The 54,374-nt window shown below is 35.1% G+C and overlaps 1 protein-coding gene across 3 annotated transcripts; it reads left to right on the top strand.

Moving 5' to 3' along the window:
- The first annotated feature begins 24,718 nt into the window (after window positions 1–24,718).
- PBK (PDZ binding kinase) lies at window positions 24,719–52,967 on the top strand. Of its 3 annotated transcripts, none has more exons than XM_051976401.1 (9): window positions 24,719–25,204; window positions 25,451–25,562; window positions 29,463–29,566; window positions 34,403–34,499; window positions 35,370–35,512; window positions 48,826–48,995; window positions 50,104–50,233; window positions 51,698–51,871; window positions 52,722–52,967. In XM_051976401.1, the coding sequence occupies exons 3-9, from the start codon at window positions 29,509–29,511 to the stop codon at window positions 52,919–52,921; spliced, it is 972 nt and encodes a 323-aa protein (XP_051832361.1). In that variant the 5' UTR covers window positions 24,719–25,204; window positions 25,451–25,562; window positions 29,463–29,508; the 3' UTR covers window positions 52,922–52,967. The 3 variants fall into 3 exon arrangements, with proteins under 3 accessions (XP_051832361.1, XP_051832362.1, XP_051832359.1); XM_051976402.1 differs by lacking the exon at window positions 48,826–48,995 and adding an exon at window positions 46,729–46,898; XM_051976399.1 differs by lacking the exon at window positions 48,826–48,995 and adding an exon at window positions 42,673–42,842.
- Window positions 52,968–54,374: the final 1,407 nt, after the last annotated feature.

The following is a 54,374-nucleotide window of genomic DNA, read 5'->3' as shown; positions in this document are numbered from 1 at the left end:
TTTAGCCTGTGATGAGCTAAGCTACCCTAACTCTATCTTGTTACCCAGATGTCTTATACCTTTTGTAAATAGTGGTAGAGATAATTATTTGAAATGGTTTTCCCATTATAGTGAGCCACAGTCTTTGGCCTTATAGTTCTCTGTGGCTATAGGCTATATTTAAAATAATTATTGCCAAAGATCACAAAAAGCTGTTTTTTAAAGGGGGTTAAATTAATGATAAGAAAATTGTTATGTAAGCAGAATAAAGGAAAATGTCACATAAAATAGTTGATAGAACAGCTTTGCCCATAATTGGTGACAGTTTAAAAATTAGCTAGATTAAATCATGGTATTAATAATCCCGACAGGACATTTGAGACTAGACTGCACATAAATAATCAATATGGTAAATAAATGCATCTGGTAATAGCTAATACTGCTTAGCCAAAGCACTGCCTCATGGTTTTCCAAAAGTCTTGGCCATGTTACTCCATTTTTGGACATCTGCAAATGTTCTGTTACTGTTTGAACAAATCCCTTTTAAAATGTTGCTTAGTAACTTGATTAATTTACGTTGTGGAACTCTTGTAGGAATGTGATGTTTTAACTTCTTGTTCTTTACGTGACCAAGAATATTTTTGATGGTGAACATAAAATCACTTTAAACCTATGTTCAGAAAAAGCTTTTGTCAGTTTGGTTCTAAATGTTCTGACATAGCTTTAGTTTCTCAAGAAACTAAGTAGATCTTTCACTAGCTCATTTCATATCATAAGCAGGCTATTTGTAAAAAGCTGCTGGTTGCTAGTAGCAACAGAACTCTGAACTTTAGAGCTGGAAGAGCCTATTTGCACATATAATCTATGGCTCAAAAACAATTTGCTGGAGATTCTCCTCAGTAATGGAAACTAATTACACAATTAGGGCCTTGTGACAGGGATGGAATTGGCTAGAGCTTGATAGAGAAGAGATCCTAATCTTCTGATTTCCAGCTTCAAGACAGACAACAAGCAGTTCCAAACTCTCTTCAGGTCCCTAAAAGAATAGAAAGACTTTAGGAAGAAGCTGATCTGTAGAGGAGTCAGAACCCTGATTATGTCCCTGTCCCCAGACGCTATACTAGAAAGTACATATAAAGCGCTTGCACAAACACACACACACGACACATCTTAACATATAAGGGCTAACCTTACATATATGAAAGGTTGGAAAGCAGCTGAAGGTTGGCAGAAACTAATGGGTTTATTCTTTTTCTTTTCTTCCTTTTATTTTAATTTTTTTGCTGAGACAATTGGGGTTCAGTGATTTGCCCAGGATCACACAGCTAAAAAGTCTTAAATGTCTGAGACCAGATTTGAACTCTCTCCTCCTGACTTCAGGGCTGGTGCTCTATTCACTGCCTAACTGCCCCATAATGGGTTTATTCTTGTCTTTTTTCCATGCACTCACTGATATGAGATGAAGTATTGAAAGATTGAATTTAAAAGCAAGGCAGCAGACCCTGTTCAGGAGTTAAGCCACAGAATTGAGTGGAAGAAAGAAGTCATAAATCTGGAACCTGAAACTGGAATCTTGTTTAGCAGACTGCAGGCCCCAAAGTCTAAACTCCTACTGAAGCTAAGGTATGGATCCTGATATTGTCCAAAGGTCCATAACAGGATTAAAATCCCTAGGCCAGATTGTCAGCTAATTTTGAAGCTATAGGCAGGAATGACTACAGCCAAATGATGAAGCAGCATCCATCATCTGAACAGCATCTGGCAAATCCAGTGTTTCACAGCATCCAGCAAGGTCCAATGGAGCAATATGTATTAGTGACTTAGAAAAGCAGTAGAGACTGAAAGACTAAGGTGGGCAGGAGTGACTTTAGTCCTGCTACTTCAGAGGAACTAGTTTGGAAAATTATCTTCAACTAATTGTGACCTCCCCTTCCCCTACATTATTCTGTATATGTTTATATGTATATGTGATTTTCATTTTCTATTTCTTCTGCTCAAAAGAAATCAATCAATTAATGAGCATTATTAAAGATCAATTATTGCTTCTGACATCCAGCTATATATTGCAGTAGATAGAGTATAGGGCCTGAAGTCAAGAAGACTCATCTTCCTAAATTCAAATTTGGCCTCAGACACTAGCTGTGTTATCCTGGGCAAGTCACTTAATCCTGTTTGCCTCAGTTTCCTCATCTATAAAATGAGCTGGAGAAGAAAATTACAAAACATTCCACTATCTTGGTCAAGAAAACCCCAACTGGGACGCAAAATGTTGGATACAACCAAACAACAAATGCTGCTGGCATGCAGACACAAATACAGAAGTGGGACAGTCCCTGATCTTAGGGAATATACATTCTACTGTAGAGTCGCAATGACTGTAGAGACATATATAAATACACATAGGATGTATGCAAAATAGACACACAATGAATAAGGGGTAGGAGACATTAGCAAATGGAGAAAAGAAGGAAGATCTCTTGAAGAAGCTGAGCCTTGAAGGGATCTGGGAACTCCAAGAAAAAGTGAAGAAAGAGAATATTCCTGCTCTGGAGGAGCAGCCTGTCCAAAAGCACAGAGGCCACAGTTGGGATATCTTGTATGGAGAACATCACAAAGGTCAGTTTGGATGAAGTACAGAGTGTGTGAAGGGGAGCAATGCAGAATCAGCCGGGAAAGATTAAGCTAGAGCCAGATTGTCAAACAAAAGATAGGAAGCGATTGAAGAGGAGAAAGGAGACATCTTTCTCTTTTTCTACTCAAATGATTGAAACAGGGAAAAATTGGCAAGAATGCCAGACAACAGCTGAGATAAACACCCCAGGGCATTTTGATAAGAGGCATTTAGAAGGTTGGGGTTAGCCAGTTTTGATGCCTAATGGTACTAACAACCTGAGAGGAATCCAAGACGGTATCTAGTGTAAGTCAGAATGAAATACTCTAGAGAAAGGTACCAAATTCTATTTTAGTTTTTGTTTTCTCTAAAAAATATAGCTGACACATATATAAACAAACCCAGAAAGCTTCTTTAAATTCACCATTGAGTAATATTAAGTTCAGCTTTTAAAAAAATATATGTGAGCCTGTGTGTTCTGTTTTTTATTTATATTTTTATTTATATATGCTGTTTTTTTAGTCAGTTGTGCTGTTTTAAATTGTGTTTGCCTAACTGTGGCCCCATCTGGGTTTTTTTTTTTTTTTTTTTTGGCAAAGACCCTAGAATGGTCGGGTATTTTCCTTTTCCAGTTCATTTTACAAGAAACTGAGGCAAAAAAGTTAAATGACTTAGAATCACCCAGCTAGTAAGTATCTGAGGTCACATTTGAACTCAGGAACCTTCCCGATTCCAGGCCCAGTATTCTGTGCACTATGGCGCCACCTAGCTGTCTCTGATGTGTATGCACATGTGCATATGTATGGAGTAACCTCTCAAACACTTTTAGGAAATCTTACTCTTAGGGGACACCTGGCCATGGCTAAGGTATTGCTGCCATCTGCTGTCAGTGTCCCTCTAATTTCAGGTTCAATAAACTTGAAAGCAAACATGTATAAAAGGATAACAAATGTCCCAAGTTCATTTAAAGAAAATAAACCATGTAAAAATCCAAACTAACGATGTAAATTATTCACTTAAAAGAATTCTCTACTTTGCAAAATAATTCTCCATATGACTTCTTTAATTAAAAGAAATTTCCACTGGTGCGTTTAAATTTGACCTAAGTCATTATCTATGGAACAGAAGAAAGGTGAGCAGAAAGGGGAAAAACTCAGAAGTCTGGGATTATCTTGTCAATTGAGAATCCATCATAAACAGAAGAAAAGAATCTTTAAAATAATAATGCAAATCATAGGTATTTTAAAAATTCAACTTATGTACAATTTTCAAAAACAAGCTAGAGTGCAAAGTGACGCACACTCATATTTGCAGTGGTAACAATCTCAGAAGGCATTTGGATTAATTTTCCATTTAAATTAATTCATTTTCCATTGCCTGACGATGCAGCTCTGAATAACAGTTGTACAACCCACCTTTCTGGGTTCTATACAACTTACTCTGTCTATATGATTTTTAAAATTACTTCTAAAAAAGTCACAGGCTCCCTTTCACAGTGACCAAATACTAGCAGAAAATCTGCCAAAAAATCCCAAAGGATTACCAACACCCACTGAAGCAGCTCACAAAAGGAGTTTGATAATATTATGGGAAAAACAAAACATTGAATTTGGGGTCAGAAGCTCCTAGTTCAAATCTTGGTTCTGCTGTTTACCTCCAGTATGAATGTGAATTTTCCCACTTTGCTTCCCCAATACCTCAGTTTCTTCAGCTATGAAGAGAGGGAGATGGATTTCCAATCCTTTGATCCCACTCATACCAAAGCCCAGAAAATATTTCACATGTGAGGGAAAAAACCCAAAGTTCATTTCTGGTAATTCTGATTATATGGTCAAAGGATCCTTGCAATGTGTTTGCTGGAAGAAAATCAGAGGCCTTATTGGTGCCTCCTTTTCCATTCTTAAATCCAAGTTACTCCTCTAGGGAGTTATTAGCATTTTGTTTTTTCTTGCTGTCTCTGAAAGAGGAATCAAATTATTCTCTGTCCCCTTCCCCCCTCCTCTTCCCTAATTATTTGAAATAGGAGCAATTACTGAAGCAAAGTTATAAGAACTGCCAAAGCAAATGCTGTAAATATCCTTATGCCTCTTTCTTGGAACGCTAAATGTTTTAAGAGAAATCATAATTCTTTTAGCATTTTCCCCTTTTCTCCCCCAAATCTGAGCTGTTGGAAAGAGAGGATGGTGTTTTCATGCCAAGTAAAGATCCGGTTTGATGATATTTCTTTTCCTTATGGACAGATTGGAATTATTGTCCATTAAGAGCTTCACTCCACTGGGGAAGGTCTACAGTACCTCAAGTCAGGGAGTTTTTAGCAAGGGAGCAAATATGGAGCTTTTCTGCCCCATGTGGTCAAGCAGAGGAAACATAGAAGAGTCTTTAGTAGGAAGTCATCTGTCCAGTTGAGGTAACTCCAGTTATCCTGATTCCTTAATTGGCCTGCTCAGTAACCCAATGCTTGCTGCACCTGAGAATGTATATTACTTAAGGAAATTTATCTCCTCCTTTCCAGTTTCTCCCCTTTTTCAATCTATCCTCCAGATATCTTTCAAATTGATGTTTCTAAAACATAAATCTGAACCATAGTTGTTCCCTTGCTCAAAAATCTTTAATAGCTCCCAATAGTCTTTCAAAATTAACCACAAAATGGGGCAGTTAGGTGATGCAGTTAATAGAGCACCAGCCCTGAAGTCAGGAGGACCTGAGTTCAAATATGACCACAGACACTTAACACTTTCTGGCTGTGTGACTCTGGGCAAGTCACTTAACCCCAACTGCCTCAGCAAAAAAATAATAATTATTATTACAAAGTCCATAGTGTAACATTTATAATCCTTTACAATACAGCTTCCACTTACCTTAGTCTGACATTCACGACCCTTCACAGCTTCCACTCACCCTTCCATTCTCTTTTCTTACTCTATTATTATTATACTATATAACAATATATATTATTGTACTTCTTCCTATACTCTATTTACTCAAAGTGTCCTGCTAACTGTTCTATGCACATAAAATTCTTTCTTTTGTCTCTGTGCTTTTGCAGAGGTTGTAAAATGTGCTTCCTTTTTATCTCTTGAAATTTCTACTTTCTTTCATTGGCATTCATTGCCACCTAGGAGGTTTATTGGACAGAATACTACTGAGCCGGCATTTAAGTTCAATCTGGTTTTGGACCCCTTTCTAGCTGTGAGATTCTGGGCAAATTATTTAACTTTTGTCTGACTCAGATTCCTTGATTATAAAATGGGGATAATCTTAGTACCTGCCTTACAGGATTGTCGTGGGCAGAAAGATAATATTTGCAGAGTACCTGAAGGATAGTAGGTATTTAATAAATGACTACTCTCTTCCCTTTCCTTTTCCTCCATTTTTTTCAAAACCTAGCTAATGACATCTCCTCTATGAGACATATTTTATTTCTTCTTCTAGCTTCTAAACTACTCTCTGAAGTTGTTAGTTCTCATCATGATAGAGATTAAAATCTCAGAGATTATACCACCAAAGTACAAATTATTCCAGAATATATCATGCAGGAAAGGATTTTAGTATGTCCTGCCAGAATACTGAGTCCATCTTCCAATGGCCAGCCTTGCTAAGTATGAAGAGGTTCATTATCTAGTTAGTTTTGATTGCAAAATAACCAATAACTTCTTGTACATTTCAGTGTATGCTTGCCAAAAAGATTATTTGAACTCACACAGGGCAAGTGCTCACAAGGTGGTCAGAAAAAGCAATACGAGGACATTCTCAAGGTTCTCTCTTAAGAACTTTAGAATTGATTGTATGACAGGGGAGTCATTGGCACAGGACCGCCCTCATCAGAGAAGGTACTACACTCTGTGAGCAAAGCACAATTGAAATATCTCAGAAGAAACAAAAAATGTACAAAATTAGAGCAATCACCCCAAATGTTCCTGGGGACTATTTGTTTCCGACCTGTGGCAGAACATTCCAAGCTTATATTGGTCTGATCAGTCACAGTCTAACATAGTGATATCATTTTGGTTCTTTTCCAGAACAAAGGACAACCAACTATCAGATTAGGCTGGCCCTTTGGTAATAAATTATTTGGCCCAGACAATGACAACAAAGAAAAATGCAAAATATCCCTTAGTGTTGTGCCTTTCCTCTTCTGTATGATTAATACAAAATAGTAAAAGATAGTAGAGAGAAGTATCCCATAGGGGTTTTTAAATTTACATTTTTTCAATTCACAAACATTTATTTTGTCTTCTTATCTCCTTACCTCCCTTAAAAAAACAAAAACAATAACAAAATCCTTGTGATAAATATGCATAGTCAAGAAAGACAAATTCCCTTGTTATCCATGTCAAAAAAATATTCTGCATCAGATTCCTTCACCAATCTGTCAGAAGGAGAATACTGTTTTTTATCCTATTTGTAAATATTAAATTAGCAGTGAGGACCCTAAATAGGAGATTTTTGTCCAGTGATCAATGAATAGACATACTATTCTAAAAGATCTAATCATATCAATCTTGACATTTTTATTATAAATCAGAGGTTCTTAACCAAGGGCTCTAGGAATAAATTCCAAGGAGTCTGTGAACTGGGAGAAGAAAAATAATGACATTATTATTATAACATAGTTGGTGTCCTTTATAATCCAAAATATTTCATTTTATACTTTTAAAAACATCATTCTGAAAAGAGATCCATAACTTCATTAGACTGCCAAAAGAATTCATAAAACAGAATGAAGAAGAAGAAAAATATTAAAAATCCCTGTTATAAATCAAACTAGAAGACAGAAGGAACTAAATGGAAGAAATGCTCACAAGTTCAAGAATTGGTTTTATCATATGTCCAAAAGCAACAAGAAACACAATCTCATGAGACATTTTGTCATTTCCAATTGCAGTGCTTATTATAAATATCTATAAAAAGGCCACCATGAAAATAATATGAACTTATCTACAAAATTTCATTGGAGCATTGGAAGATTATGATTAATATCTTTCCAAGACAGTGAGAAATATTGAGGGAAAAAACAATTTATTTCTTTTTTTTTTTAATAATTATAACTTTTTTATTGACAGAACCCATGTCAGGGTAATTTTTTACAGCATTATCCCTTGCACTCACTTCTATTCCAATTTTTCCCCTCCCTCCCTCCATCCCCTCCCCAAGATGGCAAGCAGTCCTATACATGTTAAATATGGCAAAGTATATCTTAGATACAATATATGTGTGCAGAACCGAATAGTTCTCTTGTTGTACGGGAAGAATTTGTTTCAGAAGGCAAAAATAACCCAGGGAGAAAAACAAAAATGCAAACAGTTTGCATTCATTTCCCTGTTTTCTTTCTTTGGGTGTAGCTGCTTCTGTCTATCATTGATCAGTTGGAACTGAGTTAAATCTTCTCTTTGTTGAAGAAATCCACTTCCATCAGAATACATCCTCATACAGTATCATTGTTTAGGTATATAATGATCTCCTGGTTCTGCTCATTTCACTTAGCATCAGTTCATGTAAATCTTTCCAAGCCTCTCTATATTCATCCTGCTGTTCAGGAAAAAAACAATTTAAAGAAAGTTTTCCAATTAAACAAAATTAATCTGAGGACAAGGTTAAAAATGAAAGGAAGACAGAAATGAGACAAAAAATGGAAAAAATCTGCAAAGATTTCACCATCAAGAATAGTGATTTTGTTCACATTTAGACTCACATGTCAGTTCCTAAGGTCCTGAAACTGTAGGAAAAGTAGAAATTATCATAAAGAAAACAAAGATAGAAAAAAAGCAAGTAGATGTAGATTAGATCAAAAACATACTGAATAAAAACAACATTTATTTCATAATGGATTCTGAGCTTATCTCAAAGCCAGGGAGACCTGGACTCAACTCTTGCTTCCTACATATATTGGTTTTGTGACTCTTGGCAACTCACTTAACCTATCAGTGTCCTGAGCAGCTCTCTGTAGATCATAAATTTAAAAGAAGGTATTGCATTGGTAGAGGGAGTTTCGTTTTCTGGGAATAGAATATACCAATAAAACTAGATCCAGCCCCAGTTCTCACACACTCCATGATGGAGCCAATGCAATTTTCAAGATATTGAGGGATACATTTTTAAGGAGAAGAATATTCCATAGATATGAAGGAATTAAATCTCAGATTTTATAATTATCAAGGCAATTGACAAAGAAGACATCAACAGCTACCTGCCTATAGTTTGCCATTTCTATCGATTAATGAGAATAATCTACATATGCATAGAGAATAATTTATAATTATACTAAAAAAGAAAGAAATGGGTTTTATCAAGTAATATTCTGAAGACTACATTCTAACCATTATACAACAGACTGAAGATATAGAAAATGTAGGATCCTACTATGTCTATTAATTATTGGAACAGCTGTGCCTTGGAACATTATAGGGCCTCCTGAATGGGATCTGTCACAGTTCAAAAGAATTTGGCTTCATTATTCACACAGTAAAGCCCAAATAGATAAAAAATGCCCTTTATTTAAACTTTGAGGTTAAATAAGTGATTTGCTCAGGATCACACAGCTGCTAAGTGCCTGAAGCTAGATTTGAACTCTAGGCTCTGACTCCAGTCCTGGTGTTGAATCCACTACACTACTTCACTGTAGAAACTCCCCTTCTAGAAGAGTTATATACCACAAAGTGGCCGTTTATAAGGAGAAAGTTTCCATATACACCAAAACATTTATACCAGTACTTTTTATTATAGCAAAGAATTGAAAACAAAGTGGATGTCCTTTGGGGAACAGCTAAACAAATTATGGTACTTTGAATGTAGTAGAATATCAGTGTAAGATGAGAAATAATATATATGATAAATACAGAGAAGCATGGAAAGATCTAAATGAACAGATGCAGAATGAAGTAAACAAAGCCAAGAAAACAATAGAGAGAATGATTGCAAAAAAGTAAACAGAAAGAACAACCATACATACCACAACCAAAAGTAAATGTTGCAAAATTACAAAGAACAAGTTCTGAGTTTTGAAGAAGAGTTTTGAGGGGAAAAAAACTCCCTTTCTACCCCCTTGCAGAGGTGGGAGGTCCAGAAATGGGTACACTGGATTTGTTTTCAGACTTTTTTGGATATATCAATCAATTGTGGTGGTTTTTTTCCCTCTCTTCTTTTTGGTCTTTAAAAATATTATTTGTTATGTGGGTGGTTCTCTGGGAGGGAGAAGGAAGAAGGAATACTGAGGAAAGTTTTAATGACATTAAAAAAAACCTAAGAGACATGAAACAAATTTATGAAAATAAAAATTTCAAACCAAAGCACATATGTAGGAGATTGGATATCACATACCAGAAATAATGAGTAGGCTGATTTGGCTAGAACAGAAAGTCTATGAAGAGAAGTAATATAAAATCAGCATGAAAAGATAGCCTGAAGAGTTTTAAAAACCAAAGGAGTTTTGTATTGTGTTCTATAGTAAGAGGGAGGCACTGAAACTTCTTGAACCAAAGGATAACATGGCCAAATAGTGCTTTAGGAACATCAATTTAAAAAATAATCTTAGGGAAATGTCTGAGGTATTGTTGTTCTTCTTTGTTCTCAAAGAAGAGAGTGATATTTTAACTTGAAAGTGAATTGGATTTAAGTGAGGCAGAACTGAGCAAAGTCATCAGCCACACACTCTGCTCCAGAGCCAGTGAAGTACAGTGGCAAGACATCAGTCAGGATAACTGACAATGACCCAGGATACAGATGGCCTTTTTAAACTAAGGTCTTTTCCAGGTCTCAGTTTGTCTAAGTACCCAGTGGATAACCCACCAGCCCCAAAGTCAAGAAGAACTTATTTCAAATACAGCCTCAGACTCTTACTTGTTGGGTGACCCTGGGCAAGTCACTTAACCTCAATTGTCTGAGGTGATTAGGAGATAAATTATTAGCTTGAGATCACAAAGATGACATGGGATTGATTCCAGGTCTTTCTGTCTTCAAACTTTATTGGAGATTTATATGAGGGCAGAAATCATAATTGATCCATAAGTTGAAGTGGGTTGAGTTTTAAAGAAAGGTGCATGTAATGGAAAGTTGCAAGGACTAGGCTGAAGAACTATTTGATCATGCTAATGCTGAGCTCATCATTGAAAGATCTCATCATCTTGCAGGAACTAATCAGCTTTGTTACTGTTATTACAGTTTGTAATACTTTGTTATTCTTTGCCCCTGTAATTTGGAGAGTAGAATAGAAACCTACATCTAAGGAGGGGTACAGGACTGACATCTCTTCAGACATTGCCTTATTTCCCAACCAGCTACATTTATTTTCCACTTCGTTTACGTCTTTGTCCTTTTCCTTCCTCTTCATTTTATTGTCTACCTCCATTATGGTGTATTCACTTCCCCTATTAGATTATAAAATCCTCAAGGATTCTGAATGAAGTGAGGAGAACAGGGAGAACACTTTACACAGTAATAGCAACATTGTATGTTGATTAACTATGATAGACTTGTTTGTCCTTCATCCTCAGAGGACCATAACATTAGGGAGGTGATACCATGACATGCAAGTGAATTAGATTTAAGAAAGGGAGGGCTGTGCAAGGTCACCTGTTTCCCTTTCCCCTCCAGAGCCATCTGAGTCCAGTGGCCAGATATAGATCAGGATGCCTGGAGATATCCCTGGATGCTGTGAGAGAATAAGGAGAACATTGTACACAGTAATAGCAACATTGTGTTTAGATCAACTATGATAGACTTCTTGTTTGTCCTTCATTCTCAAAGAGCACCATGACATTAGGGAGGTGATACTAAGACATGCAAGTGAAGGCTAGGTAGCAATTGAGGCTCTAGGTGAAAAAGGTGATAGACTTAGTTCTTCTCAACAATATAGTGATCCAAGACAATTTCAAAAGACTTATGATGGAAAATATCATCCACATCCAGAGAAAGTTAAGACTGAATATAGATGGAAGCATCCTATTTTCACTTTTTTCTTTCTTATGGTTTTTCCCTTTCATTCTGATCTTTTTTTTTTCACAACATGACTAATATGGAGATATATTTAACATGTTTGTACTTGTATAACCTATATCAGATTGCTTGCTGTCTTAGGGAAGGGGAAGGAGAAGAAAGGAGGAGAAAAATTAGGAACTCAAAATCTTACAAAAATCAATGTTGAAAACTCTATATATAATTTGAAAAGAAAAAATATTAAGTGAAAAAAAATTCTCAAGAGCAGAGACTATCTTTCTTTTTCATATGGATAACCCCTGTCCTTACAACATTGCTAGATGTGTAATAAGAGTTTAATAAATATATATTGTTTATTGACCCTGGCCATAGTTCTTAGAATGACCAGCAAAAAGGTTACCTACTTGAGGAGGGAAACCCCCAGAGGAAAATGGAGGGATCCCACAAATTAGAGAACAAGTATTTTTGTTTTTTTATGATTTCTGAGAATATTGCTGATCATACGAAGTAGAACAGTACAATGATAAGGTAAGTGACTCTGGAGTTATAGGACCTGAGTCCAAATCCTCCCTCTGATATTACCTGTGTGACCTTGAATAAGTCACATCCTCCCTGGGCCTCTGTTTCCTTATCTGTAAAAAGAAGGAGTTGAACGAGATGGTTTCTGGTATCCCTATAGATCTAGGATCTCAGGATCCTGGAGGAGAATTTGGGGAGAAAGAGAGCAAGGCACTACAATGTGCCTACCCTGCACTTAACCTAGTAGACTATACTTTTTTTTTTTTTTTTGGCTGTGGCAATTGGGATTAAGTGACTTGCCCATGGTCACACAGCCAGGAAGTGTTAAGTGTGTGAAATCACATTTGAACTCAGGTCCTCCTGACTTCGGGACTAGTGCTCTATCCACTGCGCCACCTAACTGCATCACTATACTCTTTTTTAAAAGTAATTTTTAAAATGTTCAATAATATTTAATTTTTCCAAATGCACTTCAAGATAGTTTTCAATATTCATTTCTGTAAGACTTTCATGTTTCCAGTTTTTCTCTTTCTATAACACAGCAAGTAATCTGATATAGGTTAAATATGTGCTATTCTTTTAAAGCAACTTTTCTTTTTTTTTTAATTTTTCAATAGTATTTTATTTTTCCAAATGCATGTAAAGATGGTTTTCAATATTCATTTTTGCAAGATTTTATGTTCCAAAATTTTTGTCCCTCCCTCCCTTACCTTCTTCCTTCCTAAGAGCAAGTAATCTTGATGAGGTTTAGATTTGGACCCAAATGAAAATGAGGTCTAGTCCAGCAGGATGAATACAGAGAGGACTGGTGAGACTTACATGAACTGATGCTAAGTGAAATGAGCAGAACCAGGAGATCATTATATACCTCAACAACGATACTGTATGAGGATGTATTCTGATGGAAGTGGATCTCTTCGATAAAGAGATCTAATTCAGTTTCAATTGATCAAGGATAGACAGAAGCAGCTACACCCAAAGAAAGAACACTGGGAAATGAATATAAACTGCTTGCATTTTTGTTTTTCTTCCCGGGTTATTTATACCTTCTGAATCCAATTCTCCCTGTGCAACAAGAGAACTGTTCGGTTCTGCACACATATATTGTATCTAGGATATACTGTAACCTATTCAACATGTAAAGGACTGCTTGCCATCTGGGGGAGGGGGTGGAAGGAGGGAGGGGAAAAATCGGAACAGAAGTGAGTGAAAGGGATAATGCTGTAAAAAATTATCCTAGCATGGGTTCTGTCAATAAAAAGTTATTTAAAAAAAAAAAAGAAAAGTAAAAAAGAAAATGAGGTCTAGTGGCGGCACAAGCAGTTTTCTGTAAAAGAATTTACAGATCTGAAAACCTAGATTGAGAAAAGAGGTTTATTATAAGGATTGGAAGTAAGGTTAAAGTCTGGTTAAGAAACTAGGTGAGGATAAAGAGAGGACAATGGAAACATTCCAGTGGGCAAAGAGTCCTTGGGGTGCCAAGCATGGTGCTGGCACGTATAGACCCTCTACAAAGAGAGGGCTCCAATCTGACACTTTTATAATAGTGGGCTTTGGCAACAAGCTGAAGGGGGCTCGTGGATGGAGTCCCAGGTTGGCTCCTTGCTGGGTTTCAGCCATGGTTTGAATTCAGCCATTGAATTGAATTCAGTGGGTTTCCGGACTAAGCTGACCCCACCCAGATAACAAAGATGAAGCTGTTTGTGCTTGGGGTAGAGTCCTTTCACTGAGGCAGAGTCGAAGGAGGTTTTCTCCTTTAAGGATTTTCAGGTTTGGGGTTCCCTCTTCAATCTGATATAGGTTAAATATATATAATTTTTAAAAACGTATTTCTATATTTGTCATATTATGTAGAAAAATCAGACCAAAAGGAAAAAAAATCACAAGAAAGAAAACAAACAAACAAAAGATGAACACACTATGCTTTAATTCATATTCAGTCTCCAAAATTCTCTTTCTGGATGCAGATGATATTTTCCATCCCAAATCTAATGAAATTGCCTTGAATCTCTACATTTTTGTGAAGAGCCAAGTCTGTCACAATTGATCATGACATTTTCTTGTTATAACTGCATAGAATGTTCTCTTAGTTCTGCTCATTTCACTTTGCCTCAGTTCATATAAGTCTCTCCAGGCTTTTCTGAAATCAGCCTGCTCATCATTTCTTATAGAACAATAGTATTCATTACATTCATATCCCACAACCTGTTTAACCATTCCTTAACTAATGGTTAGGAATAAAAACCCAGTAGAGATACTGATGGATCAGAGAGTATGTACAATTTGGTAGCACTTTTGGAGTAGTCCCAAATTGTTCTCCAGAACGGCTGGATTATTTTACAACTCCACTAACAATGCATTAATATTCTAGTTTTCTCACATCCCCTCCAGAATTCATCATTATCTTTTCCTGTCATTTTAGCCAATCTGAGAGTTGTGAAATCACAACATACTTTTGTATCAACCCACACAGTGGTTGAATTATAATTAAAAATGTCATTACTGCAAAACTGATAAGAAAATTCATTTTCTTGCTTGGGAGAAGTGAGTATTACAGATGTAAACTGTGGTGTGCCAGTTTGGCCTTCTTTAAATGTTTTTCTTTGTTATAAGAAAATTTAACGTGGGGTGTGGTGGGTAAAGCCTGTGGTATAAAAACAAAAAGCAAAATACAACTTTAAAACAACAATTAAAAAAATACATTGTAAACTCCCCAACATCCTTAAAAATGGATTGAGCATAATTTAACCTTTTACTAGTGAAAATGTCATCATTATGAACTTTGCTGTAAATGATTCAAAAAAGGCTGTCCTTTGGGGCTTTTTAACACTAAATGGCTCCAGACTGTTCTTCTTTTGGAATCCTTTACTCAGTCTGACATCTCCCCTGATATCAATTGTCACATCTCTGGGGTCTCAATTTCTTTCTCTACTAGTCTCACACACCCATTCTAATTTATTACTTCTAACCTGTTATTAACTGTGAACCAGCTCATCAAACTTAAAATTATGCCTAAATAAGGTTAAACAGTTTTTTATATGAGTCTACAAAGGGTTCACAGGATATATCAGTTTTAGTATATGGGTTTCATGGCAACTCTTAGAAAGCTCAGAGGTCTTTTTTGTTTTCCTTTTATCTTTTGTGCTTTGGCTATCAGGGTGACCAGATTAGCAGTCTTTCAATAATTTAGTTCTTTCTGTCAATAGGGTTTTTCACTTTATTTTTTATTAGTTATATATTATAAAGTCGTGTTTTTGTAGTCATATATGGTTCATACATGTCTCATGTCTCCCTGTAAGATTGTGCATTCCTTGAAAACCTAAAGTATTAATTGTGTACAATGAGTTCTCAATAAATGTAGTTAGGTAATTCACTAACAGATAGTTAGGTAGAGAGATAGAGTTCTAGGCAGAGCTGGAGTCAGGAAGACTCCTCTTCCAGCTTCAGGTACTTACTATGTGATCCTAGGCAAGTCACTCAACTGTTTGCCTCAGTTTCCTCATCTGCAAAATGAACTTGAGAAACAAATGGCAAACTATTCCAGTATCTTTGCTAAGAAAACTCCAAGAGTGCTCTGGGCAACAATTTAATAACTTATTAACAAAAGATGATTTTCAACTGGCAACCTATGGCCAGAAGAATTCTTCTGAAGAGGCAGTAGATAGGGCACTGAAAAGTGAATTATTAACATTCTGTCACCTAGTTAGCTATATATCTTTGGCTAAATCTCAAGCTTTAAGCTTCCTTTGCCTTATAGCTATGAAATAATGATAAATTGTATTTACATCTTTCACCACCAGAAATATTGTTCTACTGATCAAATGCAGATAATGTATGTAAATAGTACTGTGTCCTTCTCAATTACCAGGCCAACTTTTTCTTTCCTCTTAGGCCTTGTTTTCTTTCATTTTGTTCTGTTAGTCTTAAAAAATAAAATAAAATCTTATTCTTAAACCATTTATTTCCCACTTTCTCAACAATTATTTTATTCTTTAATGGTCAGATGAAAATTATCCAGAAAATATTTCAGACAATAAATAGAGAAAAGAAACCATAATGCAAGAACAATGCTAGAGTTAGAAATTGTGGCCAGATGTGTCTGAAATCTTGCACAATCAAGAAGAGAAATAATAATCCCAAGTGAAGAGTTCAGGCTTCTTTCAAGCAGCATTTGGATGCTATGTTACCATCTTCTCCTCATTTCATCAAGCCCTGATGGAGAAAGGAACTCATCAATTACAGACAACTCTGATCCCACAGACATTTTCCAAAAACTGTTGCCGTTGTTTTTTCCAAACCACATATTCCCCAAACCAGTAAACTTCTCCTCTTAATAGAAAATAAGAAAAGAAATCATCCATTGAGTGGAAATCTGTAGACATTAAGTACAAAAAAGAAACTAATGAGCTCCAATTTTCCTTACCAGGCAGTTATCTTGAAGCCTTCACAAGCCCTGTTCTGCTCCAAAACCCACAACTTCAAGGCCCAAACTCTCAATCTCTCAGTAACTCTTGGAGACAAACATCAACAGTCATTGGACCTTCCCAGCACATTCCTTCGTGCTTTACACTCTTGGATGTCACAGACATCCATTTTCCCTGCTTTATTCTTTCTGCCCTCAATTTGAAAAGAATTAGGTTCTCAAACTTTTCTACTCTTTGGCTGCCTTCCTTCTCTCTTCCGTATGTTCTCATTACCCTTTGAAGCCTGAAAAAGAAAATGGGAGAAAAGTATACATTTCATGGAATCCTAAATTTAGTTGTGGAAAAAATCTCAGAGGATATCTAATCCAACAGATTTTACAGTTGAGAAACAGAGGACAAAAGTGAAATGATATGCCTGAGTACACACAGATAGTAGATGACAAAATCAGGATTCAGCTCCAAAATGCAGCATTGCTTCCTTTGTTTACCTAAGGTAATTGGGGGGGTTAAATGACTTGCCCAGGGTCATACAGCTAGGAAGTATTACATATCTGAATATGGATTTGAACTCAGGTCCTCCTGACTTCAGAGCCAGCCCTTTACCCAATATACCATTTAGCGGCCCAGCACTGCTTCTTTCATGTAGTTTACAAAGAGGAGAACTATAGAAACAGACCCAGAACAAGTGATTAAGTCCCAGGAGCTGGAATAAAGAGAAAGATCCAGTCCATCAGTAGAGAGCTAACTCTCTAGAGCCAGTGCTATATCTTTCTCATGAACTGCATTTCTGTTCAGTGGAAAGAGAATTGGATTTGAAGCTAGAAGGTCTGGGTTTGAATTTGGATTCAACCAATTACTGCAATCTGACTTTGGGGAAGCTGCTTTATCTTACCAGTGAAAATTAGGAGAGTTGGACTAGATGGCCTTTTGAGGTACTTTCTCATTTGACATCTATGATCCCAAGATCTTACTGATGGGGTAAATGTGATGGGGTGAATGGACTCCAGCGAAAGAACATATTTCTGGTAGCAATCCAGTATTGAAGTGAGCCCTGTGAAGAGCAAGCTGACTGGAATTATCTTGTCTGGATATATCTGGAATAATCTGACATTACTGACACCTGCGTTACCTTATACAATTTGGAGGTTAAACTATAGACATCAACTCTCAAGGCTATCTTATATAAATAGGACAACTATGACTGCCAATTGATTTACTGACCTACACAATTGATAGTTAGTATGCCTTGTTTAGGGTCCTTTTTCATAAAAGCTACTACCTCTCCCCTTGTTAATTGCAAGTTTGCTCACTTGCTTATTTATTATGCTTACATCATAATAAAGCTTTGCCCCTCGACCCAGAGATGGTCTGAACCTTTGATTCATTCCCAATGACTCCCCTCCTTCCTGATTTGTTAGACCTCATCATTTTTGGTGTCTTATGTAAGGATCAAATTCATGACTCTGGTTCAGAAGAAAGAACAATGGATTTGAAGCCAGAAGACTTGGGTTTGAATTCTGATTCAGCCAATTATTTACCCCATCATATTCACCCCATCATTCCCATCCCTCAGGCAGTGGAAAGTCTTCAAAAATCAATGTTCTTAGGATCCACTGCTGATGCTGCGAACTCAGGAAACAAGTCTGAAATAATAGCTTTCAAGGAATTTTTGTATGTCCTGCAAAGGAAGAAAAAGCTTGGGGATAGAGGGTGTGGATGATCCCAGTGTTTTGGCATTTAATCCCATTGTCTCCATGGTTTTACACTTTGCAGGACCACTATCATCCAGAGAACAGACCTGTACTTGATCAAAGGATTGTGGGGAAAAATATTTTGATTTTCACATTAATTGATATGATATACATAATGAATATACTAATAATTTAGATTTCTCAGAGCTCTTTTCTGGCTTGGGAGTCAGAAACTCCTAAAGCAAGTTAAAATTATCAATCATTCTGACAGTATCTATATTCTTTATCTACATTCTTGCTCTGTGCTGTACCTATGTACAGCAAATCAAGTGAATAATCAGTGAAGCAAATCAAGAACTACAGAAAATTGTTCCCATAACATCTGGTTCTGTGGCCTGGGGAGAGGGTGATCTCAACACTCGAAATATAAACAGTCTAAGAATTATTGTATTATATTTCATTCATTCATGGACTTGTTCTAGGAAATCGATCAAATCCCGGAAATGATTGCATTGTAAACCACCTTCCCTCTCCCTTCCCCCTTATGATTTGTCTATAAAATTTTTACCTTTTTTGCAACAGATAAAGGTCTCCTGTCCTAGGGAACTTACAGTTTGCAAAATTTCAAAGTTCAGTGAAAAAGCCACTTCCTTCCTGATACTTTTTTTTATTTGAGGAGTTATTGATGCTCTTCTCTTCTCTTATATCCTAATCACCACCTTATAGGTGTTTTATATATATATATATATATATATATGTATATGTGTGTGTGTGTGTATATATATATATATATATATATATATATATATATATATATATATTCTGCATTTGTCTGTGAATATGTTGTGTCCCCCAGGTTGAGGATAAGAGCCTTGAGAGCAGTCTTCCAATGGTTAGCCCAGTGCCTTGTTCTAAGAGGAGCTTAATAAATAGTTGTTGATTAGTTGATTTGCTGCATATAGTACCCAATAATTCATTGAAGGAGCTTGATTTTGTTGCAATAAAAAAGAAAGTTATAGGAAGACTGTTAGGATTTTGGCAGACAAAGTAAACTTATTAATTCAAAATGTAATCCTTGTCCTCAAAGAACAAAGAATCCATTATAAGAAAGTGACACATATGTAGATAAATGTGATTTAAATTAAATATGAGCAAAAGAGATTCACTTCTCCTTTATCAGTTCTAAACTTAGTGGTGTCCAAGGTAATTCAGGATCATTTTTCAGCAATAGTTTCTATCTATATTGAAATTACTTCTTTTCTGACCCCAGTCCAGCTCTTTTCAATTTTGAAAATTGAAGAAATTAAGGCTGGCTTTTGAAAAAATAAATCTTTTTTCTGATCAGATAAAATATTGGTTTTCCTGGATGATGTTAAGTGATGGTTTCTGCCTGCCTCCTTGTAAAGAGACTTCTTATTTATCCTTTCTACTTTTCTTCAACTCCTTCTGTGTAGCACCTGTTTCTCAGCAACTGAGGCTTCTCTACCTCATATTGCTGGACAAATTACTGAACAAACTTTCCCTCCTTCTTCTCCTTCCTCAGCTTCTTTGTCTTATTACTCTCCCGTTCCTGCTCTGACAGGATTCATTTCTTTTGAATGTGAGGAACCTATACAAAGGAGATCTGCTGAAAGTATTTTATCTTTTCTGGGAAAGGTTTATTCCTGACCCAAATAACCAAGTTACTTTGTTAAGGATAAAATACCATCAATCTTTCAGTCCTTCCGAGCTTTCCACAAGAAGAAGAGATATCCCCAAATTTAATGAGGATCCTGGGGCTAGTATAATCCAATTTCAGGCTCAATCTAAGGTGTTACAAATTTGATGGAAATCTACTCTCCTTAGAGGAAAGAGCTACCATTATAGAAGCTGCAAACAGACAAGTCTCACCAATGAGATTGGCTGTTAGACCTAACTGGCCACTGCAAAACCCTCAATTGGATTCCAATATCCCAGGCAACCTCACAGCTACTGCTAGACAGGGAATCTTTATTCAGGTGTATGGAAGCATGCTCAACATGACCCAAGAACTAAAATTCCAAGAACCTATCCAAAACGAAAATGAAACCTCCATTTATTCTTATGACAGACTACATAAAAGTGTTAAGCAGTACATTTTGTTGAACCCACTCAATTCAAGAGATGCCAAAATTAATACACATTTTATAAATCAATCATTGCTTGAAATATGAGAAATATTTTCTTAAAAATTGTCCAAGTTGTCACAACAAGGGCAAAGGGATTAGGTATAAAGACTGTATTTGTATTGTAGGAGTTTGTAAGAGTCCCTTTCCCTCCTATTTTTTCAAACAGTTTGTGTAATATTTCAAATAATTGTTATTTGAATATTTGAAAGAATTTGCTTGTAAATCCTTTGTGTTTTTTTTCCTTTGGATAGTTCATGTTCAGTTTCTTTTATCTCATATTGGTTAATTTCAATAATCAATTTCTTTTTCTAATATCTGTATATTTAATATTTTTGCAATCATTTCATCTAAGTTTTCAGATTTTGGCATACAATTAGGCAAAAAATTTTCTTATGTTTTTGTTTATGTCATCATTGGTTTTTTTTTTTAATTTTTTTATGTCATCATTGTTGTGAATACTCTTATTTATTTGCTTATGATTTGATTTGTAGGCATCCAAAATTAGGGTCAAATAAGCTAAATCTGTTTTTTTATGTTTCAGAAAGGGCTCTTAATTTTCTTTATCAATGCAATGGAACTTAAAAAAATTCTCTTAATCTCCCCTATAATTTTCAGAATTTTTAATTTAGTGTTTCTTTGGAACTTTAAAAAATTTAGTTCTTTAAAAATATTTGTACTTATAGTCCCAATTGTTGATGTGTTCTCTTTCTTTTTTATAGCTGAAAGTATTTAGAAAACTAATTTTCCCCCTAAGGACTGCTTTAGCTACATCCCTAAAATTTGCATGTATTATTTTCTTTGATGAAATTTTGTTCTTTGACCCATCAATTTGTTAGCACTAAATTATTTTGCCTCCAATTAATAATTCTTTATCAATGATCTCTTAACTGTTTAAGAGCATTTGGCTCTGAAAAGTTAATAGCCTGCTGAGTGAAATGAACAGGACCAGGAGATCATTATTTACTTCAACAATAATATTATATGAGGATCAATTCTGATGGACGTTGCCATCTCCAGCAATTAGATGAGCCAAATCATTTCCAATAGAATAGTAACCAATTGAACCAGCTACACCCAGCGAAAGAACTCTGGAAGATGACTATGAACCACTACATAGAATTCCCCATCCCTCTATTTTTGTCTGCCTACATTTTTGATTTCTTTCACAGGTTAATTGTACACTATTTCAAAGTCCAATTCTTGTGCAGCAAGCATGTATGGACATGTATACATATATTGTATTAATTTATACTTAAACATATTTAACATCCATTGGTCTACCTGCCATCTGGAGGAGGGGGTGGGGGGAAGGAAGGGAAAAATTGTAACAAAAGATTTTTCAATTATATTGAACAATTACCCATGCATATATCTTATAAATAAAAAGCTATTAAAAAAAAGAAATGTAATGGATATGAGAAAATGTGCAATAAAAAGAACTCTTTGAATAAGGATAGAAATCTTCCAAAAAAAAAAAAAAAGCCAATAGCCTTTTTTTACCTATTAGAAACTTTTGACATTGACAATTGCTCTCCAGTCCTGGACACTGTTTCTACTGGCCATCCCTCCAGGAATTTGTACATTCTTGTTATTTATAGTATAGTACTACCCTGAGGGAAAGGGCTTGAGGTTCACTCCTCTACATCAGTGCTTTGCTACTGCGCTAATCTTTTAATGGCAGCTATCCTCTAGTGATTTCCTCTCCTTATGAGCTGTGTTATTTTCTGCTCCCTGCTTCTCCTCTAAAAACTATTAATTGTGAAGGAATTACACTGGAGGGTAATTCTGACAACATCAGATTGTTTTCTATTCTGGGGCCCAGAATGCCTCCTATAGCTTCATTCTTCCCATAAAGGATGTTCTCAAATAATTTTAGAAACAGCTTTTTCTTGGATAACATTGGTAAATTCCCTACCCACTTCAATGACTTGAGGGTGAGTCTACACTATTTACCTCTTCTCTTACCTGGGGAAGGGAGGATTCCCACCTGTCAACGTGTCCTACAGAGTCTTTTCAGAGCTTTGGGGAGGCATTCCTGCTCCAGGATAATGAGGATTATGCAAATTACCTGGGGCTGCTTACTTCTTTCCAAAAGGGTAAGGGCAAGAGACATCGCAAGCTTGGGCTCAAAGAGGAATCTGCACTGAGAGAGAAAAATTCTTGTGGTCTAATTACGCTTGTGGTTTAGTCTAATTTGTATTAAATTTATGCATACACACACACACACACACACACACACACACACACACACACACACACACATCCCTACTAAAATATAATCCTCCTTGAGAAGAAATTGTGTTTCTGTATGTGCTCAACACAGTACATTATATATAGCAGCATTTAATAAATGTAGAACCAAAAATAAATGATTGTAATAATAATAAAGTTAAGATGATAATTTGTAAGTATGAATACCATTCAACATTATAAATATTTGTTAGGGGAAGACTACAAAAGAAGCTAAAAGAAGCTGAAAATGAAAGGACTGGGGGGATAAAGTCCCAAGAGGAAATGATCTGAGGAGATGAGAGTTTCAGTGATGATTTCATCTTGCAGAATTCTGCAATTCTTGCATAATGGAGATCATAAAATCTAGCAAAGCAGCAGAGTAAAATGAAGTGAATTCTGGGGTGCCTTCCTAAAATTATAAAAGATTTATAAGGAACTTTTTATTGTCTTCCACTCTCTCAAATTAGAAGGAAAGAAGGACCCCATGGTCAGAAAATTGAGAAGGTAGAAAAGGTTTGGGTTTGGTTTTTAAAATGTATTTTTATTTTTCTAAATATTTCCCAATAATATTAACCATTTTTTAAAAAAGATTCTGCGTTTAAATTCCCCCCTTTTGTCCTACCCCTCCCATTGATCAATATGATATCAGCTACATATGTGAAGTCATACAAAATACATTGCCATATTAACCAAAAGGAAACACACATTAAAAAACATCATTGATTTTCTCTGTGTGTGTCTCTGGAGATGAGTAGCATTTTTCATCATGGGTCCTTTGGAATTGTCTTGGATCTTGATCAGAGTAGCTGAGTTTTTCATAGTTGATCATCATTGAGCAACAATATTGCTGTTATTGTGTAAGATCTTCTAATTTTGTTCACTTCGCTTTGCATCAGTTCATATGAGACTTTCTAGGTTTTTCTGAAACCAACTCTATCATTATTTCCTATAGCACAAGAATATTCCATCATAATCATATCCCACAATTGAAGGGCATCCTCTCAATGTCCAATTCTTTGCCACCACAAAAAGTGTCACTATAAATATTTTTGCTCATATAGGTCCTTTTCCCTTCTCTTTGACCTATTTGGATGACAGACTCAGTTGCAGTATCATTGGATCAAAAAGTATACACAGTTTATAGCCCTTTGGTGAAATGGGAGTTTTAAGAATTCATTTCATCTTGCTAAAATTGTCTTTCTAAAAATCATCTTTCTAAATTGTCTTGGTTGATTTAATAAAAAGTGATACTAAACAAAGTTTTGAAAAAGAGAAGATAAATAGATTATGGATAGATAGGTTGATGTGGGGAAATTGGGACAAAAAGAAGAGAGAAGAAGAAAATTGTGTGTGTATATGTACCCAGAGATAATAGATTGTTCTATATTTAGATGACACCATAGAATACTAGATAATTGATAAGTATGTTGGGATTCAAGAGGGACCCCTAAAATTCTGGGTTTTTAGCCCATGTTGCAAAAAATTTGCAGGCTCAGACCTATATCCAAGTCAAGGGGTGACATTTATTATAATTGTAACACCAATTAAAGTGGGCTACGTTCCAAAAGAAGTTAGCAAAAAGCAAAGAGCAAGCAGGTAAATTTAAAGGGGAAAGTGCTTCATGTCACTGTTATGCTAATTTTGTACCTTAAAGTTGGAGCTCTGGCGTGGACAGGGTCTTAATTTTGTGCACAGGTGCCCATAGTTCCTTGGACACAGCTCGGGGTAGAGAGGAGAATCTTCAGGAGGTGTGTTTTTAGGCCTGAAACAATCACTAGATCAGGTGGCAAGAATCGAATTTTTTTTCTTTATTATTTTTTCTTTACTTTTCTGGTTATATACGTATGTTAATTTTTTTTTAAAATGCACATTTCTTTTTGAATCACATTGGGAGAAAAGAATCAAAACAAAATGGGAAAACCATGAGGAAAAAAAGGGAAAAAAGTGAACATAGCATCTAATTTATTCTCCATAGTTCTCTCTCTGGATGCAGATGGCGTTTTCTATCCAAAGTTTATTGGGATAGGCATCTAATATTGTACTGCGCCTGCAGTTAAAATTAGGCACCTAATTATTGATGCAAATTAGCTCCGAGCATTCCATTGTCATTGGCTAGCTGGCTGTGATCCGACAGCCAACAATCTTCTGGGCTCATCATCCAGGCCTTACAAGGTAAACTAAGGCAAGACAGCCTAAAGGAAGAATTAGCTCGTTAGCCGAGGGTATATACTAAGCTAGTAGATCCCAAGGCCAGGTGGGCCGAAGGTTATTACTGTATCATTCTTAAAGGCCGCCCACATCTAATAGATACTGTGACAGCAGATTCAGACGGACAGAGGGATGATCGATAACAGAACGCCCTTTAGCTTTGGTGCGCAGGTAGATCAATAGAAACACAGATAGATAACTGAATGAGAGGTGATAACTAGCGGGATACTCCTGGGCTGCAACGGATAAGGAGGTTTATCAAACAAGCTAAACTACAAAGAGGCAAAAATAATTTCTGCCCTCAAGGAATTTATAATCTACTGGAGGAGAGATGCAAACAAATACAGAGCAAGCTGTATACGGACAAAGTAATTAACGGAATGAAGGCGCTAAAATTAAGAGGAGTTAGAGAAGGCTGCTCGCCGAAGGTGGGATTCTAGTTCGGACTTAAAAGACTGGGAGGTAAGTGGAGAAGGAGAGGAGATAGCCAGATAAAGGGGGGGAATTAGATCGATCGATCGATCGATCGATAGGTAGATGTATAATAGATAATACATAAGTGATATGTACACAAACGATAACTCCAAAATAATAATGGATATTATTATTAAGTGGGTGGGAAGAGGTGGAATAAGAATAAGAATAATAATAAAAAAAAAATCCAAAGAACGCGTTCTCGTTCAGTTTGTCCCTCTGTCCGCCCCGTAGGATGGAGCGCTCGGATTTGAAGGCGGCGGGCGTTCGAATATCAACGGCTTCAGTTGAGTCTGGAAGCCTCGGTAGTTGGTTGCGGCGCTGCAGCTGATCTGTTTCTCCTCAGGTAAGTCTGGGACTGAGGATCGGTTGGGGTGGCTTGTTTCCTCCGGACTCTTCCCACCCTCTGGGGGTCAAGAGGTCATGGGGTCCCAACCCCCTTCCCTTCGTTCTATGGAAACTGCACCCCGCTAGTATGGCAGAGCTAGCACTGGAACCCGGAGCCTCTAACTCCCACTCCGGTCTCTTTGTAGTGAGGAAGTCGAGGCCTCTGGAACCGTAGTGATTGTAGGTCGCCGAGAGAGGCAAGTTCGTTTCTCATAGAAAACCGTGTGACATTTGTGAACACGTAATGAGTTTTATTATCGTGACTTTAAAAGGATGTATGCTATTAAAATTTTAAAAAATTAACTTCTAACAAGGATAAATATTGACAGACCCACCCACAAGCTCCTGGAGCCCTCAGTGATTTTTTTTTTTTTTTTTTAAGAGTGTGAAGAATGAGAGAGAAGGAGGGAAACCCTGTTCCTCTGGGGGCTGGCTGCACTAGCTGCCCCCAAAGTCCCTTCCAACTCCATTACTCTGGGAGCTTCCTGCTCCCTCCTCTTAGCCCGGAGCCTTCCCTTTTCTCCTGCTTTTCTTTTTCCTCCTTTTAAGTTTTAAGTTAGAGAGCGGTTTTAAGTTAGAGAGCGAGATAGATAATCGCGTAAGACAAAGAAAAAGAAATATTTAGAAACAGAAAAAAGAGACACAGAAAAACAGACACAAAGAGGAAAACAGGGAGAAAAAAAGAACAGACAAAAAGAAATGTAAACAAATATAGAAAGAGACGGAAACAACTATAGAGACAGAAACAGAAAAAAGACATTAAAGAGAAATAGAAACAGAGCATTATATTCCTTTTGTAGCAAACATAATTATTTAGCACTGCAGGAGATTGGGAAATGTATGTGATTATGCCCCATCCACTGATGTAGATCAATGGGACTTGATAGCCTTTTAAAGAAATTCTAGACTCTTAGGCTGTTTCTTTTTTTTCCATTACTTTGTAATTCAGTTTGTGTCCTTAGAAATGTTTTTTAGATTCTGGTTGGGAAAGGAATGAATTTTTTAAAAAGTTAATTGCTTACTTTGTGCCAGGCACTCTGCTAAGTTTTGTGAATACAAAGTCAGCCAATAAGAATTTATTAAAACATTAGAAGGATCAGGCATGAAAACTGATACCAAAAAAAATTTATTAAAATTTTAATTTGGTGATCAATTCTGATGGACGGGGCCCTCTTCAACAATGAGATGAACAAATCAGTTCCACTAGAGTAGTAATGAACTGAACCAGCTACAGTTTACACCCAGGGAAAGAACTCTGGGAGAGGACTGTGAATCACTACATAGAATTCCTAATTTCTCTATTTTTGTCCACCTGTATTGTTTTGATTTCCTTCACAGGCTAATTGTACACTATTTCAAAGTCCGACTCTTTTTGTACAGCAAAATAACTGTATGGACGTGTTTACATATATTGTATTTAACTTATACTTTAACATGTTTAACATGTATTGGTCAACCTGTCATCTTGGGGAAGGAGGGAAAAAGTTGGAACAAAAAGATTTGTAACTGTCAATGCTGAAATATTACCTATGCATATATCTTGTAAATAAAAAGCTATAATAACAAAAAAGGGAAAAATATTAATCTGAAATAAAATACCTCATCTTATATCTACGTTTCCTTTCCCCTTGTGAATAAACAAATAAAACCCAACATTTTGTCAATAGACTGAAGCTTAGTCCTTCAACGTTTCTTAAATTCTGGTCCTTTTAAAAAATTTTGATATAATTTTATTTTTCCAAATACATGCAAAGATAGTTTTCACATTCACCTTTGCAAAATCAAATATTTCTCCCTCTTTTCCACCCTTTCCCTCCCCAAGACAGCAAGCAATCCGATATAGGTTAAACGTGCATTTTTTCTAAACATATTTCCATATTTGTCATGCTGTGTAAAAAAAAAAAATCAGATCAAAAGAGAAAAAAAATGAGAAAAGAAAAAACAACAGCAACATATAGGTGAAAATACTATGTTTTGATTCACAGTTGGTCTCCAGATGTGGATGACATTTTCCATCTATTGGAATTACCTGAAATCACCTCTTGATTGAAAAGAACCAAGTCCATCACAGTTGACCATCCCATAATCTTAATTACAATGTTCTTTTGATTCTGCTCACTTCACTTAGCATCAGTTCATGGAAATCTGTCTAGGCTTTTAAAAAAATCAGCCTGTTCATCATTTCTTTCAGAACAATGATACTCTGTTATATTTATATATTACATTCATATACCTTAACTTATTCAGCTATTCCTCAACCGAGGAGCATCCATTCAATTTCGAGTTTATTGCCACTATTATAAGGGCTGCTACAAACATTTTTGCACATGTGGGTCCTTTTCCCTCTTGTATGATCTTTTGGGACTACAGACCTAGTAGAGACACTGATGGATCAAAGAGTGCATAATTTGATAGCCTTCTGAGCATAGTTCAGATTGCTCTCCAGAATGGTTGGATCATTTCACTACTCCCCACCAACAATGCATTAATTTCCCAGTTTTCCCACATCCCCTCCCATATTCATCATTTTTTCCTGTAATTCTAGCCAATTTGAGAGGTGTGAAGTGGTACCTTAGAGTTGTGTTAATTTGCATTTTTCTAATCAATAGTGATTTAAAGCATTTTTTCATATAAGAAGAAATGGCTTTAATTTCTTTGTCTGAAAATTGTTCATATTCTTTTTCTGGGTCTCTTATTAAGCACTATGCGTTGATACTGTGCTAAGCCTTGAGGATACATAATAAAAGGCAAAAAGAGAGAGAGAGAGTTGCAAATCTGCAGTAGAAAAAGATGGTAAGAGAAAAAGAGTATAAAATTGAATTGGTTCACCAAATAAATAGAATAACTCAACCCAACTGATAAAGTACTTTTTTTTTTTTTTAATACATTAGAGGAAAAAATGCTCAACCTATTCAGAAAAGAGGGAATATGACCTGGGCGGGGAGGGGGAAGAATGGAGAGGGAATCAGTGTTCTATAGTTACCATAATTTTGATTGAGTAGAATGCATTGGAGGTGGGTAATAAAGGTGAGAAGTACAGACAAGGGATGCAGTGTCGTCAGAAGGAAGCTAGGTCCTTGTGAAGGTTGATAAGAGTGTGAATAAAGAAATGCAGGATAAAAAAGGAGTTTGTTCATTGTGGAAAGGGAAGGAATGAACATGATTGAATTTGGGACCAGATTGAGGGGAGATGGGGATGACAACATAAAGAGTGAGTAGGGGACAGTTTCTCCCAAATGATTGTTTATTAATTATTATAGGTTTATAATTTACTATATATATTAGAGAAGAAAAACAGGAGAAACCATGGGGTGAAAAGTGAGATGTGTAGAGAGTAATAGAAACTCTAGATTTTGAAAAACATTGCAGCGAGAGTGAGTTTGATCTGGGTCAGTTCCTTGACTTGAGAGGCAGATGGAAGAGATTTTCAGGAAGGCAGTGGCCAGTCCTCCCTATTCCTCTCCAACAGCAGAAGGACAGTGAATGGGCCTGGGTTTGTGTACAGGTGCTCCTGTACTACTTTTTAAGGATAATTAGTGAAAGTACATTGTGGTGTGAAAGAGAAGCTACAGGACTTTTGCTATGCTTGTTGTATACTTTTGTCTTTTAAGAACAGTACAGTGAAATAAGTACTGGACTGCAGATCAAGATACTTTGGTTCTATTGCCAAAACTGCCAAACTAGTTGAATGATCCTAGGCTAGTCATTTATCTTTCCAGGCCTCAATTACCTAAGCTGTAAAGCCATGTGACTAGACCACATGATCTTTAAATACCTTCCAGTGCTAAAATTACATAATTCTGTATTAATAAGAAGCATTTTTCATGTGAATTAATATAACCATTTTTTTCTATTACAGAACCTAGGATTTGTTGCTGTTTTGTTTTTTTTTTTTGTTTTTAATAATGGAAGGACCAAATGCATTCAAGACACCTAGCAAATTATCTGACAAGAAGAAATCTTGTAAGTTTTATCAACAAGCAAGGGCCTATGTGCTAGGCACTTTGCTAAGTGTTTGGGATACAGAGCCCCAAATGGCCCTGTCCAGGAGCTTATATCCTCTTGGGAAAGACAACATATATAAGTATAAATAAATATAAAATCAACAGTAAAGAGGAGGTACTCCTACCTACTCATGGGGGTGGGTGAGTTGTGATTCTAAATCCCATTCCACTAGTAATTGAAGTCCTTGTTAATGTGAATTGACATATAGTAACATTCTGCATAGCAGATCCGTTTCTGATACTGGGAGAAATTACATAAATTAGACTTTGTCTCTATCTCAAAGACCTTGCATTTAGGAAAGGAACAATTGTATTGAACATAACTAAGCTATAGTTCAAAATAGAATTTAAAATGTATTAAGTCCTAAGAAAACTCAAGGGCAGGTGATTTCTTTTTAATTAATCAAGTGCCAGATGCTGGAAATTCAAAGACAAAAATCATATAGTCTTTATCCTCAAAGAGTTTACATTTTATAAGAAGGTTGGGAGGGAAGAGATTTGTAGCTCAAAGGATTATGAACCTGCCAGCTCCTGAGAGAACTCAATCTATTTTCAGATAGCCCTAATTATTAGCAAAAAATTCTTCTTTACATTTCAGACTAAATTTAGCTCTTATAACTCCTACCCATTGTTCCTAGTTTTCTTTGGCCTTAGAATATCTATCTATAGATATCTATTCTCTTCCCTGTGGCAGTCCTTCAGATCCTACCATCTTCCTTTCTCCAGGCTAAATATTACCATTTCCTTCAGTCACTATTACATGATCTCAAGGCCAAAGCCCTTCACCTGCCTAGTTGCAATTCTGTAGCTTATCAGTTCCTTCCTTAAACACAATATTTTTGAAGAGATCTGAGTGGAATGGAACCTCTTGGGAGCGGCATACCTCTTAGTGTGTATACCCATCTAATGACTGTGGGTCAAAGATAGGAGGCCAAACTGAAAGCATAGAAGTGTATTAGCATTAGCTAAGGGAGCTGTGCTGATAGAAGCTTTAGCTTTCTGTGATATAGATTTAATTTTATAACTTTTCAGACCTATTTAGAGTAAGTGCATAGCCAGTCAGATGCAGTTGCCAAGGGTTCTAGTCCCAGCCCTTGTCATTGATTTAGACTCTTGTCAGTGCAAGAAAGCAGTTCCTTGTCAGTGGAGCACTGGTTTTGAAATCTGAACCCTTTCTATCCTCAGTGAAGGCAGACAGTCCTGCCTGCAAAAACACTGAGGCTCCTCTTCTGTTTTTGTCAGCAGTTTATAGACATAAGGAGAAAAGAGGGATTCCCACTATTGAAGGATGCTCTTGCCTTTGCTCTCTCCGGAGAAGAGGGAGGATGGAGCAAAGCTGCCTTTGACTGCCTGTTCCAGGAGGGGCTGCTGGGAAACATGGTCTCTGGCCTTTGGTCAGAGCTCAAGAACAAGTGGAGCTAGTAGTGATCCAGGTTCAGCCTTTACCCATCTAAGAGGTGCAGTTTTTCTGACAGGAAGGGACAATTACAAATCATTACAGGTGGCCTGTTGTAGATGTGAACAAGGTTCAGAAGCCAGCAGTGTAAGCAGCAAAATCTTAGGAAGGAATAGGGAAGGGAAGCTGGGAGGATAAATTGTGGAACTGAAGAGAAGCACTGATAGCCGAGTGTGGGAGACAAGCAGGTAATCAAGTAACTGGCAGTACTTGCTCTGCTGGGGATTTGAGTGATTTTTATTTGGGCTCTTCAGAGATTAACACACTCCCCCCCCACCCTCCCCCTGCAATTTGCATTGTGATGAGAGCCTATTTCCTCAGGACAGGGTAAAGGAAAGCCCACTCAGTGCTCTGAGTGGTTATCTGAGGGGAAGCTGGGATGTTATTTTCCAGTTACAGGATAAGGGAAGACTTGCCTAGTGTCTGTCAGACCTTTGCTGTCTTGGGCAGGGATGGTCTTATGCTAAGAAACAATGTAAGGATTTCTTATTGGATACATGGTCAAGGAAGGTGAGGAGAAGGGTACAACAAACCATCTAATAAGTTTCTTTAGCAAATTAAAATTAAATCACATACATCAGAGCTACAAGATGGCCCCAGATTAGAAAAATCAAAAGGAGATTTAAAATATTACATCTTGAACTGAAAAAAAAAAAATTAATTCCAAATATTGACTGATTGAGGCACAGCTCAAAAGAACTATCATCTCCCCTAGATACTATACCTATTTTAATGCAGCCTAAGAGGAAATTAGTTTTTGGGAAGCACCATATTACATTATTGGTTTTTTTTTTTTTTTTTTTAGCTTTTAGTCCCCTAACACTCTTATGTGTCCCCAATCTTGTAATTATAAAATTAAAATTTTGTAAACCAAATTACTTTTATTCTTATTAAAGTTAAACTTAATAGATTCAACCTACTGTTTTTAGGCTAAAATTCAAACTAAATCAAGATTCATTTGAGTTAAAACAATTGCCTGCTTTCCTCAAAAATGCTAATAGTTGTATTAATTTATCCTTATTCTGAACATGTAAACATATCATTTTTAATAATATCAAAGAACAACAGTCCTAGAAATGGTGGTTTTGATTTGGAAGGAAGGAAGTCATTTTGGAGCAGGAAGCATTTCTTAGAGAATGAAGACATAGATAAAAGATCCTAGGAAAAAAATTTATAACAGCATGAGGATGGAGAAAAAAAATGTAAGGATACTTAAGATAGACTTGGCCACTTCAAAATTTTGCCTAGGACTGTGTCTGTATTGGAGAAAAAAGAAAATCCATCACCTCTTCCCTTCTGCTTGCCTTTTCAAACTGACATCAAATCTTTATTGCCTGATTTTGGAGTCTTGAATCCATCTAACTGTATTTACCATCCAGTCCACTTTCATAACTTTCTCTCAACATAGAATTTAAGCTGTACCTTCTTAGATGCCTTCAATTTTCAGCTTATCGTGATGCATATTTTTAGATTTATTTTGTTTTAATGCCATTATGAATGTCATTCAGAATCAATACAGCTGCCACCAGTAGCTTTATTAGCTAATACACTTCTATGCTTTCAGTTTGGCTTCCTATCTTTGACCCACAGTCATATTAATTCTAAAATATTAAAAAATATTTAATTTATTAATAGAAATTAAAAATATATTTATTTATTAGCCATAAATAGGGTTAGAACATCTCATTTTGTCAACAGATTTCTTGAAGTACAGAAGATGATTTTAAAAGGTTATAAGCAAAAGTTAGGCCACGGAAAGAAGTTTTAAAAATATGAAAAGAATATTTTATCACTTTTCTTATCTCAATCTCACTTTCAACCTTTCTATTTAATTTTTTTTTCTTTAGTGTCATAGATTTGTTTAGGGCTAGAAGAGATCATGGAGATCATTGAGTCCATGTCTTTCATTTTACAGATACAGACAAGCGCAGAGGGAAGTATTTTGACTCCAAATCTAGCACTTGTTTTTTGCATATTTATTCTTTCTGTTCTCTTTGTCACTTTTCCAGATATGTAAACCTCTGTCATGATTGACAGTAAACTGAGAAACAAGATTCTGAATACAATCAACTTATTAGTTCGGCTAGCAATAAAAAAAATTAAATTGGATCAGTGTCTCTGTCATTGACCAAAGACTGAGTGAGGGCTGACAGGTTTTTTATAACAAAATTAGTAAGATTGGGGCAGCAAAGTGGCCCAGTGGATAGAGCACCAGCCCTGAAGTCAGGAGAACCTGAGTGCAGATTTGGCTGCAGACACTTAACACTTCCTAGCTATGTGGCCCTGAGCAAGTTACTTAACCTCAATTGCCTCAGCAAAACAAACAAACAAGAAAACCAGTTAGTAAAATGACCATAAAATCTCCAGTAATATAATATTCTTCTGTATTCTGATTGGCCTAACATTATATCATACCAGTCCTGTTTAGTAGATAGTTTAATGAAGTGAGTTAAGAGTTCTCTCAGCTGCTCCCTATTACTTTCCCCCCCTCTGGAAATTGGGAGTAATTCTCAGGTGATAGAATTAGTTTGCAGACCTGAGTATAGTCTGCAACTCTGCTTTGTTTGAATCAACTTGAATTTGAGTTAATAGTAGGGAGTGAGGTTATCCTGCCAAATTGCAAATTCAATCTACATAGGAACCAGTCCCTGAATGGAGATAAATATCAGGCAAAAGCCTGGCCTTCAGGCATGTTTACCAGGCTGTGGATGATAGATAGAGTTACCATGGTAAGGAATTTGAATTTATACCCTGAGAGAGAGTGTTAAACCCATGCCAGCTTAAGTCTTAAAGATAGAATTAAAATTGATTTTCAATTTTATACTTCATATGTAGTTGAGAGTAAAGCCACATTTATTCCTTGTTTCTTCATCCTCCTAGGATGAAGGACCTATAAAGGAGCTCTATAATTACTAACCTCTAATTTTCAAGCTACTTTAAATACATACTCTACACTTGTTTTCTGTTAACATAAGCTGTCATTCCCAGGAATGATGTTACAGTGATGATTTTGCTTTAGCAGAACAATTCACATGTGACTGCAATAGGATCAGGGTTATTAATGTATAGAATTATTTGTTATATACTTGTCCACTGATTAATTACCTTACATCATCTAAAAATGTTGGGAAGAATGTTTTTATTCACTTTATTGAAGCATTCCTTATGTGATTCACCAGTGGAACATTTTGACCATGTCTCTGAATTGTGTACTTGCTAATAATTTTTTATTCTGTGTTTAAAGTTTGCACAAAATATTATTGTCAGCGATAGGTCAACATACTATATTTGTAAAAGTCTTCTTCAGATATTAATTTGTCTTTATTTTTTTATGTTTAGTGTCATGCTTGACTCCATCATCTGTAGCTATTCCAGCCTCTCCATTTATGCAAAAGCTTGGCTATGGCACTGGGGTAAATGTTTATCTTATGAAAAGGTAAGGAATGCAAATAAATATTTTGCATAGAACTCTTGAGTTCATTCTTCTTTTTCAGGGGGTGAAGCAAAGTTTAATACAGAAATAAATTACTGAACCATTTTCAATCATTTGTTAGGTCTGTAAGTAGCAATAATGTAGATGGTGGGAAATTAGGAAACCCTACTATCAGTATTTTCTCCTTTTTTCCCAGTCTTATCATAATAGCTCTATTCTTGGGACTGAGGATATAAGAATTCTCAGCTTAATTTTTGGTATGCAGTTTATATTGTGAAAATATCTCATAACAGTAAAAGAAATATTTGATAGTGAAAGTATTTTGCTTTAAATTTTAAAATGGATATCTTTTGTTTTCATATCATTGACATTTCTTAATATATCTCTTTATCTTCTCTCCCATGCCTCAGGGCTATCCCTTATAAAAAAGCAAAAAAACTCAATTCATAGATATTAATGTATCAAAGAAATCTGAAAAAATTCACTGTTTCACACTTGTAGCTCTCCTGTAAATAAGGGGTCTTCTCTTTTTAAGGGCTACACTCAGTCATTATAATTTCATAGCATTTAGTTTTGTTCTTTCTGTTTATATTGTTTTTGTTTGTTTCGTTTTACATCTCTTCATGTAAGTCATTCTATTTATCCTATTCATTTTTCCTGGCTTAATAATTTCCTATTACACTGTGCCACACAGACTTGTTTAACTATTTCCTAACTGATGGACAGCTATAAAAAGTTTTCTTTAAATATTGAAATCACTTTAATTCCTTTATTTTTAAGTTAAAATTTTTACTGGATCATTTACTTTTAGTAGTTTTTCATAGACCACCTTCAAATTTCTACAAATGTTTTATAAGATATTTACTCTTTTAGGTCTCCCAAAGGTTTATCTCATTCTCCTTGGGCAGTGAAAAAGATTAATTCTAAATGTAATGATCATTTTCAAAGTATATATCAAAAGAGACTAACTGATGAAGCTAAGATTTTGAAAAACCTTCAGCATCCAAACATTGTAGGTAAGCTTAAAGAATTAATTTATAAGAAGTATATAACAGAATCTTACTCAGCTTAGCTACAAATTATTCAAACCAGAGATTCTTAACTTTTTTGTGTGTCTTGGGTCTCTTTGGCAGTTTGGGGAAGCTTATGGACCCTTTCAGAATAATGTTTTGTTGCCTATACTTAATTGAATGAAATGTCAAATTTCATTTAGAGGCTAGTAAAAATAAAAATGTAATTCTTTTCCTCCCTTGAGGACCCATCAACCCTAGATTATAAATTCTGGTAGTTTAGACCAGGGTTTCTTAAACTTTTTCCATTTGTGACCCTTTTTTAGCTAAGAAATTTTTATGTTATCTTGGGTATATAGATATGTGAAGTAGTATACAAATCAAACATTTATGATAAATCATAATTTTGTGACCTCCCTCCTCCTCCACATTCAGTTACAAGACCTCTTGTAAATTTACTGACATTTTGATGTTGTAACTTGGGTAGGATTAAAATGATTATATCATGATCAGATCTGTGCTAGCTGATAAATTTTGCCAGATATCTATCTGGCACTCCAGGAGATAGTTAATATGTAAATTCAATTTTATAAAATCATAAAATGTTGAGAGTTAGAAGGAATTTCTGTTATCATCTATCACATATGTACTTCTGGAGTTGATTTTTTTTTTTTTTCATTTTTAACATAAGTGTAAAGCTTGAAATTTATCCATACTGATTTTTTTTTCTTGCCTTTAGCCTGGGAAATGTTTTTGAATTCTGATGCTGCCAATATGCTAGCTATCCCCAGCTTTATCATTTTCAAATTGGATGAACAGACATTTTATGCCTTTACTCAATTATTTAGTAAGAAGGTTAAATAGGACAAAGTGAAGCATAGATTCCAGGGGTCGTCGTCTAGAGCCTTGCTCTTTGAGAGCAGCTGGCCAACTAGTCCTGAATCTTATTTATTTACATTATCTACTCCATATGCTCTTCATCTTCAGAAGAATAATATAAGCTACTTGAGCAAAAGATTTGCTAAGATCTAGGCACACCATAGCCCACTGTATTTTCCCATTTATTTGGTAATCCTGTCGAAATGTGTTTGGACTGGTATTATTGCTTTTGATGAACCTTTGTTGACTTTTTGTGATTTATATTAGTTTCCTTCCTACATGTTCACCAACCATCTCTAACATATCCATTCGAAAATTCTCCCAGAAATTGAATTCATTGTCTCTGACTTATAGTTTATAGGTTCTTTTCTTTCCATGTTTGAAAATCTAGAATATATTTGCCCTCCCTTCTTGTGGTATCCCTCCCTGTTTTCCATGATCTTTCAGATATCAACAGTGATTTAGTTATTACATCTGCCAGTTCCTTTAGGCCCTGAGAATGTAGTTCACTTGGGTGAGGTAACTTTAAACTCAGTAATGTCAACTAGTACTCCCTTACTTTCCTTTTACTTATCCTAGAAATCAAGAAATCCCTTTTAGTCATTTTTGTTCTTATATTTCCCATGCAAAGGTCATTATCCTTGGCAGAGAAAACAAAAGCAAATGAGGAATCAAACCACCATTATAAATTCTGGTAGTTTAGACCAGGGTTTCTTAAACTTTTTCCATTTGTGACCCTTTTTTAGCTAAGAAATTTTTATGTTATCTTGGGTATATAGATATGTGAAGTAGTATACAAATCAAACATTTATGATAAATCATAATTTTGTGACCTCCCTCCTCCTCCACATTCAGTTACAAGACCTCTTGTAAATTTACTGACATTTTGATGTTGTAACTCGGGTAGGATTAAAATGATTAATCATGATCAGATCTGTGCTAGCTGATAAATTTTGCCAGATATCTATCTGGCACTCCAGGAGATAGTTAATATGTAAATTCAATTTTATAAAATCATAAAATATTGAGAGTTAGAAGGAATTTCTGTTATCATCTATCACATATGTACTTCTGGAGTTGATTTTTTTTTTTTTTCATTTTTAACATAAGTGTAAAGCTTGAAATTTATCCATACTGATTTTTTTTTCTTGCCTTTAGCCTGGGAAATGTTTTTGAATTCTGATGCTGCCAATATGCTAGCTATCCCCAGCTTTATCATTTTCAAATTGGATGAACAGACATTTTATGCCTTTACTCAATTATTTAGTAAGAAGGTTAAATAGGACAAAGTGAAGCATAGATTCCAGGGGTCGTCGTCTAGAGCCTTGCTCTTTGAGAGCAGCTGGCCAACTAGTCCTGAATCTTATTTATTTACATTATCTACTCCATATGCTCTTCATCTTCAGAAGAATAATATAAGCTACTTGAGCAAAAGATTTGCTAAGATCTAGGCAAACCATAGCCCACTGTATTTTCCCATTTATTTGGTAATCCTGTTGAAATGTGTTTGGACTGGTATTATTGCTTTTGATGAACCTTTGTTGACTTTTTGTGATTTATATTAGTTTCCTTCCTACATGTTCACCAACCATCTCTAACATATCCATTCGAAAATTCTCCCAGAAATTGAATTCATTGTCTATGACTTATAGTTTATAGGTTCTTTTCTTTCCATGTTTGAAAATCTAGAATATATTTGCCCTCCCTTCTTGTGGTATCCCTCCCTGTTTTCCATGATCTTTCAGATATCAACAGTGATTTAGTTATTACATCTGCCAGTTCCTTTAGGCCCTGAGGTTGTAGTTCACTTGGGTGAGGTAACTTTAAACTCAGTAATGTCAACTAGTACTCCCTTACTTTCCTTTTACTTATCCTAGAAATCAAGAAATCCCTTTTAGTCATTTTTGTTCTTATATTTCCCATGCAAAGGTCATTATCCTTGGCAGAGAAAACAAAAGCAAATGAGGAATCAAACCACCATTTTCCATTCCTTGTAAAGCCCTTCTTTAATCTTCTCTTTTTCTCTCAATCTTATTAAAAACATAACAAAACAAACATAGCATATCCTTTTTTTGTTGTCCTTGGCTTCCTTTGACAGCTTCAATTTATTCTGCACTTTAACATTGCTAACATTGTTTTTAGAGATCATTCGATAAGAATATTCATCTTTAACCTTTTTGCTTAAAAATTAATTTTATTATTTTATTTTAAAATCTGCTTTCTCTCCCCATCCTTCTCCCTTCCCACTCTCCCCAAAAATCACAAGCAAAACAAATATCCTCATTGGCCATGTTTCAAAAATGTGTCTTGGTCTGCATTTTGAATTATTAATCTTTTTATTAGGAAATGGATACCAGATGTTATTGTTAGTCCTCTGAAATTCTGATTGATCAATACACTGATCAGAGTTCTTTAATCTTCTTTCAAGATTAATTGTTTTTTACAGTATTGTCTTTATATAAATTTGTTCTCCTTGTTCTGCGCATCTCATTCTGCATTGGTTCATAAAAATCTTTCTAAGTTTCTTTGAAACTGCTTGCTTCATCACTTTTTACACCACCATAACATACACATCACATTTATCAAAACTTACTCAGCATTTCATTTGATTGATACTCCCTTAATTTCTAATTATTTGCCACCATAAAAAGAGTAGCTGTAAATATTTTTGTACATGTTTTGAATTTGTTTTGCTAAGAACCAATCCTTTCCTTATTCTTGATTATCCATCCCTTATTGTTTTTCTTCCTGTTTCCATTATTAGAGAAATGTATTTTTCTACCCTTTAACTAATTCAGAAGAGAATGAGATTCAATTGTCATCTGCTTTCCCAGTATCTTCTTCCTGGTTGCTATAAACCTGTATTTTTGCATACTTTGATATACGATAAAACTTTTCCCTAACCTTCCTTCCTCCCTCTCCCCATCCCTAACGTTGTTTTTAGAGAACCAGTCCACGGTTATAAGAATATTCATTTTTAACCTTTGTTGCTTAAAAATTAAATTTTATTTTTTTATCCTACCAAAAAATGCTCCTTTTCCCCATCTTTCCTTACTCCACTCCCAAATTGAGATAGGGGAAAATAACTCAAGCAAAACAAATTTCCTTATTGGCCATGTCCAAAAAAAATGTCTTTTTCTTCATTTTGAATTTCTTTTTATCAGAAAGTGGGTACCAGATGTCACTGTTAGTTCTCTAAAATTCTGGCAGCTTAAGACAGAGTGGTCCCTAACTCCCTCTGTGTCCCCTAATGATAGGGTTTAGGAGGAATACATATCTCTCCATATTAGAATGTGAATAGAACAAGAAACTTTGGTTGTAGTAAATAAGCATGCTGCTGTTAATTTTAAAAGATCTTTGATGAAAGCAGAGTGATTAAAAAAATAATTCTGTTAACTCCTTTCCACAGACCTCTCCAAACAATTTTATAAAATGTACTAGACCAAATTTTGATGAAGAAATCCAGGAAAAATCACAATGAATCATTTGCCTAGCTCAGCTTACCATGGGGGGCAAAACATACGCAAACACTGGGGACAGATTTGCCTCAGAAGCATATGGCATCTTGTGACACTCCAACAACACCCAGGGAGAGATTGTACCTTGTACTAATGCAAGAGGTGGTTCCAAATTGGGGCTCCACCAGATCTATACACTCTTTCTCAAGCTTAGGCTCTATAAAGCTGGGACTTCTTGCTTGCTCTTCAGTTTCCCCTGGAATGGTGCAGTGCTGGTCAGACCATCTCCAGTTTGCATACCTCTGTTTCTCTTTGCTGACCTGGGTTAGTGAAATGACTCAATGATTTTTTTTCCCTTGGATTTCTCAATAAAGATTTAGTCTGGTATGTCTTAGACCTTTCTAGAGGAGTTTGGAGGAAGCTCACTGAAATTCTACCTGCTACTCTGCCATCTTGGCTTCAGCTTTGTACGTTTCTTTTTAAAATCTAAATTGGTTTAAGGAGTTTTATGCATCAACATCCATCTTTTCAATTAAGTCACATTTTCCCTTTTTCATTGGAATTTTGTTCTTGAGCATTTTCCATCTGTCTCAGACTGATTTCCCCTATAGCATTTTAGTCCATGGAATTCTACCCATATTTTTTAACTCTTTGAAATCTGCTTTTCTTAACATAGGAATCATGTTAGACTGAACCGAGATATCTTCTTCCGTATAACAATCTGAGAAGCAATGGAACACCCTCTATGTGTCCCTTCACTTCAAGGTTCCCATCATTTGTACCCCAGCAACCAGTTAATATGAATTGGATTTAAAAAGGAATTTTCTTTTATTGATTCATCCATCTTTTAAAACTTCATACTTTTAAAGGATCACTAAAACAAACCAGTATTTTATTTCTGTTTTGTTAGAAAACTCTAGCAGATGTCTGGATAATCAAAGTCCTCCATCACAAGCATAACATGACTCTGTACCTGGATTTTAATATTTCCCAAATTCTTCAACAATTTCTGTTTAGATGGTATGTAGTATATTCTAATGATAGAATCACCTCTATTGATCTCCTCCTAAACATTGCCCATCATGCTTCCCACTCTGTAGTTCCTGGATTTTCTCATAGGAGTATGTATGTATACAACCAACGAGCTTATTGCTCACTTATCACATACATCCAAATTATTATAAAATAATTATTTCCAATCCCCTGTTGCATACACGCACCATATACATATATAGAGATTTATATAGATTTTATATGTAGATCTATAGAGAGAAAGAAAGATTTGTATATAAATTATATCTCTCCTTTCTAGCTACCTTCAGATCTTGCCTGAACTATTAGAGTAGCTTCCTAATTGGTCGCCCTGCCCATAGCATCTCCCACTCTAATCCATTCTCCAAACAGCTGTTAGCTTGATTTTCCCAAAACATAACTCTGACCATGTCCCTCTTTGACCCCACCTCCCAATTCCTGCAAGGTCTCTGAGACAAACATAACTTCTGTTGATATTTAAATGCTTCTGAATTTGGCCTCTTTCTACCTTTCCAGCTTTCTTGTGCATTATTCCCTTCTTCTGTTATTACTGTCATCTTGTTCTCATGCATGTACTACATTTTCTATTTCTATGCTTATTTCCCATCCCTGGAATGCTTTCCGCCCTCATTTTTCCCTCTCAGGATATATGACTTTATTCATTGATGAATTTAAACATTACCTTATGCAGGAGATTGTTGTTCCCCACCAGCCTCAGCTACTAGTGCCTTCTCCCCTGTAATTCTTTTTCATTCACTGTTGTTTCTTTTTATGTACCTATTTAAAACACATCTCCCATGTTAAACGTAAGTTCGAGGGACATTTTTAAATTTTTTGCCATATTTTAGTACTTACTAACACAAAAATGAGACAAAGAAATCATTTAATAAATGTTTAGTGCTTGATTTTAACAGCCTTTGCTGTTGGCTAAGAAGCTGTGGTTGGAAAAATTCAAATTCCATTCTTAGGTACTATCTTTTTATCTGATTGTTTCCCAGGTTTTTTTTTCTTCTGTAATCTTTACTTTCAAGAAATGAAAAATTTTGCCCCTTATTCAGCTTCTTGTCCAAGCCTTCATAGCCATTTTGTAGTAATTTTTAAAGTTTCTTGTAAACCATTTCTCTTCAGATTACAAACCAGTTTCCCCAAATGCACTTGCTAAATTTTTATTGTTTAGTAGTGTCTAATTCTACACGATAAAAGTCCCTGGAGTTTCCTTGGCAAAAATACTGGAGTTGTTTGCCATTTCTTTTTCAGTATGTCCCATTTTACAGATAAACTGAAACAAATAGAGGTTAAGTGACTTATCCAGGGTTATAGACTTAGCTTGTGTCTTAAGGTTGTATTTGAATTCATCTCTTTTTTGGGGGGAGGCCGTTGGAGTTAAGTGACTTACCCAGGGTCACAGCTAACAAGTGTCAATTGTTTGAGGCCAGATTTGAATTCCTGACTTTCAAGACCAATGCTCTATATCCACCGTACCACTTAGCTGCTCCTGAACTCTTATTTTCCCAAGTCCAGGACTGTGGTTACTCTATGTACTATACCAAATTCTTTCCCCATAGTTTCTGTTGCCTTTTATCAGAGTATTAATTTATTACATTAGTATTACTGACAGTCATTAGCAGCGAGTGGAAAGCTACTTTAAATTGGTAAATCAGTTTTGCATTTATTTGCACAAATATTTTTGCTTTATTGTATAGCTCTCAGTATTGTTTTAGTCAAATATTGCTATAAAAGTAGAGTTCTTTAATCAATTTTTCCCTACTCTGGTAAGAAAATATCACTCTCTTTAAGGTTATCGCGCATATGCTCAAGCCCAAGATGGCAGTATGTGTCTTGCTATGGAGTATGGAGGAGAAAAGTCTCTCAATGACTTAATAGAAGAAAGAAATACCAATTGCCATTCTCCTTTCCCAGCTGCTATAATTCTGAAAGTTGCATTACACATGGCTAGGGGATTAAAGGTATGTCTGTGCCATTATATTTAAAACTTTTATATAAAACACACATAAAATAAATATGCAAAAATATTGATATACACTTTATACTTAAGTATATAGAGAACAATAGTTCTCTATGTTTAACAATATCTTCATCAAATACATGATATATTTTTCTACATTGGTTTTGTTTGTGCAAAAAACTTAATATAATCAAAATTATCCATTTTGCATTCAGTAATGTATTCAAGTTCTTTGGGCACAAATTCTTTCCTTCTCCACAGATCTGAGAGATAAATCATCCTTTGCTCTTCTAATTTGCTTATAATATCACTCTTTATGTCTACATCATGAACCTATTTTTAACCTTATCTTGGTATAGGGTGTAAGGTATGGGTGTCAATGCCTAGTTTCTGCCATATTAATTTCCAATTTTCCCAGCAGTTTTTGACATATAGTGAGTTCTTATCCCAAAAGCTGGGGTCTTTGGGTTTGTCAAACACTAGATTACTATCATCATTGACTGTTTTGTCCTGTGAACCTAACCTATTCTACCTATCAACTACTCTTTATTTCTTAGCCAGTACCAAATGGTTTTGATGACTGCAGCCTTATAATATAGTTTTAGGTCTGATATAGCTAGGCTACCTTCATTTGCATTTTATTTCATTTATTCCCTTGAAAGTCTTGATTTTTTTTTTTCTTCCAGATGAATTTTGTTATTTTTTCTAGCTCTGTGAAGTAATTCTCTGGAGTTTGATTGGTTTGCCACTGAATAAGGAGGATATAGTTTTCTGAATTCAAGAAGAATTTAAAATATTTATCAAAAATTTAATTTAGATTGAGTCCTTGCATTTTTTAAATTCATGTGACTCTGTGCCACCTATTTGTTTAATGGTACAGAGGTAAAAATATGTTTAAAGAGGTTATAGTAAATAAGCATGCTGCTGTTAATTTTAAAAGATCTTTGATGAAAGCAGAGTGATTAAAAAAATAATTCTGTTAACTCCTTTCCACAGACCTCTCCAAACAATTTTATAAAATGTACTAGACCAAATTTTGATGAAGAAATCCAGGAAAAATCACAATGAATCATTTGCCTAGCTCAGCTTACCATGGGGGGCAAAACATACGCAAACACTGGGGACAGATTTGCCTCAGAAGCATATGGCATCTTGTGACACTCCAACAACACCCAGGGAGAGATTGTACCTTGTACTAATGCAAGAGGTGGTTCCAAATTGGGGCTCCACCAGATCTATACACTCTTTCTCAAGCTTAGGCTCTATAAAGCTGGGACTTCTTGCTTGCTCTTCAGTTTCCCCCTGGAATGGTGCAGTGCTGGTCAGACCATCTCCAGTTTGCATACCTCTGTTTCTCTTTGCTGACCTGGGTTAGTGAAATGACTCAATGATTTTTTTTTTCCCTTGGATTTCTCAATAAAGATTTAGTCTGGTATGTCTTAGACCTTTCTAGAGGAGTTTGGAGGAAGCTCACTGAAATTCTACCTGCTACTCTGCCATCTTGGCTTCAGCTTTGTACGTTTCTTTTTAAAATCTAAATTGGTTTAAGGAGTTTTATGCATCAACATCCATCTTTTCAATTAAGTCACATTTTCCCTTTTTCATTGGAATTTTGTTCTTGAGCATTTTCCATCTGTCTCAGACTGATTTCCCCTATAGCATTTTAGTCCATGGAATTCTACCCATATTTTTTAACTCTTTGAAATCTGCTTTTCTTAACATAGGAAGCATGTTAGACTGAACCGAGATATCTTCTTCCGTATAGCAATCTGAGAAGCAATGGAACACCCTCTATGTGTCCCTTCACCTCAAGGTTCCCATCATTTGTACCCCAGCAACCAGTTAATATGAATTGGATTTAAAAAGAAATATTCTTTTATTGATTCATCCATCTTTTAAAACTTCATACTTTTAAAGGATATCACTAAAACAAACCAGTATTTTATTTCTGTTTTGTTAGAAAACTCTAGCAGATGTCTGGATAATCAAAGTCCTCCATCACAAGCATAACATGACTCTGTACCTGGATTTTAATATTTCCCAAATTCTTCAACAATTTCTGTTTAGATGGTATGTAGTATATTCTAATGATAGAATCACCTCTATTGATCTCCTCCTAAACATTGCCCATCATGCTTCCCACTCTGTAGTTCCTGGATTTTCTCATAGGAGTATGTATGTATACAACCAACGAGCTTATTGCTCACTTATCACGTACATCCAAATAATTATAAAATAATTATTTCCAATCCCCTGTTGCATACATGCACCATATACATATATAGAGATTTATATAGATTTTATATGTAGATCTATAGAGAGAAAGAAAGATTTGTATATAAATTATATCTCTCCTAGCTACCTTTCTAGTTCAGATCTTGCCTGAACTATTAGAGTAGCTTCCTAATTGGTCGCCCTGCCCATAGCATCTCCCACTCTAATCCATTCTCCAAATAGCTGTTAGCTTGATTTTCCCAAAACATAACTCTGACCATGTCCCTCTTTGACCCCACCTCCCAATTCCTGCAAGGTCTCTGAGACAAACATAACTTCTGTTGATATTTAAATGCTTCAGAATTTGGCCTCTTTCTACCTTTCCAGCTTTCTTGTGCATTATTCCCTTCTTCTGTTATTACTGTCATCTTGTTCTCATGCATGTACTACATTTTCTATTTCTATGCTTATTTCCCATCCCTGGAATGCTTTCCGCCCTCATTTTTCCCTCTCAGGATATATGACTTTATTCATTGATGAATTTAAACATTACCTTATGCAGGAGATCGTTGTTCCCCACCAGCCTCAGCTACTAGTGCCTTCTCCCCTGTAATTCTTTTTAATTCACTGTTGTTTCTTTTTATGTACCTATTTAAAACACATCTCCCAGTGTTAAACTGTAAGTTCGAGGGACATTTTTTAATTTTTTGCCATATTTTAGTACTTACTGACACAAAAATGAGATAAAGAAATCATTTAATAAATGTTTAGTGCTTGATTTTAACAGCCTTTGCTGTTGGCTAAGAAGCTGTGGTTGGAAAAATTCAAATTCCATTCTTAGGTACTATCTTTTTATCTGATTGTTTCCCAGGTTTTTTTTTTTTCTTCTGTAATCTTTACTTTCAAGAAATGAAAAATTTTGCCCCTTATTCAGCTTCTTGTCCAAGCCTTCATAGCCATTTTGTAGTAATTTTTAAAGTTTCTTGTAAACCATTTCTCTTCAGATTACAAAGCAGTTTCCCCAAATGCACTTGCTAAATTTTTATTGTTTAGTAGTGTCTAATTCTACATGATAAAAGTCCCTGGAGTTTCCTTGGCAAAAATACTGGAGTTGTTTGCCATTTCTTTTTCAGTATGTCCCATTTTACAGATAAACTGAAACAAATAGAGGTTAAGTGACTTATCCAGGGTTATAGACTTAGCTTGTGTCTTAAGGTTGTATTTGAATTCATCTCTTTTTTGGGGGGAGGCCGTTGGAGTTAAGTGACTTACCCAGGGTCACAGCTAACAAGTGTCAATTGTTTGAGGCCAGATTTGAATTCCTGACTTTCAAGACCAATGCTCTATATCCACCGTACCACTTAGCTGCTCCTGAACTCTTATTTTCCCAAGTCCAGGACTGTTGTTACTCTATGTACTATACCAAATTCTTTCCCCATAGTTTCTGTTGCCTTTTATCAGAGTATTAATTTATTACATTAGTATTACTGACAGTCATTAGCAGCGAGTGGAAAGCTACTTTAAATTGGTAAATCAGTTTTGCATTTATTTGCACAAATATTTTTGCTTTATTGTATAGCTCTCAGTATTGTTTTAGTCAAATATTGCTATAAAAGTAGAGTTCTTTAATCAATTTTTCCCTATTCTGGTAAGAAAATATCACTCTCTTTAAGGTTATCGCGCATATGCTCAAGCCCAAGATGGCAGTATGTGTCTTGCTATGGAGTATGGAGGAGAAAAGTCTCTCAATGACTTAATAGAAGAAAGAAATACCAATTGCCATTCTCCTTTCCCAGCTGCTATAATTCTGAAAGTTGCATTACACATGGCTAGGGGATTAAAGGTATGTCTGTGCCATTATATTTAAAACTTATTTATATAAAACACACATAAAATAAATATGCAAAAATATTGATATACACTTTATACTTAAGTATATAGAGAACAATAGTTCTCTATGTTTAACAATATCTTCATCAAATACATGATATATTTTTCTACATTGGTTTTGTTTGTGCAAAAAACTTAATATAATCAAAATTATCCATTTTGCATTCAGTAATGTATTCAAGTTCTTCTTTGGCCACAAATTCTTTCCTTCTCCACAGATCTGAGAGATAAATGATCCTTTGCTCTTCTAATTTGCTTATAATATCACTCTTTATGTCTACATCATGAACCTATTTTTAACCTTATCTTGGTATAGGGTATAAGGTATGGGTGTCAATGCCTAGTTTCTGCCATATTAATTTCCAATTTTCCCAACAGTTTTTGACATATAGTGAGTTCTTATCCCAAGAGCTGGGGTCTTTGGGTTTGTCAAACACTAGATTACTATCATCATTGACTGTTTTGTCCTGTGAACCTAACCTATTCTACCGATCAACTACTCTTTATTTCTTAGCCAGTACCAAATGGTTTTGATGACTGCAGCCTTATAATATAGTTTTAGGTCTGATATAGCTAGGCTACCTTCATTTGCATTTTATTTCATTTATTCCCTTGAAAGTCTTGATTTTTTTTTCTTCTGTAATCTTTACTTTCAAGAAATGAAAAATTTTGCCCCTTATTCAGCTTCTTGTCCAAGCCTTCATAGCCATTTTGTAGTAATTTTTAAAGTTTCTTGTAAACCATTTCTCTTCAGATTACAAAGCAGTTTCCCCAAATGCACTTGCTAAATTTTTATTGTTTAGTAGTGTCTAATTCTACACGATAAAAGTCCCTGGAGTTTCCTTAGCAAAAATACTGGAGTTGTTTGCCATTTCTTTTTCAGTATGTCCCATTTTACAGATAAACTGAAACAAATAGAGGTTAAGTGACTTATCCAGGGTTATAGACTTAGCTTGTGTCTTAAGGTTGTATTTGAATTCATCTCTTTTTTGGGGGGAAATTAATGTTAAATATAGTCATTGAAATTTCTCATTATTAATACTTCATCTTTTAACCAGACTTCATATTCATATCTGAGAGAATCTAAAGGCATGTGCCCATTTTAGTTTGAAACCATGACAAGAGGATTGTGTTTTAACAATTATAATAGTGTAGTACTTTATAGCTTTAAAAAATTTCTTGATTTGTGCTTTATAATAACCCCATGAAGTAAGTAATATAATTGTTGCCTTTCCCATTTGACATAGCTGGGTGGTGTAGTGGATAAAGTTCTGAGGTTCAAGTCAGGAAGACCTGAGTGCAAAAGTGACCTGATATATTTACCAGTTTTGTGATCCTGGGCAAATCAGTTAGCCTCTGTCTGCTTCATTTCCCCCAAATGTAAAATAGGGATAATAGCCCTTATCTCAAATGTTTTTTGTGAGGATCAAATGGGATAATATTTGTAAAGCTTTTAACACAGTGGTGTGCACCTAGTAGGTGCTTAATAAATGCTTATTCCCTTCCCTTCCTTTTTCTTCTCATTTGCATTTCCTGATTGAAGAAATGCTCTATATCCACCGTACCACTTAGCTGCTCCTGAACTCTTATTTTCCCAAGTCCAGGACTGTTGTTACTCTATGTACTATACCAAATTCTTTCCCCATAGTTTCTGTTGCCTTTTATCAGAGTATTAATTTATTACATTAGTATTACTGACAGTCATTAGCAGCGAGTGGAAAGCTACTTTAAATTGGTAAATCAGTTTTGCATTTATTTGCACAAATATTTTTGCTTTATTGTATAGCTCTCAGTATTGTTTTAGTCAAATATTGCTATAAAAGTAGAGTTCTTTAATCAATTTTTCCCTATTCTGGTAAGAAAATATCACTCTCTTTAAGGTTATCGTGCATATGCTCAAGCCCAAGATGGCAGTATGTGTCTTGCTATGGAGTATGGAGGAGAAAAGTCTCTCAATGACTTAATAGAAGAAAGAAATACCAATTGCCATTCTCCTTTCCCAGCTGCTATAATTCTGAAAGTTGCATTACACATGGCTAGGGGATTAAAGGTATGTCTGTGCCATTATATTTAAAACTTATTTATATAAAACACACATAAAATAAATATGCAAAAATATTGATATACACTTTATACTTAAGTATATAGAGAACAATAGTTCTCTATGTTTAACAATATCTTCATCAAATACATGATATATTTTTCTACATTGGTTTTGTTTGTGCAAAAAACTTAATATAATCAAAATTATCCATTTTGCATTCAGTAATGTATTCAAGTTCTTCTTTGGCCACAAATTCTTTCCTTCTCCACAGATCTGAGAGATAAATGATCCTTTGCTCTTCTAATTTGCTTATAATATCACTCTTTATGTCTACATCATGAACCTATTTTTAACCTTATCTTGGTATAGGGTATAAGGTATGGGTGTCAATGCCTAGTTTCTGCCATATTAATTTCCAATTTTCCCAACAGTTTTTGACATATAGTGAGTTCTTATCCCAAGAGCTGGGGTCTTTGGGTTTGTCAAACACTAGATTACTATCATCATTGACTGTTTTGTCCTGTGAACCTAACCTATTCTACCGATCAACTACTCTTTATTTCTTAGCCAGTACCAAATGGTTTTGATGACTGCAGCCTTATAATATAGTTTTAGGTCTGGTATAGCTAGGCTACCTTCATTTGCATTTTATTTCATTTATTCCCTTGAAAGTCTTGATTTTTTTTTCTTCCAGATGAATTTTGTTGTTATTTTTTCTAGCTCTGTGAAGTAATTCTCTGGAGTTTGATTGGTTTGCCACTGAATAACTTTATAACACTTTATAACAAAGGAATTAGGAGGAGTAGATTTTCATAGTCATTATGTTTATAAAGCACATTATTGTTTTCTTATCATTATGTTTGATCAACTACATCTTATCAGTTTTTTCTTACTCCCAACCTAGCAAATAATAGCTTTTATTAAGTTAATTATTATTATATATGCTGTTACTATATTACAGTTAATATAACACTGTCCACCTTTAGAAAGAATTAAAACATTTATCCATATTAGAAATTTCATAGTTCATTATCAGCACCATTGATGTTGCAATTCTTCCATCAATTTTTTTTGTCATTCTGCTTATGAGTGTTAATTATACAATTTCTTTTAGTATCTACATCAGGAAAAGAAGCTCCTCCATGGAGATATAAAGTCTTCAAATGTTGTAATTAAAGGTGACTTTGAGGCAATTAAAATCTGTGATGTAGGAGTCTCACTGCCACTAGATGAAAATATGACTGGTAAGTAATTCTCTTCTGAGGGGTTTGAACTAGGTTGTTTTGTTAGGATGTGCATTCCTTGAAGACAAAACTATAAATTTGTATGTGTTTAGTGTCCTATGGTATTTAAAGGACTTTCCTTGCATTTTTCCTGTAAGCTAAGAATTCAAATATTAATATCTAATTTGAAAATAATTTTAATTTTGATTTATAAACAAAAACAGGTTATAGAAGCACCCTAGGAAGTTGCTAACAGCAAAGTAGAGTAATTCATTTTATAGCATAATCTTATGAGATTAGCTTTAGAGATTTGTATCCATTAGCAGGTGCAACATATCAGTAAAGCATTTATTAAGCACTTAGTACATGCAGGCATGTGCTGAGTGCTAGGGGATACATATGTAAGCAAGACAATACACAGAGGGAAGTTGGAAAGAGGGTGATGCACATTGAGTATTCAGAATATTCATAAAGCTAGAGCTGAAGGGGCTTCAGAGACCAATTGGATTCATTTTAGGAATGAGGAAATGGAAGCCCTTTGTTTAAAAAAAAAATTAGTTTCATTTCTACCATTAAGGTACCCATTTCTACCCAATACTAGTTTAATTAGCATAAATACTAGTTTAATAGCAGCATAAAAGTTCTAAACAGTAACTTCTAAAGAGTCACTATGAACAGTTCCATAAATTAATATTTCAGAATTGCTTTTAAAGGAGGCACCTAAAAGTAGTTTGTGCCCTACCTATCCTATTGCCTCCAAGCTCTTAATTCATTGCTATTCTATTCCATCATTCCCTAGTTGAGGACCACAGATAGTATATTTTCCTCAACACTTACTACATTTATTGATTGATGTTGGATATCTACAGCACATGGTTATTAAATAGTAAAATCTCAATGATGCATATTGAAATGTTGTTGAGGGCTATATATAACTAGAAAGATAGGTGCCTCATTTAGCAAGAATAAGAGATAACAGAAGGGAAAGCTAAATGATGATACACTGCTGGGTTCCTCAGGTTACTAAATAACCACAAAAGAAAGGTCTTCTGTGAGTTGGGTTGATCCTCTGAACAATTGATGGGATAATAGAGAAAAATAACACATAGGACAAGAAGTTTAGAAGATTTTAATTTGGTTATTTGGATTTTTATTATTAACTTCACTAATTTTTAAAAATTCAGATTTTTTAAACATGTATATATAATATAAATATATATTTTTTGTGTAGCTGGATTTGTTAAATTTTAGAAACAAGATTGAATCTTGTACTTATGAAATTTTGTGCTATTTAGCCATCCACTAAAACATTTTCAAATTGCTAATTCTTATCATGTTTTCTAAAATGCTTCTGGGAATGTTACCTTTTTCTTAAAAAAAAAAAATGCTGACTATCTGGTAGATGAAGTAGCATTGATACAATTTTGTACTGAAGCTGTGAATAATAGACACACTTAATATTTCATCATACTTATTCCCTTTCAGTGAGTGATCCTGAGGCACATTACATTGGTACAGAACCCTGGAAACCAAAGGAAGCTCTAGAAGAGGGTGGTATTATTACTGATAAAGCTGACATATTTGCCTTTGGATTAACTCTTTGGGAGATGATGACCCTAACCATTCCACACATTAATCTTCCAGAGGATGGTGATGAAGGTATGTTTACTTATTTTAGATTAAAGGATAGTCTGTAAAATGTGACATTTATACTTTATGACAAACTTGACTCATATTCAATATGTATTTGCTCTTAGCTAACATGTTTTAAAAAACATTTTATTGCATGATTTAGTAGCATGTTAAAAGCATCTTTTCAGTATTTTTGAGACATGCAAATATGGCCTGGTACCACACAGATATAATAAATAAAAGAAAATACAAGTAATTCAGTAATGTATATCAAGATTTTTCTAGAGAAGAATGTCTGCTGTGTAGGAGCACCCATTATTCCAATATATTTAGAATGCTTAATTGCCAAATACTCTGACCTCATGATTCATAAATTTGCCAAAATGGATTTAAACTACTAATTCAAAACATTTTTGCTAAAGTTTCTTGTTGACATCTATTCATGTTCCCTACTCATAAAATATGAAAATGTAGTCCATTGTACAAGCTGGCATAGCACAGTTAGGATAAACTTTAAGATGAGTAGTGTTGATATTGTTTCCACTAGAATTTATCTCAGACTTCTTAACAAGCATTTCATTTGGTCTAATGGAAAGAACTAAGAATCAAATGATTTAATTTAGTAATAGAATACCTATTTAACAACACTACAGTTTGCAAAGGACTTTCTGGTCCCAGATATACCATTGTCAATCCTTTGAAGTTATTTTACCTCTGGGAGTAAGTTTCCTCATCTGCAAAATGAAGGGATTGACTATATGAGTACTAAGTGCCCTTAAAATTCTGTGATTTTTTTTTTTTTTTGGACTGAAACTTGACTTTTTAATTATCCATGATTACTTATGTTAACTTTTTATCTCTTAATTTTACTGAGCAGACAAAACTTTTGATGAGAGCTTGTTTGATGATGAAGCATACTATGAAGCATTGGGAACAAGACCAGCCATTAATATGGAAGAATTGGATGAATCATATCAAAAAGTGATTGAACTGTTTTCTGTTTGTACTAATGAGAATCCTAAAGATCGTCCCTCAGCTGCACACATTGTTGAAGCTTTGGAAATGAATATGCAGTGATTATGTAGGGTTCACTTTCTTGTTGTTGTTGTTGTTGTTGTTGTTGTTGTTGTTGTTGTTGTTGCTGCAAACCTTGTGACTGGCTGATGCATCATTACAATATTAACAATCATACATTTGTATAACCAGCTGAAGGCTATTATTATACCAATATTTCATTATTGAGGTTTCCTGATATAATCTAATAAGAACTGAAAAGCTTTCTTAGAAATTGAATTAGTCTCTAACACTAGGATGCTTGTTTTCTACTTATGATGCTTATCTTTGAGAAGTGTTGATGTCAGTGGGTTTTTATTATATTCCACATGGCCATATGCCTACTCAAAAAGTTCATGGTAATTTGCTTTACAGGCTTAAAACACTGCCAATAAAGTGTGGTTAGGTTTGGTTTTAATTGTTTGGGGTAAAATGGCCATTTCAAACATCTATAATAAAATTTTCTTATAAAACTCCCACTTTCAAAAGGTTGATAGAATTTTTATAGTATAAAATATCTCAGTTCAGGAAGATTTACATATTTAAAAATTTTCAATCTTTTGTTTATATTTGCCTGATATTGAGATTAAGCATAAGCAATGGAAACTGAAAAAATTAAATTACATTTTGAAAACAAAAAAACAATATCCTGGCTGCTTCTCCCAGGATTCATTTTCAAGAGTGAGCATTTCTTATTTGCTGCGAGCTCTCTTTAAACTCTCAGAATCTCTACTGGAGAGTTTCTATTTATGTCATGTTCATGTTTTGGTTATAATTTATTAAACTATCTTACCTTAAGTTATTTGGTTTCTCCTTTATTTTTCATTGTTAGTTATAGCTTTTACTTCAGAAAAAGAAATGGGTGAAATAATGAAAACATTGAGAAAAGTTAATATAAAAGTCGGTTGATTTAAAGTATTATGTGGATGACTTCCAGAAAGATGACAGAATATGTGAACAAAAATTCTTTCCCTATCACCTCAAAAAAAAAAAAAAAAAAGAGAGAGAGAGAGAGAGAGAAATATTTAGTACAGGAACATGGTCTAAGAAATATAGGAAATACTTTTTTTACATAAATAGTCTTCTAAATAATATGAGAAGTGTGCATGAATAATTCAGTCCCCCTAAGTAGGCCTACCTGACCAACTTTGATAGACGAGTGTCAGCTTTGATTGTGGTAATGTCTATACTGTTTCAGCAGTGATCCAGTTCAATTCCTGTGTCTATCCCACCATCAGGGAAAGCACTGAATAGTCCCAGCACCATCATGAAGACAGTAAGCAACTGAATTTTGAAGACATCTGGTACTACAAAGGTAATGGAAAAGATGGTTTCCTTAAGGAGAACAGAGTTATATTGTTCCCTGTTTATGAAATATCTCGGACTATCTCCAGGTAGCAGTAAATGTGAGAAGAGCTAAAGAGTCAGGGAAATTGACAAAATGATAAAATAGAATACCTGGAATTGAAGAGGAATG

Source organism: Antechinus flavipes, chromosome 2, assembly GCF_016432865.1.
Source record: "Antechinus flavipes isolate AdamAnt ecotype Samford, QLD, Australia chromosome 2, AdamAnt_v2, whole genome shotgun sequence".
NCBI classification, from domain to species: domain Eukaryota; kingdom Metazoa; phylum Chordata; class Mammalia; order Dasyuromorphia; family Dasyuridae; genus Antechinus; species Antechinus flavipes.
Note: the sequence above shows the minus strand (reverse complement) of the source record. Positions and strands in the feature narration are given on the sequence as shown.

Excerpts from the sequence above, each read along its gene's own strand:
- PBK (XM_051976401.1), top strand. The coding sequence starts at position 29,509 with ATGGAAGGACCAAATGCATTCAAGACACCTAGCAAATTATCTGACAAG. Across the intron at positions 29,567-34,402 it reads ATCTGACAAGAAGAAATCTT|TGTCATGCTTGACTCCATCA; the intron begins GTAAGTTTTATC and ends TTTTATGTTTAG. Across the intron at positions 48,996-50,103 it reads ACATGGCTAGGGGATTAAAG|TATCTACATCAGGAAAAGAA; the intron begins GTATGTCTGTGC and ends AATTTCTTTTAG.